The following is a 72,089-nucleotide window of genomic DNA, read 5'->3' as shown; positions in this document are numbered from 1 at the left end:
GCCGCCTCAGCGACAAATTTTATCGCCCTGGGAGACTTTAATCTCCATTTTGACGACCAGGAAGAGAGGCTGGCGACTGCCCTTCTGCGTGACCTTAAAACTTATGGAATAGACCTTATAAGCCTAGATCCTACTTACAATAAAGGCCACCTGCTTGATCCTATCTTGGCAAATATCTCCACCATGAAAGCAGTCCCCCCTATCCCTTTACCATGGACCGATCATTTTCTGATCCCTTTTACTTGGGAAACGAAACGTGAAAGTAGCCCTCCCTCTAAGGTTGGTGCACCGGACAGACCATGGGCAAGGCTATCAGTGGAAAATTTCACTTGCAGCCTAGAAGCCTCACGTCCACCTCTTTCACATGATCCTATCTCAGCAGACGCAGACCTCTGCAGGTGGATCTCCAACACCTTAGACGCTGTCCTTCCCATAAGATCGACAGGCATAAGGGAGAAAAGACTTCCCACCGCTCCATGGTATACTTCTGAGCTAAGGGCTATGCGGAGGACATGTAAAAAATTTGAGCGCTCCTGGAGGAAGAACTGGGAGGAAGCCAGTAAAATGGAATATCGAACAGCAATGAGGAGGTACAAAACCGCCATCCGGCTGGCTAAAACTCAGTTTCTCGAGGACAGAATTAACAATGCCTCCAACTCCTCTAGAGAAACCTTTCTGGTGGTCAAAGAACTCCTGAAAGTTCCTACACCTTCTGCCCCCACGGAGAACCTGGAGACCAAATGTAATAATCTGGCGGAATATTTTAACACAAAAATAGAAAAAATTCTTACCTCACTTCCCCCGCCCAAGATTGGACCCGAGCGATGGGAGGAGGAAGGGTGCCCCCAGATAACTCTGGAATCGTTTGGACCAGTCAACAGGGATGAAGTCCTTAAAACCCTATGTTCAATTAAGAGTGGTTCCCCCCGGGACGTTGCCCCATGAGAATTCTCAAACAGGTTGCCCCCTCTATTGTGGAGCCTATTACTGAAGTTATTAATGCCTCGTTGGGCACGGGCATTGTGCCACCTAACTGGAAGAGCGCAATAGTGAAAGCCCTTCTGAAAAAACCCTCTTTGGACCCTTCAGACATGGCCAACTATAGGCCCATTTCGCTCCTCCCAGGACTGAGCAAAATCGCAGAAAAACTGGTCAATGCTAGGCGTTCCAACTTTGTGGAGACCAATGGTGTGCTAAAATGCTCCCAAACAGGCTTCCGCCCGGGCCAAGGCACTGACACCGCCTTGCTGGCAGTCATGGAGGAGGCACGCTGCATTCTGGACTCGGGGGGATCAGTGGCAGTGATCCTCCTGGACCTGAGTGCAGCGTTCGACACTGTGAATCACCAAGTGCTACTCCAGAGACTTTCGGACGCCGGAGTGAGAGGGACAGCGCTAAACTGGCTTAGGTCATTCCTTAGTGAAAGATCTTTCCAGGTATGGGAAGGGGACGCACGGTCGGCATCCACCCACCTCCATTGTGGTGTGCCTCAGGGCTCCTCTCTGAGTCCTACACTATTCAACGTGTATATGGCCCCCTTGGAGGAGGTGGTGGCTCCATTCAACATCAAGATCGTGAGCTAGGCCGACCACACCCAATTGGTGTTCGCCCTCTCCCAGTCCTTGGAGAACTCCCAGACACTCCATGCCTGCCTCTCACAGGTCCACTCCTGGATGGGGGACTCAGCACTCAAATTGAATGGGTCCAAAACTGAGATCATGGTGATGGGACCTAAAAATCCATCCTTTCCCAGCCTAGCCTGGCCCAGTTGCCTGGGGTGTCTTCCGGAACCTAAGGATGAGATCAAGAGCTTGGGCATCTGGATGGAACGAGATCTCTCCCTCACAACCCAGGCATCCAAACTGGCGGGTGTCTGCTTTGGTCTTCTCAGATCAATACGTAAGATACTGCCCCTCATCCCTTTCACATCGAGAAAGCTCCTGATTCAGAGTCTGATTATGTCCAGGCTGGACTTTAATAATGCGATTTACCTTGGGGCCCCTGAAAGCACTTTGAACAGACTCCAACAAGTTCAAAACGCGGCAGCACGAACACTCTATAACATCCCCATGTCCTGCTCTGCTAAACCAGCACTAAGGGCACTACATTGGTTGCCAATATGGGAGAGAGTGAAATTTAAATCCCTATGCCTTACACACAAAATTTTGCAAGGCAAAGGCCCTCCCATCCTTCAGAAGATGGTCACCCCCTACAAAGCGAGCAGAACTTTACGCTCAGACTGTCAACACCTGTCTGTCATCCCCAGGGTAAAAAAGGCCCGTTCAGGAGGAAGGAGATTTTCAGTCAATGTTTCCACCCTCTGGAATGCTCTCCCCATAGGTTTGCGCGCTGAACCGTGCCTTTTGCGCTTCCGTAAACAACTTAAGACCCTCCTCTTCTGTTAATTCATCTTCGTTCACGCTATTTCTGATGTGGTTGGTGGCAAAAGCGCAGGGATGCTCCAGGGTAACCGAGCGCTATATAAAACCGATCTAATAATAATAATAATACGTCAGGACTCTTCCATTATCGCCGGCTTTACAAAGATGCCCGTAACATTCTCCTGGCTGTCTCCTTATTTTTTATGGTGGTTGAGAGCAGGTCTCTCCTGATGGCTAGGCCTTTATAGGCCTAGGCCTCCTAGACCAGCGTAGCGAACCAGGAGGAAAGACAAATATATTTAAATTTTGACATAGTGCCCGGAGTCGCCACTGATAAAGCTTCCTATGAATTTAGACCCTCGTCATCTGTAACCCCTCCCAGGGCATCTTTTAAACATTCTGGAGTCCCTGATTGGTACTTAATCACCAAAGTATGGAACCAACCATCTAATTTTCACTCTGTTCCACAGTGAAGCTCCGGCCTTCAACAACTTTAACGTGACTTTTAAAAAGTTTTCTGGAGAACCACATCTGTATAGGAAAATGAGGGCAGCATTGAAGCAACCAGCCATTGCCGAAACATTTAGACTCAGTCAGAATCACCCGGCGATCCTAATAGCATCCTGAAGGTTTTCAGTAGGCGGGCCCAACAATGCAACATCCAGCAGTTCTGGCCCTCCTTTTCATTCAAGGATATCCTTACTCTGTTACCTGCTCATATGAAGCCTTTAACCCCTTCTATGCTTATGACGAAATGGTTCCGTCATCAGCGTCGGTTGGGCTGTGCTGATGACGGAACCGTTCCGTCATGACCACACCCGTTTTTCGAATCTTCAGCACAGCGTGAAAATTTGACCGCGCTGAAGAGGTTAATACTGTTTTGTACTTTTTGAAGTCTAGCTGAATCAAAACAACACGGGATACAACAGACTAGTGGGTTTGCATTGAAAATGCACATTTTTACTAGATTGAGGGCCTTATTAAGAGTTTGGTGGTCCTCCTTCAGCACCGCCACCACTGCGCTGGCAGGAGGACTGCCAAGCTGTACTTTGCCCACCTAGTGAAAAATGAGTGTCATTCAGGGCGGGCGGGCAATGCTGTGTCGGTCTCTCAGCAGCAGATTTATCAAACTCAAGGAGAGCTGTGACAGCACCTGCAGCATGTTCTTGCACCGTGTGGTATGCATTTTGTTGTGCATGCTAAGCAGTGCAGGAACTGGGGTGCAGTTGCAGTGGACACAACATGTGCGGCCGCCACATTCACCCCCAGGCCCAGAAGCGGCGGGGGCCCTGTTAGGATCCCCATAGTAGCATGTCTGCCATCCTTTACATGGTGGGCTCACCGCTATGAAATGTGCGGTGGAAATGCAACTTGGAATATGCTCTGCTGTGCCACCAGCATATACTGGCCCCTTACCGCTGCACCACTGCCGCATGATCCTGGATCCCGGCGGTTGCAGCGGTCCTGTGGTGGTCCGACCACTACAATCGAAATACTACGGAGGGACCTGCAGTGGTGGCGGTAGTCAGGCCTCCACTGCAAGTAGGGTGGTCCTAGGACCGCCGTACTCGTAATTAGGCCCTAAGTCAGCCACAGATCGGTGTTTGAGGAAAATATTGAATAAAATATATCATGCTTTAAAAATATTGTGTCAAAAATGTTGGGATGTCAAAAACATCTTGGATAGGAAAATCGAAGGTAAGAATATCGTTTTAAGTGTTGTTTTTAATATCATTCAATTTATCATTTTAGAAAATACTGTTCTATATAATCTCATTTGTAAGTGTTATTTTATTCGGTTTTTTGGCAGTGGGGGTGATTTATGTGTATTTTTTTTTTCAATTTGTGTGTTTAGTAATATAATTAATTAAATATGAAATTTCAAAATGTTTATTTTTAGTTGTACTAAAGTATAAAAATAATTGTATACATATATTCTTTTTCTAGCGGGATGTTGGGTTTTTCCGGGATAAGTGTGTGGAAATTTTTAAAAAGTAAATGTTTTCATTTAAGTATAATGTTATTTTTGTTTAATAATATGCTAATTAATATTACAAAATAAATGTATGTTGTTAAATTATTAGTTTTTCTAAATATTATTTCATATTTAAATAAATAAAACAATGCATCTTAATGTAAATATCTTTTGTAATTAGTGACATTTTTGAAAAACGTAACACTAATGACATTTAAATTTAATATTGTAAACATTTTGTAAAATTTGTATTATTACATATTTTGAAAAAAAAAATGAATGATAACATTTTTGTGGAAATTCTATAATTATTTATGTTTAGGTTGAAATGTTAAACATAAGAATGCTATTAGCGCCAGGATGCCTGCAAGGCGATAGTGCGCTATACAAGTACGGAAATAAATAAATTAATAAATTGTTGTAATTTTGTAATTTTTTTAATGAAAAAAACCAAATATTTGAAATCATGTATAATTAAATTATGAAAATATACGTATGTATTATTTATGATGTATTATTAGATATCTATTTGTATATTTTTATGATATGCGTTTATTTTATTTAAATTTTAATAAAATGTATATTTTACATTTAATAATTTAAATGTAATATAATGTATATGTATTATATAATTTGAAAAATAGTTTTTATATGTTATAAATGTATTCCCAAATAAGCAGCTGTGGCCCGCTTCAATCTCACGGTGGTGCACTTGACGACCGGGCCGGCCAGCCATATTAATTGAAACAAAGAGTTGCCCTCAGGCGAAGTACTCTTCAAACAGGCCATTTATTTGCACAAGGGGGCTATGGTAAGTTCCACAAAAACAGCAGTACATTGCCCGACGTGTTTCAGATACCATATCCAGTCGCAAATACAGCACGCGTAGAAAACATTGAAGTGCACCACCATGAGAATGAAGCTTGAGGAAAAGTGTTCTTCTGGTCGGCATCATTTGTACCGGGACTCCATTGCTTTTTCATTGCCATCTCGTGTCAAACACTTACACACGACCCACTTGGCCATTTCTGCTGATGCTTGAGGAAATTCTAACTGACACGACAAAAACCATCTTGCAGCCTGCATTTCTGCCCAGGAACTGTCGCACACCCAACCCCCCTGTTCTTTGCAGTTCAACTGAAAACCAAGAGACACTCAACCCTGAGTAAATGATTTGTTTTCCATCTCCTGCTCCCAGCCTTGTAAACATCCTTGACACAGTGATCAGGTTATCTGGACAATGGTCTGACTGCTGGGCCTTGATGAAGACAATTGAACAATGACCTGAAAGACTGAGCCTTGATCAAAGCAGAGTGAACAATGATTTGTGTACCAAGCCTTGACCAGGTCACCATCTACAAACATCGTTATCAACTGCAAACACTGCCCTAATTAAACAATGAACTAACAGCCAAAAGACTGTGATGAAAATGTATAAAAGGCTTGTAAGCTGCAGAGTGAAGCAGCAGCCTTCTCTGTCTTGTCTCTGACTAGCTTGGGACTCTGTTCCATAGCCCAAGCTATTGAATAAATCTGGGTTCCTACTGCAGATGAAGGCTCCTGTGTCTCCTTTTACTAAGCATGGAAGGTATGGAAGACTTGGGCGGATCCCCCGCCGCCGAGACCCAGTAAGTGGGTTTAACCGGTTCTTCAAGCGAGTCGAAGCTGCTTATTTGGGCAGCAATTTGTGGATCAACAGGCTGCCAGCAACCAAGGCCAACTTTGTTGGCAGTTAGACTGGCAGGAAAATAATTACTGGGAGGGTATATTTATGGCAACCCAAGTGGGTAATTTTAAAACTACCAATGCTGTGATGCACTGCATTAGCCTTTCTGCTCACCTGAGGACAATGATATTTTAATTAGGAATAATTTTATGGGCAAAGTATGTTGTATTGTACACGTGCTGCCTTTGAGAAAGGATATAATATCGGAAACTGTCAGGTAGGGTACTGCTGTTTTTATGGAACTTACCGAAGCATCGCTGTGCAAATAAATGGCCTGTTTGTATCCAGTGGCAAGTGAGCAAGGGACCCACATCTGGACTTACATACTCTCCCAACTTAGGACGAACAAAGCAAACACAAGGAGATGATGGACGGAGCGCTGAAACCTTTCAAACACTCACCCCCAGTCACAGACTTGGGTTTAATCCACCATTGTTCTTTCTCTCACTTCTCCACCCCAGTTAAGACCCAGTCATATCCAAATCAGTCTTGACCCTGTTCCTCACGACAACAGTCCAGCCCGAACTGGGAAGCCAGGTCTTCCCTGGACTGGAAACAAACATCCTGGGACCGGTTTCAAGGTTTCATCCCTCATCAGCCATGCTCACTTAAATCCATTGCAAAGTGAGCAAGGTACCCACGTCTTGACATACCCTGCCAACTTAGGGCGAACAAAGCAAACACAAGGAGATGATGGCCTGAAACTTTTAAGACACTTACCCCCAGTCACAGATCTAGATTGAATCCATCAAGCATGGGCTGGAAGTACATCAATAATTAATTTTCTGGTTTGCATCATCCAGAGTGCATGTGACTTGTATTGCACATAGTCAAACAGATTTATCTCTGAGAATAGAGTATTGATTGTGTATATAATCTTTTTAGTGGGGTGGTAATAGTAAATGTTGCCACTTTAGTGTCCATCACCTTCCCTAAAATGGTTTAGATTGGAGTTGTAATAGTAAATGTCACCACTTTATTGTCCAACACCTTCCTAAAAATGGTTTAGATTAGAGTAAAAATAGTAAATGTTGCCCCTTTAGTGTCAAACACCTTTCCTAAAATGGTTTAGATTTTAGTTAGAATAGTATGTGTAGCCTTCTTAGTGCCTAACACCTTGCTCAAAAAGTTTTAGTTTGGATTTGAAATAGTATATGTGGCCCCTTTAGTGTCCAACATCCTCCCCAAATTGGCTTAGATTGGAGTGGGAATAGCAAGTGTCACCCCTTTAGTGTCCAATACCATCCACAAAATGGTTTAGATTGGAGTTAGAATAAAAAATGTTGCCCCTTTAGTGTTCAACACCTTCCCCAAAATGATTCAGGTTGGAGCTGGAATAGTAAGTGTTGTCCCTTTAGTGTCCATCATCTTCCCCAAAATGGTGTAGATTGGAATGAAAATAGTAAATGTTGCCCCTTTACTGTCAAAACCCTTCCCCAAAGTGGTTTAGATGGGAGTTGGAATAAAGAATCTCACCCCTTTAGTGTCCAGCACCATCTCCATAATGTTTTAGTTTGGAGTGGGACCAGTAAATGTTACCCCTTTAGTGTCCAACACTTTCTCCTAAATGCTTTTTTAGAGTGGGAATATTTAATGTAACCATTGTAGTGGTAAATACCTATGTTAAAATCTATTTATATATAGGAGTAGTTTGTCATTTTATTAGTATTGTTGATATTTATAAAGAGAATTAACATAGTAGTTCGTTATTTATGTGTAATAAAAAAGTATGTTCATACCATATTTTCGTAGGATAACGAAATGTAACACATTTTATTTATTGTATATTAAAAAAAATATATATTTAGTTATAGTTAAAAAAATTGTACATTGATAGCACCTTTTTTTGTCTTTGAGGGGGGTGATGAGTGCGTTTGACCAGATTGTAAGTATCCTTAGGCTGAATCCTTGCTCTTGTAAACAGAATCAGGAGTCCATGTGATGTAGAAAAAATACTTTTATTGGATACGGTTTAAAACATGAACAGCCGACACGTGTTTCGCCCCCTGTGGCGATTTGCGCCGGGGCTTTTTCAAGGCTATTTACAGTATCATATGTTCGTTTTACAAATCTTCAAAAAATAACTTTGTTTTAAAATTCTCCGATTATTTGTCAAGTTTCAATTTCTTAGGGTATAATCCTCGAGTCTCGTCTTCTTCCTCCGCTCGAAATCGGCCGCTTGTTTTAAACCGTATCCAATAAAAGTATTTTTTCTACATCACATGGACTCCTGATTCTGTTTACAAAAGCAAGGATTCAGCCTAAGGATACTTACAATCTGGTCAAACGCACTCATCACCCCCCTCAAAGTCTTATTTGTTACAAAACTCAAGCGGTCCAGAGTTTTTTGAGTGTGTTTTCCTCATTACATGAAACGTGAAAACTGATATAGACTTGGCATTTCCTGTGGACCACTCCCTTTCCCTAGAAGCACCTTTTTTTGTACATTTTATTATTAAATAAAAAATTTAAAACTTATTTTAAAAGTATTGTATGTTGTACATTTTTCAAGCTTTTTCTATTGTTTAACATTTTTGTTAACATTAATTCAGTTGTTTCATATTTTACATTTTTAGCAATTTTTTTACACGTTTTACATCTTTTATAACAAAAAATAGCAAAATAGTTTTAACTTCTTTTCCCATTCATCTTTATGGGGAGATAGTCCTTTAGGTCTTGGCTAGCGTAAGACTGCGCACATGCAGTGGTATCTAACGAAGCACATGTGCTTTATTGCCTTACCGTATCCTCACCGAGGGCGTAGTCATTCACAACCGCTGCCATATTAAAATCAGTCAATGCCTCTTGATTCTGAACTTAAAAGTTAGAAGAGTTATGAAGACATATTATTTTGCCTGACAAGGTTATGGCTGTTGAAAGAAGATGGTCCGTGTTTTACACGACACAAATTTTATTGGGCGATTGGAACAAATTCCCAGTTAATTTTTATTTTCTTTAACATTCTCTTTTTGAGGAAGTAGCTTTATACAGCACGAACTCGACCCAGAGGTATTGGGATACTTTACATGAGCACCAGTTACATTACACAAGGACACATTCATTTTTAGGACTCTCTAGTACTCACTTTATTACTCTCTAGTACTCTCTACTCACTATGTACTACTCACTCTCTACTAGTCAATCTGCAAAAACAGCCTAACCTTACTCCAAACTTTTACTCTTTGCCTAAAAGCACTAGTGAACAAAATGTCATAGGTCTCATCTTTATTACACATAAAGCAATTCTGTTTGTAATCAGGTGGCTTTTTAGCTTTAGCTTTATTAGTGTTTTTCAAACTTTCATGAACATAACATGCATATATATGCTTAGATATATGTATGTGTATATAACATACATATATAAACATGTAAACATCTGCATAGCTATATCAATACCAATATTAATGCATATTTACATATACATAAATGCACACATATGCATGTTATGTACAATCACTAATAAAAGCAAAACTAAAAAGCCACCTAATTACAAACAGAATTACTTAAACTTTACTAAAGACGAGACCAAATGCAATAGGTCTCGCATTTGCAAGAGATTAAGCTATTGGCATTGTAAATGACAATGCCATTCATGTATCTGTTTTCAAAACCAACACATAAATAAAAAGTTTGTCATTTACAATACCAATAGCTCTTACTTTTGCAAAGGCGAGAGCGTTGCATTGTAATGCTTGTTTAAGTTTCATTTAGAGCCCATTTTTTATACTGCTACCTTCTATTTTGTAGCTAATTTGTGTCATTTTTGTTCTATTTTTGCTGCTGTTCGTCGGAATAAGTAAGTCCTTTAGAAAGTTTTTTTGGGGAGTTTTGAGGTAAGGGAATAAGAGGGACTTCTAGAGGTTAGTTATAGTGTTGTTATTGTTTTTTAGTACATTTAGGGGCTCATTATGATGTCAGTCGGAAAGCCTCAGACTGACAAAGTCTCGGACTTGGGATCGACCGACTTGCAGTCGGCGGTTCCGACTGCCGGATTTCAACGCGACCAAACACTATTCCGTTGGATTCCCATTCTTTCTTATGGGAGCTTCTGTTACACCTGAGAACCGGCTGTAACATAGGCTCATATGGTGATATGGGGTGTGTGTATCAGAAAGGCTGGCACTGACAGACTGTGGGAAACCAACACCGTAATCCCTACAGCAGAAACTTCAAAGGCTGTCATAGACATTACACCATGGTATTTGGAATTTGGGTTTGCTTCTGTGTCCAGAGTGATATAGTCTGCCTCTCTATGTATACTCGATTAGGGTGCTTAGATTTTGTTTGTTTTGTTGGTAGAAAGGGCTTTCAATGATTAAATTGTAGTGGCTAGCTACCTTCGTAACAGGGACATAGACTAGTGCTATAATTTTTTTATTTCAAAGGCAAATTAAACATTTGCAGCATATTCCACACTTAGTGCAGATTGTTGTCTCCATATGCTTTGATTGAAATTATGGTAATAGCCTTGTATGATTGTATGTGGGTAAACTTTTAAAATGTTTTAAATCATGGTTTTTTTAAAGTCTATGATTGTTGTTTGTGGGTAATAGTTGTTTGTTTTATGTTTAATGTGGTTTTAAGAGTTTGTAGTAAGTGCAATTTAGTTTATTTGGTAGTAGGTCATATGTGTTGGTATATTTGTGTTGTAATATTCACTGTGTATGCTGTATATAAGAGTGAATGGTTTGGGGCAGGTCCCATCCATCATACCAGGTTTGAAAATGGTTTAGTTTTAGTAATTTATCTGCTGTAAAAACATTAGGAACCATTTAGCATTGTTTGGGCTGTCATATAACAGGAAGGGTTCCTCATTATGTTTATTTTTTAAGTGTTCAGGTATTACTGTATCTTGGTACCTTCCAGGGGCAGGAGAGGAACTGCTTTCGTATTTCATGCAATTAAAGATTTTAAAGTGGGTATAGGTGATAGTTGGCCTGTGTTGTGTTTGGGGACTATAGGGAATATATCATTTAGACTTTTTGTTGGGGGCTCCTGGGAAGTAGGGCTTGCCTGTCTTATGTACTTAAATACCTCCCTTGCTTCTATTTATGTTATTTGGGGAGGGGTTATGTTCCTTTTCTTTATTTACATCATCTTTTTGAGTATATTAGAGTAATATTGTGTACATATCCAATTCACAGTTTCCATCAATTTACTTTCCTTGGTGTAGGTGTAGTCCAGGTGACTTAGGGTCTGAATACGACTACAGCAGTCCATTGGACCGCCATAGTCACAGTGACTACGACAGTCCATTGGACCACTGTAGTCACTGTGACAGTCTGTGGAGCACCAGACTGATCGCCCACCAGCTATATATTACGACTTTCTACTTTGGCAGTTGGACCGCCAATAGACTGCTGCTACTACCAGGGATCCGCAATCTCGTGGTGGAGGCACAGTGGTCCGAGGAAGTAATATGCTAGCGGTGCAGCTACGGTACAGTTGAGCATATTACAAGTTTCATCACTACCCTCCTTTTCATGGCGGTGAGCCCGCCATGAAAAGGCTGGTGTGTCGAAACTGGGTGGGCCATAGCAGGGCCACCTGTTGCCCCTGTGCATGGGGGTCCATGCATAGAGGCACATGTGCCCCCTGTATGTTTACAGCCCCTGTTCCTGCACAGAAAGAAAGGCACAACATTGTGCATTTGTTTCCGTGCAAGAACGGGCTGTGGCGGTTTCATAGCTGTGCATGTCAAAAGCACACCTATGTTCCTTAGATATGCACCACCGTCGGACTGCCGCAGCAGGATTGCCCACACAGTATGAACTCATAATCTGGCAGGGGGACTGACTATGAGTTTTGCGGTCTTGCAGCAGGGCAGCTGCAAGACTGCCAAACTTGTAATCGGGCCCTTAACAATTGCTTTCCTTACTGTGATGTTTTATATATTACTCTTTCTGTCATTATGTCTGAAAATATTGTAATTATATAAAGAATTACAATTTTAAAACATTTATACATTTGTTATTTACATATAAGATTTTGCAACAGCCTTTCTTGTTTCGACTTACATGCACGTTCTTTTTAGATCAGTCACACTTTTTGCAGCTTTTCCATTGGGGGTGTTATAACTTGAAAAAAGAGGTTTATTTTTTGTGGGTAGAAAAAAAGAGTACCAGTTTCATTTTAAATGTTTATTTGTTTGTATTTTGTAGAGGTTATTTTTTTTCTTTGTGGGTCTTTCTATTTTATAATGAGTTACCTATTCTTAATTTGTTTACATTTTCTTAATTTGTAATGGGTTTTTATCTGGTTCGTGATCAGTGTTGTTTTTTGTTATCTTTAAACTTTCTTGATGTTGTGTTATTTTCTTTTAGTAAGTACATGTAAAGAGATGGAAGTCATAGAGGCTCGATTACGAGCCTGGCAGTCCATAGACCGGCAGACTCGCAGGGCGCGGCGGTCTCCAGACCGTTCCTATTAAAAGTCGGGTGATGGGACTGTCATAGCCTCCAGGGAGCCACCATTCCCTGCTGGTATTGCGGCTATCAGGAGGCAGTAATATGCAGCAGCCCTGCCAAGTGTATTACAATTTTCCTCTCTGCCAACGGGGTCATGGAGGTTCCTCCTCCCTAAACACCATGGCAAGGGGAAACAAAGGGGGTCCTGTCCTCCTACGCATGGGGATGCACACAGGGGGGCACACCTGTGTGCATGTGCCCCAGGTCCTGCACAGCATGGACATTTCAGTCCTTGCCAAGCAGGAACTGTTTTTGGTGTTCCAATTGTAATGCCTGTTTTTAAGGTTACCGCCGTGGGAATGCCAAAAAGCAACCCTCCAGACAGCAGTAAACTCCTAATCTGGTGGGCGGTCTGACTACTGCTTTGGCAGTATAGCTGTGGGGCGGGCCCGGCGCCCCACCACCGCAGTTGTAATCGGGCCTATAGTGTTTTGATGAATATTCGTTATTTTATCATTTTTAATTTTGAGTTAAGGTTTAGTTTAAATATAAGTTTTCTTACTTTGCAAGGTAGATGTCAAGTTATATATATATTTCTGTTTTCGGGCTCTGTTCAGAAAATCCAGTTGATTTTCCTCTTCTTGTAGGTTTTGCCATTTTTGGAGTATTAAATTGATCAAATTTGTTTGTTTCTTATATTGTTGATTTATTTGATTGAGTGATTTTATTGCTTAAGTTTGTTTATAGTTTCATTTTATTGGTTGGTTTTGCTCTGGTTTGAAATTTTATAACAGTCATGTCCTTTTATGATAAACACAAATTTATGTTTAATTTATAATGTTAAATATATAGTGTGCTACTTTTGAATTTTATTTTCTTCATATACATTATATATATTTTAGAACTGGGGGTCTCTAGTTGGCAGAGGTAAGTACCACTGTCCAAATAGGGACCCTTGCTTCTAGTCAGGGCAAGGAGGAAACCCTCCCCCTGCTCACCCTCTAGGTAGCTTGGCACGATCAGTCAAGGCTAATCAGAAGGCAATGTGTAAAGTATTTGTGCCGTTTGTGTATAACAATCCTAGGCAATTATAACAACAACTTAGGAATAAAGGTTGCGAAAAAGGAGGACATGCAAAGACACACTATTGAAAAAACCTATTTTGTATTTTAATATATATTCATATTACAATCATAAATCATACACATTAATAACACATAATAATAATTATACAGTTAAATTAAAACCATTGTTGTACTGAACAGCAAATATACAGAGAATCAAATTGAAAACATATCATTAAAAATGTGGCAGTTAATACAATCGACGCGCGTTTCGGCGTTAGGAAAACGCCTTCTTCAGGAACCACAAACAATTCTGAAATACATAACAAAAATAGAAAACAAATCAAACTTCATTGTATCAATTTATATAAAATCAATTGTATACCAAAATTACTTCCTAAAATTCATTCAGTTTACATGTATAATAACTACAGACCACCTTTAAATGTCAACCATACCCTATATTTATACAAGCAATAAATGTCCAATAAACATATGACACAACATTAGATATAATACAATATTAGAGCAGTCGCATTTCCAGTTACTGTAATAGGAGACAAGAACATTATTACGTATACAAGTAAACATAGACTTACTTAAAAAGTGAAAATTCGCAGATTAATGCTGCACGTTTTAACAATGTAGAGAAGAGACCATAAACACTTGTTCTGGCAGCAGTCACCTATTAGTGGAAATTTTAACGAGATAGGAAAAACCACATTTAGAGTTGCCTTGCAAGATGCAAGACATATCGCAACTAGGACTAACTAGAAATTTACAGATAAACGTTGGCCAGATAACCTGATCTGCTCACCTTTTGTGGGAATAGGATACTCAAACAAGTGATAGTAGTATACTCTTGTTCATATGTATCTCATTGGACCATTTTTCCAAAAGTTGCACACGTAGTATCTATGTGAAAAATATATAACATAGAACGTATGTTTTTATATAAAGATGCCATATCAGCAGCGGCAAGCCTACTCTACCCTGATACTAGCTAGTACATGGAATGAGACTACTTACCAAAAGAATATAGATGGAAACTCTTCTGCACAAGAAAAGCGTTGGTTGTTCGATGTACTTAAAATAGAATGCAATGCCTCACAAATTAAAGGTGATACGGTTGCAATTTCTGCCGTGCTATTTCAGAATGATCCCAAGATAAAGGGCTCAATATGAAAGAGATCTGAAAAAATAATAAATAAACCTACTAAATGCTAGTGTCAGAAAAATAAAAGCCAAATTAATAAGATCATCGAGGTCTTTTATAAGCCGCTAAAAAAGTCAGCTTTATAGCGAGAGAAACAATTCCGTAGAACACCAGCGCTTACCAAATTAACGCCTTATGAATTGCGGGACTTGCGCCTATTAAATTTCTTTATTGTGTTGTTTTAATAGCCGCCAAGTTAACCAGTTTGCAATTGGGTCTAAGAAAATATAAAACAATAAAGATTTGAATCAAGGAGAATAAGACAAACATATGGTTTGTTTAAAATCTCCAACACGCCAACCGGTCAACTAAACATAAACGCCCATTATAATGGCTAGAGACACTCACCTAGTATTTGTACCTACACTCACAGTAACACAGTGAAAACACCACAAACTGACTCCACAACAGTTTAGAGAAATAGAGGTATTTAATCTAAACTACACAAGACCAAAACAACAAAAATCCAACATACACAGTTCAAGAATATGGTTTCAAAAGAGTTCTTAAGGTTGCAATAAAAATTCTTTAGGTTGCGATAAAATAATCCACAGTTGCGTGAAAAGTTCATAGTTGCGTCACGTTTCAGACACAGTACCTTTAGTTGCAACAAAGTTCCAAAGGCAGAAGCTAGTGCGGTGGAAAACAAGCGCTGCGTTGCTCCTGAGACCCTGGGGAGGCCTGTGCAACAGCCCCGGTGCAGCAGCGGGTTTGTTGCGATGAATCCGGTCTGTATGGGGAGGAAGGCCACTTGTATTGATTCCGGTGCGTAGGTTCCGTAGGAAGTTTGTTCTCGCAAAGGAAGGATACGTCGATCTCGTAGGGGCTGCTGTGATCTCCGGGGTGACGATGCGCGATCCAACGGCGATCTCTCTCTCGCAGCTCCTCGATGCGATGGCTTCGGCAATGACTCTCGCAGCGACATGATGCCGTCCGGAAGCAGGCGGTGCGGCGATCTCACCCAGCATCAACAGGCTCTGTGACGACACTCGCAGCGATGTTAGGCTTCCCGCACCGATCGGGTGCGTCCCGCAAACGAAGGATGCGACGACTCTGACAGCGGCAACAGGTGCTGCGACGATCTCGACCTTCATAGCGGCAGGAATTTCCTCACACTGTCGGGGATGCGCTCCGCAGCGAGCAATGCAATAACTTTTCTGTATCAAAGTCTTTAAATCTTGGTTTCCAGCTTCCCACTACAGGTACAACTTCCAGAGGCACCACACATGGGCCACGCACTCCAGGAAGGACAGAACTCTCTCAGTAGAGCTCAGGGGAAGCTGGGGGTGAAGTCCTTTTGTTCCTGGGACTTCAGAACATGGAGCCAGCTCTTCTTCTGGCCCTTGGAAATTACTTCAAGCAAGGGGACACAGCACAAAGCAAAGTCCTTCCGCTCTCCTTGGCAACAAAGCTACTGCAGGTCAGCCCTGGCAACACATCAGGGCAGTCTTCCTTCTTCAGTCTTCCAGCTTGATCCTTGGCAGAGGTTCCTTCTTGATTCCAGGATGATATAATTTTCTGTTGTCAGGTGTCCTGTACTTACACCCCTAAAAGTCTTTGTTCTCTTTGTGCATGTGGGCCCTGAGCCCGGTCTGAACCAGTTCTGGGTGTTTCTTGAGCGCTTTGTTTTCCTGGCTTCTCCTTTCCTTTCAGAGTGAGGGGCAGGGTCATCAGCCGCCCAGCAGGAGTTGGAGCCAGCATTGTGGAAGGCAGGCACAGCCCTATTCAGGCCCAGGTGCTATCTCCTCCCACCACTCAAGTTGCAAATGCAGTCATTCAGCCTAGGGCTGACTCAGACAGCCTCCTGGGGAATGTCCAGCCCCTGTCACTCTCAAACCCGACAGTCAATACACAAATAGGCCAAGGCACACAGAAGGGTCAGACAAGAGAACAGAAACTTTCTAAAAGTGCTGTTCTCAAACACAGGATTTAAAAACAACCTTTCCTAAAAGATGTGTTATTAAATTCTGAGTTCAGGGATACTAGACTCTTATGTCCTATCTTGTTTTTATGGGAAGAAAGGGTGGTAGCCACTGTAGCCAGCATCCCCCATGTTAACCTATGGAGCAAGAAAGCCTTACAATAGTGAAAAACGAAAATGGCTGTAATTCACTACCAGAGCATGTCACCTGCACCAGTACATGCTCTGCTATTCACATACACTGCACCCTGCCCAGGGGGGTACCTTGGCCCTTCCATAGGGGTGACCAATGTGCACAAAAAGGGAAGGGTTAGGCCTGGTCAGTCGGGACACTGACCAGGAGAACATGGCACTTCACAGACTGCACACAGGCACTGCAGTGGCAGGCATGAGACACCATTTTAGGGCTACTCCTGTGGGTAGCACAATCAGTGCTGCAGGCACACTAGTAGCATTTGTCATCACCAGCCCTGGCACACCCAGTGCACTTTACTAGGGACTTCTTGGTAATACAAATATGCCAATTATGTAGATCCAATCACAATAACAATTTACACAGAGAGCATATGCACTTTAGCACTGATCAGCAGTGGTCAAGTGCGCAGAGTCCTATAGCCAACAGCCACGGGTCAGGAAAAATAAGGGAGGAAGAAGCTAAAAGTTTGGGGATGACCCTGCAAAAAGGGCCAGTTCCAACAATATATATATATATATATATATATATATATATATATATATATATGAAAGGTACAATCTTCAAAAACGCCACACTCCTGCTGTGGAAACGAAGACACGGACCCAATGGCTGCAGTAAAGGAGATTTTATTAGAAACCTCTCTGGTTACGCGTTTCGAGCAACTAGTGCCCTTGGTCACACACCGCGCACCAGGTCAGCTACAAATTTAAACCATTTTTTTGAAGTGATGCTCCACCCATTTTCGTGAGTCACAAGGTGTAAACATAGAAAGAACACGTTTTATATTGTAGAGTACGTGCACACCTATATATACAATCTAAACAGCAGTGAGAATGGCACTGAAACAATAATATCTGCATGAATGCAAATACCCTAATATAATACATAATGGCCATGTACAAAAAATATATATAAGTCCTATGCAAAATTTGTCCAATTGGTCAATAAATATATATACACCTAGAAAAATATACTATCTATATACAATATCACAAAAATGTATGAAAAAATATATAAATATATATATCTACATAAATATATACTCTATTTCTATATACAAATCTACATATATTACATACACAATGATGACCTTCCATAACAATCTTATAATCATAAGGACTTATCCTAGAACATGAATCATACTAGTATGAATAATTCACGACTAAGATATATGCATGTACATTAAGCGTGCCAACACCCATATTACAAAACCCACTAGTGATTTTTACCACTGCGAACTAAAGTGAAAGTGAAAAAATGTGAGCTAAAAACAGATTATTGGTTGACATAGAATTCATTAATCACCAATTTCTACTTCGAGTGGATAGAGAGATAACTATTTACATAGAGCAAATGTACATCAAGATCTATATAATTAAAGAATCCTGGCTGGACTCCCATACGGTGCCACGTCGGCGCCATCAAGTATCAGTTGTTAAGTTCAGAAAGACCTTGAAAAGGAAAATATAAGAAAGACCACATGTGAATATTCTCTGGGTATACTTCTTGGAGTTATTATCAGAAAACCAGAAAAAATGCAGAGGTAAACAGAACTACAACAGATGGTGCAAGTCTTCAGTGGTATTTAACCCGTTCGGGTATTTACTGTCTAGTTCAATAATATATTCGGTTTCCTTTTTTCGTAACAGTTTTTCTCTGTCGCCTCCTCGGACGAGGGGCGCTACCACATCAATAACATAGTATGTTAAGTTAGACAGATCATTGTTATGTGTGGATTTGAAATGACGTGCTACCGGGTATGTATTGTCACTGTTTACTATGGCACGCAAGTGTTGCAAGATCCTGGCGTGCACCTGTAGCTTAGTGCTGCCCACATAACGAACGCCACAGGTGCACGTCAGGACATATATTGCAAACTCACTGTGACAGTTAAAGTATCCTCGGATAGCTTTCCTCCTAGAACTGAAAGGTGTATGGTAATGTGACGTGTTAACACCAAATTTACAAGCCCTACAGGAGGAACATTTAAAGAAACCTTTTTGTTTTAGCCAGGTACTGCCACTACCTAGTTCTGGACTGTTTTTAACTAGACAGTTGTGCATGCTTGGTGCTCTTTTATAAGTTATGGTGGGGGCACATGGGATGATATCGCCCAAGACACTATCAGTTTGAAGGATAGGCCAGTGCTTCCTCACAATAGACCTTATCTGTCTCTCTTGTTTGCTGAATGCCAATATGAGTCGAGGAGCAGGGTTGTCTGACTCCAGTTCTACAATTTCGGATGTCAGGAGTGATTCCCTAGGCTTAGCTCGACACCGCCTAAGCGCGCTATTTAAGACTTTGTCTTTGTAGCCCCTTGCTCTAAGTCTGTTCATGGTGATTTGTGCCTCATGTTCAAAAATTTCCGGAGTGCTGCTGATCCTTTTAACTCTCAGCAACTCACCATACGGAATATTGGTAATTACGTGTTGGGGATGCTTGCTACTAGCGTGTAATATACTGTTACCAGCCGTAGGCTTACGGTATAACGATGTGGTCACAGTATTATTAGCAATGGTGACATGAACGTCTAGGAAATCTGCTTGCTCTTTGCTAATGTTGGCCATAAAGAACAGATTGTCATTGTTCTGATTAAGAGCATCCACAAATACACATATATATATGGAAGAAAGGGTTGCCCCATGGTGGGAATGCACTTACGGGTAGGAATTAATGCCACCGCAAGGGCGCGAGCCGCGAACAAAGTCCTTTTCCTGCCAGACGCGTTTCGGGCCAACGCCCTCTTCAGTGGCAGACCATGTGACATGACGGCAAGCGGCAAACACCAGTAAATACCCACAGTAATTATACGCAGGTGTAACACCTGAAGCAAAGCTTTCTGGGACTGGTAGTTTATGAGTAGAACCCAAGTGGGTCGCCGCCGCCATTCACATGTAAAAAAGTATGCCGTCAGGATTGCGAGAAAAAAAAAAAATATATATATCCTGCTCCGCTACATCAGCACAAGGAAGGAAATCCGATCTGCATCAACGGAAACCACAGGTACAGACCACTCCACAGCGCAAAGGGTAAATTCACAGTGGTTTATTTACACGCAATCGCCAGCATGACGCGTTTCGGTCACTACACGGTGACCTTGATCACATGCCAAACAAAACCAATGAAATTGCTTATAAAGGGTGACCAATTAACACAAAAGCAGGGCGTACCTAGTAATGGAAACTGAAAAAACACTAAATTGTAGTTCATCCACAGTGAAAAACAGATCAATATATACAACGGTTAAAAGTCAGTATATACAATTAGAAATTAGTCTAAATGTACAAATACATTGCCTGAAAATATACAATTTATCAATATTTTATAAATCTATCTGTACAATATTTACAACTTGCAGATCTGTTGAGCTCATATCCGTTTAAATACAAATAAATACACTGTTGATTCGACATTCGAATCCTTGGTTCACAGGATGATAGTGTTAAAATTCATTATTTACCATTAAAGTTGCCCGCTAAAGTGCTAGTGTTAACCGCTATACTCCCAAAAGTGCAAAAACCCTAGTGCGAAAAATATAAAGTGCAAAAGTGCGAATTCAGCCAACTTAGGAGTCAGAACCCTGATCCCTAATACCTCATATGTGGCTGGCAAAAATATTAAAAAGTGGATAGGGAAATTTGTGAGGAGAAACTCAGGCCTAACCATGTTACACCTTATTAAGAGGTTTACATGTTTAAAAACTCATATTGCATGCTACCCTAGAACCCTAACTAGACCACGTGACTATCATGGATGGAAAGTTAGTATCCCCAAAATTATAATACATATTTTGGTAAATAACGGGGAAACCCATATTAGGACATAGTGCCTCAGCCATCACCCACAAGGATACTACGTAACAACTGGAAATGTCAGTCCAGAGCGGATCAAACACACCCTCTTCAATGAAAGATTAATATGACAATCTACATAGTGATACAGGCAGAGTTGTGATGGGGGAAATGAAACACAGACAGTGAATGTGTACAATAATACTAACACATCAGATAGATATAAGGGAATGCATCCAAACGGGTTGGAACTAGTCGATTCTGGAATGTACTTCTGAGTCAAACCAGATTAATGTTCAGATGCGAGGAGGCTAAGTACAACCTAAAGCTGGAAGACTGGACCATAAAAGTATGTGGTCAGATTTATATAACTGGAGGTTATAAAAAACAATGAAGGTCCTCCCCCGTGTTTAATCCATTAGGGATCCTCGTATCTAAAAGCAGAATGTATTTGCTCTCTAACTGTCTGAGACATTTTTCTCTGTTACCCCCTCTGATGTTTTTGGGGACTCCGTCAACAATGAAATAGCTAAGGTGGTTTACATTTTTCTGATGGACCAAGCCAAAATGCCGAGCGACCGGATATTTTTCATCGGAGTTGACTATCGCTCTGAGGTGCTGGAGTATGCGATTAAAGGCTTGCAGCTTAGTGCTCCCAACGTACTTGAGCCCACAAGTACATTGGAGCACATAAACTACAAATATATATATATATTGTCGCTCCAAGGTTGTCCACCTTTGAGTATCACATAAGCAGCAGCTTGATTTATGTGTAGGTGAGGCCAGGGATCCGCTTGTAGATGCCGCTCCGTAATGGTTCTGCCCGACGCGTTTCGAAGCTCCATATGCTTCTCTTCAGGGGCTTTAATGGAAGCGGTGTGCGCAACCGCTAACCCACTTCTCCATTTTCCATATGACACACCCACCAATGGGAGGCTCAAATGAGACTGTGTATTATGGGAAGTGTGGTGCGGAAAGCACACAATCAAGTCCTGTATGGACCGCGCAAGTGGGCCTGTCCTCGATCCCGTGTATGGCTGCTGTTTCACTTCCGTGACCCCCAAGGATGACGGGGTGGTGCATACTCCGCGGCTGGACGGCCGCGTATAAATTGTCGCTCCAAGATTGTCCACCTTTGAGTAGCACACAAGCAGCAGCTTGATTTATGTGTAGGTGAGGACGGGGATCCGCTTGTAGATGCAGCTCCATAATGGATCTGCCCGACGCGTTTCGAAGCTCCATATGCTTCTCTTCAGGGGCTTTAACGGAAGCGGTGTGCGCAACCTCTAACCCACTTCTCCATTTTCCATATGACACACCCACCAATGGGAGGCTCAAATGAGACTGTGTATTATGGGAAGTGTTGTGCGGAAAGCACACAATCAAGTCCTGTATGGATCCCGCAAGTGGGCCTGTCCTTGATCCCGTGTACGGCTGCTGTTTCACTTCCGTGACCCCCAAGGATGACGGGGTGGTGCTTACTCCGCGGCTGGACGGCCGCATATAAATTGTCACTCCAAGGTTGTCCACCTTTGAGTAGCACACGAGCAGCAGCTTGATTTATGTGTAGGTGAGGACGCGGATCCGCTTGTAGATGCCGCTCCGTAATGGATCTGCCCGACGCGTTTCGAAGCCCCATATGCTTCTCTTCAGGGGCTTTAACGGAAGCGGTGTGCGCAACCGCTAACCCACTTCTCCTTTTTCCATAGGACACACTCACCAATGGGAGCCTCAAATGAGACTGTGTATTATGGGAAGTGTGGTGCGGAAAGCACACAATCAAGTCCTGTATGGACCCCGCAAGTGGGCCTGTCCTCGATCCCGTGTACGGCTGCTGTTTCACTTCCGTGACCCCCAAGGATAACGGGGTGGTGCATACTCCGCGGCTGGACGGCCGCGTGTAAATTGTCGCTCCAAGGTTGTCCACCTTTGAGTAGCACATGAGCAGCAGCTTGATTTATGTGTAGGTGAGGACGGGGATCCGCTTGTAGATGCCGCTCCGTAATGGATCTGCCCGACGTGTTTTGAAGCTCCATATGCTCTTTAACGGAAGTGGTGAGCGCAACTGCTAACCCACTTCTTTATTTTCCATATGACACACCCACCAATGGGAGGCTCAAATGAGACTGTGTATTATGGGAAGTGTGGTGCGGAAAGCGCACAATCAAGTCCTATATGGACCCCGCAAGTGGGCCTGTCCTCGATCCCGTGTACGGCTGCTGCTTTACTTCCGTGACCCCCAAGGATGATGGGGTGGTGCATACTCCGCGGCTGGACGGCCGCATATAAATTGTCGCTCCAAGGTTGTCCACCTTTGAGTAGCACACGAGCAGAGCTTGATTTATGTGTAGGTGAGGACAGGGATCCGCTTGTAAATGCCACTCCGTAATGGATCTGCCCGACGCGTTTCGAAGCTCCATATGCTTCTCTTCAGGGGCTTTAACGGAAGCGGTGTGCGCAACCGCTAACCTACTTCCCCATAACCGCAACCGGATAATTTTGATCATGCCCAGATATTGCACGTATGTGTTGGAGTATCCGTTTGTGGGCGGGCAGTTTGGTACCGCCCACATATTGGAGCCCACACGGACACTCCAACACATAAATGGCATAATCAGTTTTACAAGTAAGCCACTTGGAGATCGCAGGAGGATGTTCATGGAAGGGACTTTTAAAATGGGTCCTATTACTGCCATATCGGCAGGCTTTGCACTGAGGACATTTCTTGAAGCCCTTCTTCAATACTGACCAGGTGGTAGAGGTCTTGGGCTCCAAGGTATTGCTAACTAGAGCCTTGGACATTGAAAGGGATCTTCTGAATGTTAGTACTGGTTTGATATCTATTTTGTGACCAATTACTGGATCACTTCGAACCAGGTTCCAATTGTTGTTCATAATTTTGCGAAGAGCCCCATGTTGATGGTTAAATGTCAAAATGAGTCGTGGGGAGCTGATTTGACCATCCCCTGCCAAGAAAACATCCAAATGGGTGTTGTTAGTTTTAGGAATCAGTGCCTCCTGTCTGCTCACTGAATTAGAACGCCTGATCGCTTTACTGAGATTTTCAGTGGAATAGCCCCTAGCCAGGAAACGTAACCTTCGGCATCCGTGTTGCAGATTCTCCTAATTCGGAGCATCTCTCCAAAGGGAATGCTCCGAATCAAGTGAGCCGGATGTTGGCTATTGGAGTGCAGAATGGTATTTCCGGCACTGGGCTTCCTGTAAAGTCTCGTGTTGAGGGTGGTACCCTCCACAAATACCTCGACATCCAAAAAGCAAATGGATTCAGAACTTAAATTTACAGTGAAATTAAGATTGACAGTATTCAAATTAATCAAATCAACAAAAGCCTTGGCACTATCATGACTACCCCTCCAGATCAAAAAAATGTCATCAATGTAACGCAAATATAAAACAATATTGTTAGAAATAAAATGATGGTGTTGACCGACTAGGACCTGCTCCTCCCATAGCCCAACGTGTAAACACGCGTAGCTAGGTGAGAAGCAGGCCCCCATCGCCACACCTCTGAACTGATGATAAATTGCGCCATTGAAGATAAAAAAGTTCTGTTCGAGGCACATTTTAGTCATTTCCACTAGCATCTTGTTGTGTGCCGTCGGATGAGGTAAGTCTTTGTTTAAGTAATAGTCCAAGGCCTTGAGTCCATCGCCATGTTGGATCGAGGTATAAAGGGATGAAACATCCAAAGTCATGAGTACCATGTTCTCTTCCCAAACAAAATGTTCAATCTTGCTCAAAAAGTCAAAGGAATCCCTAACATAGGATTTGAGATTCTTGACATGGCTCTGTAAGAAGAAGTCTATGTACTTTGAAACATGTTCCAAAGAGCTGTCTATGGCCGAAATGATGGGGCGGCCTGGTGGTATATCACTGTCTTTATGGATCTTAGGGATCAGATAGAATGAGGGGATAACTGGATGATCTTTTTTGAGGTATTTGAATTCCTCGTGTGAAAGTAGCCCAGCACTTCTCCATATTTGGAGCTTTTGATGTTGTTCAACCCATGTGTTTTTGACAATCTGGATATTACTTCGGCGGTAACACGACATATCATTGAGTTATAATTCCGCTTGTTGGAGATACATGTCTTTGGGCCATAGGACCACATTCCCGCCCTTATCGGCCCAATTATGTTGTGATCCTTTTTAAGTTTCATGATCAGTTGTTTGTAACATCGATTTTGTTTGGAAATGTGAAACTTCTTTTTGTTGATTGTGGTGTATAGATGTTTTTTATCACGAACCACACTATATATATATATATATATATATATATATATATATATATATATATATATATATATATATATATATATATATATATATATATATATATATATATATATATATATATATATATATATATATTCACCTGTACAACAAGCAGAAAACAAATCGACTTTCTTGACACAAAGTGGAATCATTGCCAATAAAATGAAGAAATATTGGCATCTCATATCTGGAGATCCGGACATTGGAGAACTAGCGGGAAAACAACCAGCAATCACCTACAAAAAGAATATCTCTCTTCAAGATCTCCTAGTAAAAAGTCATTTTAAAAAAAAACCTCAAACAAACTGGCTGCAAGACCAACGGAAAGGATTTCAACCATGCTCTACGTGTAAAGCATGTAAAATAGGAACTAGCAAAAAAAGCTATGAGGGACCAAATGGTAACATCATGTATATTGACCAACAGATAACATGCACGTCTAAAAATGTGGTATATATCATCGAGTGCAGATGTGGCATCAAGTATGTAGGCAGTACCACCTGCATGCTGAAACAGAGGATCTTAGAACACATCAGGGCGGTCAAAAATAAAAACATGCTTTACGCAACAGCAAAACACATAGATGCTTGTCAAGAAGGAGATTGGAGAACAATGAGATTCTATGGGGTGAAAAATGCTCACCAAAATGGAAAGAGGAAGCGACACAGTTCGTAAATTGCGACAAATTGAATCTCGCCTAATCATCCGATTACGAACAAAAACACCAAGAGGCATGAACTTTGGGGAAGACCTCCATATACATTTTGAGTGAACTTGATAGTACCAGCTGAAATACTTTCACTTTAATTGGGTACTATACCCTACAACAAATTGATAGTAATAACTGGAACTATTCCAATCATTAATACAAAAGAATTATTTTGCTCATGTGATTTAACATGTTAAGAAATGCATATGCAATTAATGACACACCAGTCTTTCTTTTAAATATGTGAATTGTTTGTTAATACTGTTTTCATGCTACAACTCCCATAATGCCACCTAAGGCTAATATGGGCCAGTATAAAAAAGAAAATAGTAGAAGGACTTACTGACCGTGAACAAAGCCCTGTGAGGCTGAAATGCGTTGGTGGGGTGAAGCTCCGATTAAAAGGCTTCAATAAGAAATTGGTTGTGCCGCTACTTTTGTGACATAAACTCTAAACTGGGTCAGGATCCGACCCCTGAGCCGAGCACACGCTGGTGAGCGCACTCGCTGTCTGCAGGATCACTTTGTGGCAAAAAAAAAAAATATATATATATATATATATATATATGTATATATATATATATATATCCCAGCCAAAAACAGTATTTTCAAATGTACTTCAAAATTTGTTGATTTTTACCTGCAGGAACACGTTATTGATTCATCAACCTATATACGAGACACCAGCGATTTTTTGCTCAAATTGAGATCACAAACATGGTCTGATGAGTATTTATTGCTTACTTTAGACATCCCAGCCTGAATACCAGTATTAGACATGAAGACGGGCTAAAGGCAGTTAAGCATTACCTCAACAAAAGACCCATATCCATGTATAATCACAACTGCATGCTTCTCAAAATTATTGGGTGGTGTCTTACTAATAATGTGTTCATGTTTGATGGAAACGTATATCAACAAATGCAAGGCGTAGTTATGGAGGCGTGCTTCTTCCCCAGCTGTGCTTGTCTTCATGTTGGTTGGTGAGAGGAGCATGTCCTACAGGTACAGCATAGTCAAATTTGGACTAATCATGTTATCAAGTGGTGGCGTTACATTGATGATGTCTTCATCAATTTGGCGTGGAACTGAAAACCAGACCAAATTATTTATAGACAACATCAACAAGAATAGAACGAAATTGAATTTTACATATCACATTGACAAGACCATGGCCAACTTCCTTGACATTACGGTGTACGTTAAATTTATTTATTAAAACATTTGTAAAGCGAGAAACGAAGGCCCGTGGGCATCTCGGCGCTAAGTAACTGCAATGTTTAGCCAACAAGGGGACTGAGAGTTCATTGGTTAAAAAGCCAGGTTTTAAGGTTTTTGCGGAAAGACCAAAGGGAAGTACTGGTCTTGATTGAGTGAGGCAATGTGTTCCATAATTTTGGAGCGGCCACAAGGACCAACAAGGTTTAACAAGGTTTAACAAGGTTAAAGACAACAAAATATACACATGCCTATATAGGAAACCCACAGCTGGGAACACACTGCTACATGCTACTAGTTTTCACCCGCAGCATACCATCACTAGTATACCATATGGGGAGTTTTTACGCATTCGCAGGGCCTGCAGCTCTAATCAAGACCTAATACATCATCCACAAGCAGCTAAGCAAAGGTTCTTAGAAAGGGGGTACAACCCATGAAGCTTGGACTTGGCTATTATGAAGGCTAACACGAAAGATAGATTGTCCATACTGAAAGGTAGCAAAAGGAAAACTCCCCCAGATTAGTCTCTAGCTGAAACTGCATCAGAGATGGCCACTACCACAAATCTGGAGCCTGAACCGTAAAGGCTCATTACCACCTATAGTAAACAAGCTAATGCTAATAAATCCATCATTAGTGCACAGTGGCCAATTGTCTTAACTGATACCACCTTGAGACATATTTTACCTGACAGACACAATCTCACTTTCAGAAAAGCCTACTCTATGCATAATGACCTGGTGAAGACTAGCCCTGAATGCAAAAATAACCATGTAAAAATGAACTGGTTAGCGCCGAAAAAAGGCTTTTTCAAATGCAGCACTTGCCGTGCCTGCAAGTTTGGAGTTAACACCACTTCCTACTATACTGCATTTGATACTAAACCTAGCAATTTGAAAAGCCATTACACCTGCAGAACGGACCATGCGGTCTACATTCTTCAACGCGGCTGTGGACTTTAGTACGTAGGCAGCACCAAATTACAGGTATACATACGTATTTTACAGCATTTACGTGCAATTCTTAATTCCGACCCAGCATACCCAGTGTCGCGACACTTTAAACGGGAACATAACAATAATCTTGATAGTTTCCAGTATTTTGTGATCGACACTGTCCCTAGTAATAAGAGAGGGGGAACCGTGAGAAAAAACTGAGGCAACTTGAATCTAGACATATAGTTGAGCTTGACACCATGTACCCCCATGGTTTGAATGTAGGGGAAGATTTACATAATTTCCTGTAAATAGTCAAAACACAGTAGGCTGCTTGTACTTACCGTAGACCTGGTTGATCAATGGTACTTACTTTTATAGATGCTTTAAACAGCGGTGTCACTATTATGCAAATGTCAAGTAAAGCATTGTAGTCTCACTGTGACTATTAATGAATAGTATCTGCATCTTGATGCCATGACATATGTTGTTTTTAACTTTGCACTTTTGACACTTTCATTTTGCACTTAATATTGGTACATTGGCTCCGCACAGTATAGAAGACAATGGTAAAACATTCTGAAAATACTGGCATATTGCCGTAATGTAGTTTACATTGCAGTATTTGCACAGTTTTATTGTTAATATTCGAGTATTATGAAATAACATACATTTTACAGGTAACACTTTTTTTCAATACGGCGATTTTAGGAAAGTTCCCAATAGTTATATAATATTTGTATCTACTAAATTTTAACATAGGAATTAAGTGCATTTGTGCATTTTAACACATGTTTTACTTAATGCTATATTTTATGTGGATGTATAATACATCAAACGTTGATTATTTTAACACCACAAGTTCACCAAGAAACTCGTAACATTGCTTTGCTCACCTTGGTGAGCAAGCCTGCGGGTTGAGGTGAAACGCGTCCAAGATCATGTATTAATTATCTTTGGCTTCATAATGCATCTGATGTTCAATCAATCCAAATGGAACTCAGTCACAAGTCATGTTAACAACACAATGCTGAAATGTTAGAACCACCAGGAAAAAGGCTCCGTCTAAGGAACGATTAATGCACAAGGTTTCCCTCCTCACTAAATCCCTCCCAGCGCTGCCGTCTCTTTCGCTATTTAGCATATCCTCATGAAGCCAAAGATAATTAATACACTATCTTTGCTAGTGCAATGAGCACTTTAGTTAAACAACAGTACTTACCTATATGCCATGATGCATTATGGGAGATAGAGGCTTGCTCATTCAGGTGACCAAAGACAGTATAAAAGATGGATGCACAGATGCACTTTGTTGACTACTTCCTCTCCATGAGCAAGGCTGTAGTGTTGAAACATGTAGGGCTGAGGGAAGCTATGTGCTACATGTCCTGGATTAAAGGCAATTGTCTCCAGAAATGGGCCTCTGTTTTGTGTTGATCTATACATATATATATATATATTTTTTTATATATATCCACAAAAACCCCAATTCCTTTTTGCTGCAAAGAGGGAATGAGCAGCACCACGAGCCAACAGGATCCATCCAAATTGTATTTATTTCACTGACAGTGCAATACAGGATAGATTATATATCTATGTATATAATCCCTGAAAAAAACATAGGCTTCAGACATGTTATAGTTAGGAATTAGAAATCCTCCATCCAGATATTTATATTTATATATCCACTCATTCTTCAATGCAGATTGCTATATATATAATACAAACCAAACCACATTCACTGGATGATGTCATCAGTGATGTAATTTGAGATGTCATCAGTGATGTCATTAGTGATGTCACTGACCATGTCATGAATGATGTAAGATGAGACATCATCAGCAGTGGATTGCGGGCACACGAGTTATAGTTAGCAGAACTAACTATAACAGAGGAATTTGAATGGTTTTGTACGAGTGAAATGTCCAGCTAACTATAACAGCCCTGAAACCTATGTTTTTTTCAGTGAATTTCTAAGGTTTTTTAAATGCCAATTCCTAACTATAACATGTCTGAAACAAATGGCGTTTTCAGTGAATTTCAAAGGTTTTTTAAAGGATATTTTTTTTATGGAATAATAGTTACATGTATTTTTACACTGATTTTCAACAGTTTTTTAACTGTTTATTTGTACACATTTTATTTTTTAAATTACATTACCTATTTTTAACATAAATTGAAATACAAATGGTTTTTAAAATATTATAACTGAAATATTGTTTTTTTTGTTGAATGTATAAGTGCAGAGCTATAAGTACTTGGGTACTGACTGAATGATTAGAGTACTGCAAGGAGAGTGCCTGGGTGAATTTATAAGTGGTTGGGTTTTGGCTCATTAAATGGATTAGTCAATGGTGCTGAATGGGTCACTACAGGAGTGCAAGGGGAGTGACAGGGTGTTTGCTGAAGTGTATGGATACTGACTGGAGAATTAAAAGTGTGAAAGACAAGTGTGTAGGTGGTTAGAGGACTGAATGCATAGTGGATAGGCGTTTGAAGCAGTCTATGTGCTAAGGCCTGGCTCAGTGCATGAGTACTTGGGTAGTGACTGAATGATTAGAGTACTGCAAGGAGAGAGCCTGGGTAAATTTATAAGTGTCTGGGTTTTGGTGAAGTTTTTGGAATTTTTTCAGATGGGTACTGGTGGTAACTGACTCTGACTAACCAGTCCTGGAGTCAGTGCTATGCTAAAAGACACTTAGAATACAGTTAAAACACCTACATACACTAGGGAACACTATGCCTTTGGGTACCCCTGTGATTAGAATGACCTCCTCTATAAGCCCCCAGTACATAATAGGGCAGGGGGATTAAAACTACCTCCTAAAACGCGCCACAGGGTGCGTTTGCGCACTGGTTAAAGGAGGGGGGCTGAGCTGACGTGTGCAAACACGCCCTGTGGCCGTTTTAATTTGGGAGATAAAGGCCCCTTGAATCCTGCATGTCCCTTGGGTCCAACTAGCCCACCAGGTATCTCCAGTTAGCACTACAGAGCTGTGTTGCAGAGAGGTGTAAAAAGTGGCACAGTCTGGATCACCTCTCTGCAACGCAGTGCAGTAACGCTTACTGGAAGCACCTGGTGGACTAGTAGTCCCCCAGGGGCCCACAGGATTGCAGAGAGGTGTAAAAAGGGGCACGACCTGGGCAACCTCTCTGAAACACAGCACAGTGGTGCTTAATGGAAGCACCTGGTGGGCTAGTCGGCCCCCTGGGGCTCTCAGGATTGAAGGGGAATTATTTCCCCAACTTAAAATGCATCACAGGACGTGTCTTCATATGTCACCTCAGGCCTATCCCCTCACTTCATCACTGTGTAAACGCGCCCTGTGGCCGTTTTAGGTTGGGAGATTAAGTTCCCTTGAATCCTGAGGGTCCCTAGGGTTAAACTAGCCCATCTAGGTACCTCCAGTAAGTGCCACAGAGCTGCATTGCAAAGAGGTGTAAAAAGGAATGTGGTCTCTGAACACCTGTATGCAACACAGTTCCCTGGCGCATACTGGAGATACCTGTTGGGCTAGATGGTCCTCTGGGACCCTCAGTATTAAAAGAGAATTAATTCCCCAACCTACAACTTGCCACTGGCGCATTTACACAATGGTGAAGGAAGGGGGCGTAGCCTGAGGTGACATGTCTGCAAACACGCCCTGCAAACACGCAGCTCTGTGGCGCTTACTGGAGGTACCTGGTGGGCAAGTTGGCCCCCAGGGACTCTCAGGATTGAAGAGGAATTAACTCCCCAACTTAAACTGCGTCACAGGGTGTGCTTGCACACGTCAACTTAGGACCTGCCCCCCCATCCCTTCACAACAGTGCAAACGCACCCTGTGGTGTGTTTTAAGTTGGGGGATTAACTCCCCTTGCAACTAGCCCATCAATTACCTCCACTAAGCGCCACTGAGCTGGGTTGCAGCGAGGTGTAAAAAGGGACGCAGCCTCAGAACACCTCTCTGCAACGCAGCCCCCTGGTGCAGGCTGAAGGTTCCTGGTGGGCTAGTTGGCCCCCAGGGACCCCTAGTATTCAAGGGGAATTCGTTCCCCATTTGCATAGTGCTGCAGCGAGGGGGCGGGGCCTCCGCATGATGCCGGTTTTTTTTCCACGAGGTTCCCGCCCTGCCATAGCAAACTACAGTGTCCCAGGGGTGGGCACCCCGGGACTCTGCAGGAGTCAGCCCTGGGGGGTGGCAGTCCCCGGTGCCACAACAAGGCTCCAGGAGGGGGGCCGCGTGGCCCCCCTCCCACAACCTACAAAGCCCCAGGGGTGGTGGTCCCCAGGGCTGGGGGTCCGTCACAGAACCCCAATTTAAATATTTAGGGCCCCAGGTAGGTGGCGTTCCCTGGGGGTTGGGGGGGGCTTGAGCCCCCCACACAGGGTATTTTAAAAAGGAAAAAACCCATGGAGGTGGGGGTCCCTGGGGCTGCGGGCGGCCGTGAGCCCCCCACCATTCTTTTCTGAAATCCCCAGGGGGTGGCGGTCACTGGGGCTGTGGGGGCCTGAGAACCTCTTCACCTAATGTAAAGAAACCTCGGGGTGGTGGTCCCCAGAGCTGGGGGGGCCTGAGAGCCCCCGCACCTAATGTAAAGATGCCCTGGGGGTGGACATCCCCGGGGCTGGGTGGGGCTGAGAGCCCCCCACCTAATTTTATAAAGCACCGTGGGGTGGGGGTCCCAGGGCCGCGGGGCTGAAAGCCCCCCACATAATTTTTTTAAGCCCCATGGGGTGGCGGTCCCAGGGCTGGGTACAGTATACACATTGCCCCCGGGACTTTGCCCCCCTCGTGGGCTAATTAACAACGAAGCGTGGGAGCCCACGCTTCGCTTTAAAAAAATATTTCGGCAGAAATTCTTGCCGATTTTTCTTTTTTTTAAATGCTTTTTTTGGCCCAGGTTGTTTCTACCCTGCCCCTTTTTGCGTTTTGCAAGTTTTTTTCCTGCTTTTTTGTGCCTCGGTTAAATTTAGGATTTTTCTCAGTTTAGGAGTAGTAAAGTTAGGGGCACATGCATCATTGTAGGAATTTGCATTTCCTAAATTGCGAAAATTAAGGAATCACAATTTAGGAATTGCAAAATCCTATGCATCAAGAAATCCTAATTTTTTTTAGGATTTCTTAATTTTCGGAATTTGCGATTCCTTAATTGCGAATCGCAATTAAGGAATGGCATTACATTGATTCCTATGGGCCTAGAGGCCCATAGGAATCAATGCCGTTTTGCATTTCTTTTTTTTGGAATTCCAAAGGACCCCCCCCGCACCCCTGAAATGTATTTTAAAGTGCATGTTTCACACACACATGTCCTAAGGACATGTGTGTCTGTGACATGACACTTTCCAAAATGCATTTTTGTGCTTTTTTAAAGAATTTCGCAAATTAACACGAGGGTCAACCTCGTGTTAATTTGCACTTCCTATTTCAAAATTCGCATTTTTTTTTAAATTGATGCATTGCATTTAAGGAATCGCACAAATGTGATTCCTTAAATGCATTTGCATTTTTAGGAAATGCAAAAAAAAGCGAATTTTGAAAAATCGTTTCATGCATCCCAAAAACGTATTTAGGAAGTGCAAACGGCCGAATTTACCAATTCGCACCGTTTGCACTTCCTAAATAGGTTGATGCATGTGCCCCTTAGATTTAGGAGCCCTAAACTGAGAAAAATCCTAAATTTAAGACTTTCGGTATTCACAGAAGGCATTTAGGAGTCCTAAAGTTAGGACTCCTAACTCCTGTGAATACCAAAATGAGTAAGTGCCATCTGTGAATACCGAAATAAGTAAGTGCCTTCTGTGCATACCGAAATGGGAGTACGTTTAGGATTTTGTCTTATGTTACTTCTGTGAATCGGGCCCAAAGAGACTTTCTATTGACCCTTTCATTCTCTTCAAATATCTCATAGTCCTAGATCCTCCATGGTGTTCTTCAAACAGGCTGCCATGTTAGGTAAGTTGAAGTGAGGGCACCTAATAGAGAGGCCTGTGGCACTAGTTAGTGAAGCTCCTCCATCGTCCCCTTAAAAAGCCAATCCTGGATGAGATTTACCACATCTGGAACATTCATAATCATAATCTAAACGTTATTTCTCCTTGACTGAACCTCTATTCTTTCAAGTGCTTCCAGTGTCGGTTTTTAATTCGCCTTTAGTGAGGCCAATTCCCTGGAAAACATTTTCAACTTCAAGAGATTTACTCATCACTTTCTTCTCTAGTGCAAGCGTTCTTACAGCCACTCCTCTAATTTTTTCCCAATGCCTGACAAGACTTTCCAATCTTCTTTTGCAAATCTATTTTTAATCTTTTCTAAGATAATTCTCTATATTTTTTCAATCTCTATCTTTTCAGTCCTAATACTTCACTGTGGGTCAGCAAGGGATCCTGATACAAAAGAATCAGGCGCTTCTTTTTCTTTAGATGTCATTTTCCTGTACAACATCACTATCCTCATTGTTAACTCGTGACTGGGATTCAAGCCTATTAATGAGTGTGATTTCTATGCTGATTGTGCCACCCACTCTTTTTTTCCCGGAGTTTTATGTAGCACAAACTTGACCCGAAGGTCTCGGGTATCAGAGCACTTTACACATGCACCAGTCGCGTTACATGAGGACACATTCATTTTTGTTAGGCACGGGAAGATTACGTGATTTTCCCATAATCACAGGATGTTGCGCGTCCTTGCTGAGACCCGAACCCGGTTCCGCAGATTTGAGGTCGACTACCATAGCCGTTTGGCCACATCCTCTTTCTTTAAGTCGTTTTTACTACTGCATGGACTATATCTTCCATAGGACAACACTGGGATTGCTTAACTACAGTTTATACGTGTAATTTCAAATTCCAAATTTGGTGTCGCAGGAATCACAATATAAAAACACAATTGAAGGTAAAGTTGGTTTTTAAATTGCAATTCTGAAAATGGCACTATAGAAAGTTGACATTTTCTTACTGTAATCATTTGGTGCCTTCTGGTAATCGCTGGAATGCATGTCTGGGGTGGGTGACAGCTGACTTACAGCATTCCCTTTAGAGAGCCATACAAAAGGAAAGGTAGGTGTGACTGAGTGGCAATCTGCATGCTGATGGGTCATCCTGAGCAGGATAGGAGGGAGAAGCTGACACTAACATGGCTGTGTCCTGTCCCCACACAGAGGTTTGCATATCCATGTAGTGAGTCTGGAGCCAGGGCAGGAAAGGCAGGGTCTTGTGCACTTCAAAAGCATCTCTTCGACGTCTCCCTGCTTCAAAGGCCCAACTGGTTATAAGTACTGGGCCTCTGACACCACCAAATCAGAACACTTCTGGAATTGAGGACATTTTACCAGAACAAGGACTGCTGTACTGCCAGGAGGGACTGCAACTCTGCTGAACAGTTTTGCTGCGTTGGCCTGCTGCCTCTTGCCTTGAAATGAGAAGGACTGGACCTTCATCTGTATATCCCAGAGCCTAAGTATCTCCAAGGATTTGTTGCTTGCCTCTTATTCCTGAAGTCGTAGGGATATCAAAGACTGCAACCTGCAACCAGCAGCTGGACTCTGCCTGTGGTAAGTCCTGCTCTGCCAACTGGTGCCAATCCAGTCCTGGGCCCTTGGAAGTGAGTTTTCTGTGCTCCAACCCATACAATCCACGCATCGACGATGTCCCGCCAATCAGAACTGACACATTTCCTACGACACCGATGCATTGCACCTGCTACATGAACCGCGGACATCGCATTGAACTATGCATCGCTCTCCAGTCCGACACATCTCTGACTTGCGCAGCTTGGTGCCAACGCATCACATACAGCCCAGTGGTTTGATGAAGATGCATCGAACAGATGTTCATCACAACTTGACTCTCTACGCATCCTTGACTTTGCACACCTGACAACTGACGCATCGCTTCATCTGAGACATCAACAACCACACATCGCCTTCCTTGCTTTACGCATCGTCCTCTGCATCAACACATCCAAGTTACTGTTCAGTGGGCCAAGGCTGATCCCTGTATCTGTCCTGCACTCCATCACTGTTAGCCTGAACTTTTGGATTTAGCCCGGTCAAGCAAGACCAGATAGCCCCAGTTGGCGCTATTTGTTTCTAAGCATTCAAAAAAGAGTTTAGTCTTTTTTTTATCCTGTTATGGAGTACCTTTGTGGTGTTTTCACTGTGTTACTGTGTGTTGTGAGCAAAAATACTTTACGCATCGCTTCTTAAATTAATCCTGAATGCTCTGTGCCAAGCTACCAGAGGGTGAGCACAGGTTAATTTAAAGTATGTTACTGACTTACCTTAACTAGGATTGTGGTTCCTTCTTGGACAGGAACATAGTTCTGACAACCAGCAACCCAATTTCTAACAGATACCATATCATACCTCTGTTGGACTTGACCTTTTTTGTAGGGTTTTCCCCAAAATGTTTGCTTCTTCCTCCTACTTTTTCCTGACCTGTTGTTGGTTTTAGGACTCTGGGCACTTTACCACTGCTAATCAGTGCTAAAGTGCACATGCTCTCTGTGTAAATTTTGTTTATAGGTTGGTGTTTCCATGATTGGCATATTTGATTTACTGGGAAGCCCCTAGTAAAGTGCACTGAGTGTTCCAGGGCCTGTAAATCAAATGCTACTAGTGTGCCTGTAGCACTAGTTATGCGACCCACATGAGCAGCCCTGAAAAGGTATCTCAGACCTGCCACTGTAGTGTCTGTGCATAGTTTTGAACTGCCATGTTGACTTGGCAAGTGCACCCACTTGCCAGGCCCTAACCTTCCCTCTTCTTACATGTAAAGCACCCCTATGGTAGGCCCTAGGTACCCCCCTGGGCAGTATGCAGTGTATATGAAATGTAGGACATGTACCGGTGTGTGTGGCATGTCCTGATAGGGAAATAAAGCCAATTTCCTTTTCACTATTGAAAGTCTACCTTGCTCATTGGATAGAATGGGAAATGCTTTGTAACATCTTACAAGTATAACTTCCCATTGGGACAAGATAGAGAAATAAAGTTTCGGCTCTCTGAACCCAGAATTTAATAACACAGCTTTTAGTAAAGATGGTTTTTAAATTGTGTGGTTAAAAATGGCACTTTTAGAATGTAGGCATTTTCTTGTTTAACCATTTGGTATGCTTCTGCCTGTTTGTGTATTTAATGTCTGGTTTTGGAGTGACAGTGGCTGGGGATGTGCACTCACTGTAGACAGCATGGGGGGGGGGGGGGTAGTTGAGGTGCGCCTGGCCCTTCCTGAATGACTCAGAGCTGAGCTGAATAGATTTTGGCTGAATTTAGAGTAGTGGCGGTGATTTCCTTGCACCTGAATAGGGCCCTACTTCCTAGCAAAATGCTGTTGCCACCCCCTGTGGTCATACTGAATGAGTGAGGACAAAACTGGTTTGGACTGGGCTTCGAGACCCTTGCACAAAGAGAACAAATACATTTTGGGGCATAAGTATTAGACCTAAAACCCCCGAACTTTAGATCACTCCTGGACTCAAGAGTAACCTTTGCCAAGGAGAAGAGCTGAAGAGCTGTGAGGAGGAGTACTGCCTCTTTGCTGTGTGCAGTGTGGGGTTGGCCTGCAGTTGCTGTTTCTGCCAAGGAGAGGGCAAAAACTGGAACTTTGCTTTGAACCTACTTGAAGAAGATCTTCAAGGGCCTGTATGTGCTGGCCTACTGTTCTGAAGTCTCTGGGACACAAAGACTTCACCTCCAGCTCCTCTGAACTCTGCTGGTAAGAGTTCTGGCCTGCCAGGAGGTACGTGTTCCAGTTCTGGGCCTCTGGGCGCTGCTTCTGCTGTTTGGGAGCTGGAAAAAAGAAGAACTGAATAAATTGACTCATCGCTCTTCTTGTGTCTGTTTTCCGATGCAGCACTGCTGTGTGAGAATAATCTCCATGCATTGCAACTCCGCTGCCGAAACCGATGCAGCGCCTGTCTCCACTGCAAGGACCGACACATTGAGGGATCGCAGATGAAGAAACTGATGCAGCGCCGCTCGATACCGCTGCATCAATCGCTGAGGCATCCTGGATTTCCACGCATCGTGCCTCTGCAGCAAGTTTTCCCGACGCATCACCCGCAGACCAGAATCGTCTTGGAGTCGACGCATCACTTGCCCCTACAGACCGGACACGACATATCACTTCTCCTGCGTGCAGCAGAACTGTCGCATTGCCTCCCAATGGTCTCAGGAACTGACGCACCTCTTTGTTTCTCGACACTTACCATCTCTGTGACTGTTTGGCCTTGTGAATTTTGATATACTTTGTGAGAAATCATGCATCCATAGTTTTCTATGGACCCAGTTGCTTTAAACCTTTTCAAAGTCATATTCCTATTACATGTATGCTGGATATTTGACGTTTTGGTCTTTTTGAGTTTAGATAAAGATACTTTATTTTTCCTAAACTGGTGTGGTGTCCATTTGTGGTGTGCCACTGATTACTGTGTGTTTTGAGTACAAATTCTTTACACATTGCTTTTGGGATAAGTCTTTCTGCTGATGCCAGGCTACCCAGGGGGTGAGCAGGGGTTATCTAAAGTGTGTATCCCTCCTAACCTGACTAGAAGCAAGGGTCCCTATTTGGACAAAGGTACCTACCTCTGCCAACTGCAGACCCTCATTTCTAACAATACCATATTAAATACCACCAAACTAACAACTATATAACACCTATTATGAATTTGTGGGGGAAAAACACAGATATTTGTGGTTACCGCACCAAAATAGGCACGATATAGTAAATACTGCATGCTTAGTAAATACTAGGTTATACAGTAAATACTGCATGCTTTTCCTCTGAGGTGTGACCTGATGAAATTTAACGAAGGTTGAGTTATTTAACATGTCCGGTAATTATCATCTATGGTAAATACTTCAAACTCATAATTCCGACCCATGCATAAACAGGGGTTTACGCATGAGTTGGAATTAGCCGACCCACTCGTAATCAGGTCCTCCGTAAATAACATAGAGAATTTAAAGGCAGTAGATTAGTCTTAGTAAAATTAGTTGGATAACCTGAGACAGAGCACAACATTTCCTGTAGGAAAAGGTTCAAAAAGGTAATAGGGTTGGACATGTATTTCAAAATGCACTCAGCATAGTCAGTTAATTTAATTTCTTCTGAGCCATATTTTAAACCAGATATTAAAATTACAACACATCCTTTCAAAGAATGGTTCTAAACATAAAAAAAGTAAAAGAGAGACAAGACATTCTTGTCTCCTACCCTGGTGTAAATCAAATTATGTGAAAAAAACTTTACCAAACACACTAACATGAGGGTTGGACTATAAGAATTTCATGTAAAGAAATTAATTAGGGGCTAAAACCAAACTAGCTCTGCATGGATGGCATGAGCTAATCCTATTCTTTATGTCTTTGCTGCAAAAATTGCATATTGCTTTGTCACTTTTCTAGCTCAGCATGGATGGCACTGTGCTAATCATGTGCTTAAAATCTCTGCTAGCAAAATCGGAGTGCCCCACTCAAGTGATAACTGCAGTCTTTCTCAGGGTGAACCACAAAAGTAACTAAATAAACCAGTGCTTAAAATAAGCACTCAGGCTTAATTTAGAGGCAATGTGTAAAGTATTTATGTTGCACAAACACAGTAATTAAGTAAAAAAGAAACATCCTAAATGAACTTTATTTATTTACTTTTTTTAAATATAGATAATTGTAATGAATAAAATGACACCAAAATGAAAAAAATCCAATCCGTATAATCTGACTTACACGTTTTTAACATTTTAGGTAACAATAGCGCCAAGATGTGCAACTGAGGCTATCTGGTCATGCTGGACCAACATAAAGTCACATGTTCCAGCTGACCGTAATGAAGCATCGGCCGGGTACAGGACTGCATTTAGTCTGCTGGGAGTTCTGTCCTTGATGAAAAGTCTGCGTGGTGTTGCTTTTCAGAACTCTGAGTAACTTGATGCTGGATACAGTGATACTTTCAGCTGCGTAGCAAGACTTGATGGGGCTTAGCGTCGCATGGTGGAGAAGTGTGGCTCAATGGTTAGAGCGGCAGACCCTGATGCAGAGGTCTAGCACGGGACCAGAGTTCAATTCCCGCCTCGGCGGGTCTTGGGCTCAATTTCTTGATAATTCTCGCCTCGGTGCCTATTCGAATCATGAGTCCCACTCTGCAACTCTGGGCAATAGCTTGCTTAATCTCCACAACGGCCCCATCAACGCTAGGATGCCTGGCTTCACCTTGGGGGTGCCCAGGAGTGGGCACTTCACATTCTACATGGCGCCATATTCAAGTAGGAGCGGCATGGCTCTGTGGGGCTTCCTGCCGCTCTGAGTGGGATCTGGTACAGCTTTCAGATGGGATCTGCACGGCATGGCTCTGTGAGGCATTGTGTTGCTCGGCATTGGATCCGGTGAAACTTTCAGTTCGGAACTGCGCTTCTTTGCAGAGCCCTCCATGGCTTTGCACCAAATCTGATGGAACCTTCAGTTAAGCAGGGAGAAGAAAATTCTGACTCCAGCCAAGGGCCTAGGACCATGAGGACAGAGCTTGTGGGGTCAGGATTCACTGCCATAGAGGCAAGCAGAGGGAACCAGGCCAGCTCTAGATAGTACTGGCCAACTGGAAAGCAGGAATTGCCCCTGGAAACTTGTTGTTTCACTGTAGCTCAAACAGACAGTCAGCCAACTGCCTTTGAATTAACTTCTGGGGTCCTGGGTTCAAGGCAAGTAGGTCCAGTCTTCCTTCTTCAGCCAGACGGGCTGTTATAGTTATAGTTAGGACCATGTTTCCATAGGAAAGGCATTTCTTTGACTAACCTAGAACTTTGGTGCCATTTGACAAATCTTCACAAAACTTTCCCAAAAAAGTTATATCCACCTCAGCTCCTTCCAGGAAATTTTTGGGGTGATCTGTCAAGCAGGGGCTGAGAAAAAAGGCAGGGTCACAAAATGTGTTTTCCACATTCATTTTTTCAGAAGAAAATTGAAAGGTGATACTGTAAGAACTGCCAAGCAGAATTATACCAAATTTGGAAGAATGCTAGATTTTGGTCCAGAACGTGTGCTGTTTGTGATATGGTGTAATTCCATTCGGTAGTTTTTGAGAAATGAAGGCTAAAAAATGTTGTATATTTCACCCATGGGGGATCCATGGAGGTTACGGATCTTAAGATCTGATTGGCTGCCACCACATCAACAAAGATGTGGCGACAGCCATTTTAGGACCAGTGGACTGAGTCCCCTGTCCTTGAAATAAGTTTTAAAAAACATATAAGAGGCCAAGGTAGGGATACCAGGGGGATCCATCCCTCCGCCCAGGGGGAAAAAACAACTGACTTTTTTAAAATGTTACCACATATTCACGGAAGATCTGGTCCACCGGTGGTGGGGCAATTTGATCTGTGAAAGGCAGCATCGCCAAACGGCTTTATCATCAATAAATATATATAAGCAGTGAAAACTGCTAAATGCTCCCCTTGCCTTGGGCGTGGACTCATGGCAAGGGGAGTATTTTCTTTTTTCGTTTAAAAAAACAAAAAACCTACAGTATTTTCTATTTTGAAAAAAAAGTTTGTTTGGGGCACAGCTCCATCTTGTTGACAAAGCCACACAACAAACTGTAAACAGCATTGACAGGAACATCTGTAACGGCTGTTCCGGCCCATGCTTTAGAAATGACCGTCAGCTTGGCAGTCATTTCTAAATTTGACAGCAGCACCCATGTCACATACATGTTGGCATTTTTCTGGTTACGCTTACTAATTTCTCCATTATTTACCTGGATGATGCAACAGATTTTCTCTTGAGGCCAATTGATAGAAAGAAATTAACAATTGACTTATAAGCAGGGTCACAGGAATTGTGTGAACCTGAGGTCGCAGCGTTTTCTGCATAAGTATGGATTTGCCACACGTCAAATAATCCACCATCTTCTGCATAGTTTGCACATTTTGACAACAAAGTGTTTCTACTGCAAATGGATCAATAGCTGCGGTGTAGTGAAGCACCCCCTATATGAGCCTATGTGGGGGTGTCACTGAAGCCAAATAAATAATTTTATGGCCCTTCCTAACTTTGATCTGTGGCTCACTGTGCTGCATGAATAATTACCGTGACAAAGTTGTGTGATGGGGTCAAAGGTTGCCAAAGAAGTCAAAAACGGTGATGGACAGAAATAAAATGATTTAAATGGTAAAATAAAAATAAGTGAAAAGCAAGTGGAGTGAGAGAGTTTGAAGGAAAGAAGTAGAATATTACACAAATAGCTAGAGAAAGACAGAAAGTAAAAAGGAATCAGGATGGGAAAAGGCACAAAAGATGAATGGAAATAAGGGGAAAAAACAAACGGAGGAAAGAAATAAAATGAAGAACGGAAAGAAGGAAAGCAAGAAGAAAAGATGGAAGGAAGAAATGAAGAATGTAAAATGGTAACGATATAGTCTTTGCGCGTAAATCTACTTTACTTACTTTACCTTAACTTACCTTGATTGCATCAATGGTTCAAACCGGGAGCTGTGTAGTCACTATACGGACTTTGATGTTCTGCGATTGGACCGTTCTCTGCCGCATGTAAAAACCAGTCATGAACTAAGACTGTGACATTCACAATAAGCATGACTGACTCTGGCTGAAGGTTCAAGACTTTTATATAAATAATTATCTAAGCAAAATAGATACATATATCATCAGTAAAGTTAGCAGCAAAGCAAAGAATATAGATCTTAAGTACAAACAAGTCATTAAAGTTTAATAGTAAATCCAGCATAGATTTGCATTCTACGAGTTGGAAATGAGGATTCCGTCAACTGAGTAAATACAGGTCCTTTTAAAGGACTTTAGACAAAGAGCTTCACATGTTACTACACAAGTACATGATTTTCAGGATATGAGCCAATGAAGAACAGGCAACAAGAAATGTTTTACTCCAAAATACATTTGGAGATTCTCTCATAATATGGTTACATTGGATTCAGAGAGTCTATTCAGGTGACGAGAATGGTAACACTGTGTACAGAGTGGACTGAGACAGATAGGTTGTCCTTGGTTGGGTGCATACCAGTCCCATAAACTGAGAAGTCTCACATATCCCTGTTAGAACAAAGGCACCAAAAACAAAAACAATGATCACATGGTGTATTTTAACGTCCATTGAAAATAGAAGACAGTACACTTTCTGTAGTTAGTGCAAGCTCGATTTTAAACGGACTAGGGGGCATATTACCAAGGGGGGGCGATAGGCAATTATCTCCGGTTTAGCGTCCGTTTTCGGCCGCTAAGCGGCGATAATTCTATCGCTATATTAGCAAGCTGTTGCTAACTGATGTTAGCGACAGCTTTTAGGCGATAGCGAGCGGTTTGGGGCCCGCTTCCCATGCCAGCTGAATTTATCGCTAATGACATGCAAAGTGGGCGTACCCAACCTGTAAGCAGTCGCTAACATCGCTATCGCCTATTAGCAAGGCGGGAGTAGAGATGGAAATATTCCCGCTATCGCCAAAAACTAACGCCTGCTCAGACCAGTTCTTAGCCATGTTATCCAATGGGAGGTGGATAACATGGCTAAGAGCATTTCATCGCTAATGCGTGAATATCGCTGTATTCTCAGCGGTATTCAAGCTATCGGCAGAAAAATTATCGCTTTGGAGATAAACGTTGCTAATAGCACGTTATCTCAGCGATAATTTCCGGCGATGCGTAGCGATAAAAAAATTGTTGCTAAGCCTAGTTAGCGATAAATATCGCTACTCGTTGGTAAGCTTAAGAAAAAGTACAAAGACATTCACAATAGTAGAGTAGGAAGATAAAATAAAATAATTGAATGAAGAAATGTGAGACAGAAGGAAGAGTGATGGAAGTAAAGAAGGGAAAGAATTAACAAATGAAGGGAATACAAAACGACAAGTGGAATAAAGGGGAGAAGGAATGACAAAAGAATGATAAGAAGAAATGAAGGAATAGGCAAATAATAACAAAATGAAAGACGGCTGGAAAGACAATGAGATAGGAATGTAAAGTAAGACAGAAAGATAGAAAGAATGAAATGATGGGATGAAAGAACGATGGACAAACAGAAAGAACGATAGAAAGAAAGAGGAATGAAATCAGAATGGAAAGAAGCAAAAATACAATAGAAAGCAGGAAAGAAGGATGGATAGGAAGGACACGATGAAAATAATAAATTGAAAGAAATAAGGAAAGAATGAAAGAAAGAAGCCATTATATGTAAATGCACTTTTCACCAAATGTCTTTGCAATCATGATGCCAAATGCATTCTTTTGCACCATTTTATTTCATTTTAGTTGGGCGAACAATGCTCATTGCCTTTCATGGGAAAATTAGGGTTTGCGCACTTTGCTCCATTATTTAATGTCAAATGGCTCAAAGTGGAAGATATTTTATTATACTGGCTACTCCCTCGATCATTAGTTTCTAAAAATGCTGGACATGTATTGCTCCACAGTAACTGGCCTTGTCACCTTTTAGTTGCGGATTGTTGTATGTAGGTGCTCATACAGTGTTAACACGTGTAAAAAAAAAAAGACAACTGTGACGTAATAATTCTTCAAAATGTAATACATTATGCCCAATAATCCTAGGCAAGAGCAAAAGTGGCCTACAAAAACTATAAGAAGTATCTCAGGAGAGTAGTTTTAGCATAAAAGGCAATACGGAAATATGAATTATGAAAAGGTGTGAACGACTAAATTGATAGTTACTCTTTATTAGCCAATATGTTGATTAAAAAGTGTGTGAACTGCACAAAATTAATTATTTTCTCAGAGAAACATTTCCTGCTCGAGCCTCTCTCCTGCGGGCACGAATTACAAGAAAGTTTGCTTTCTGTGAAATTGTAAATATTTGAGGCAATTTGACGAGTAAGCAGAATTATACTTGTATAATCAAATTAGGCAATAGACTAAATTCGATGCATATTCAAAGGAAATAGTGTGCTCATTCTATCTAAAACATTTCTAGTCCCATTACTTAGGATAAAGAAAATGTTTACAAATACAATTTGGGAGAAACACGACTTCTACAGTAAATAGGTAACCTCTTGAAGTAACCCAGATATAGGAACTGATTGCCACGGGTATTGTATTGCAATTGTATGTATAAAGGGCTTTCACGCTCCTGATGCGGCCCAAAATTCCAAAACATTTTTAATGACTTTTAAAAAAATCTACCTTTTATCATTTTTTCCATGGCCGGGACTGAACATTGATAAATTAACTTGTTGTTTAACAGGCCCCAACACTTTGACTGGTCTTTCCCTTCCCCACCACAAAAGGAGCGAGTGGCTGTAAAGTGCCTGTCAGTGACGTGGCTCAAAGTTGTTCCCACGGTAGCCTCCTCTTGGATGCCAATCACGATTTCACTTAACACAGGCAGGAAACCAGAAGTTCACACTTTCTTTTGCGAAAGGAGCTTGAACGCTGATTGCCTATTTTAGAGTGATTCGCTCGCTCCATATTCACCTGGTTTGAGCCCCCAGAGAACGCCGGCTGATTAAGACCTAATTTGGCGCATTCATTGCCGCGCGGCGCCTTCCACTGATTTGGAGCTTGTTTCTCAGAATGAAACCTCCAGTGCTAGCGGGCTGCGCAGCACGCGCTCCGAAGGCGCGTGAATTTCCGGGAAGAGTGTTTGTTTCCTGGCGTTTTGCACCTGGGAGGGGGGGGGGGGGGGGGGATGCCTTTGAAAAGATGCTCTCTTGGGCATCCTGAGCTGAGCGACCCGGGGAGTGGGATGAGAGAGGTGACAACGTGATACTGTGTGCGTCAAGAAGGCATATTCGTTGCTTAAGCATATTTTTATTTTTCTGATTGTGTTTGCGGTCTGTCATCGGGAAGTTTCACTCATTGTGACTGACAATTTTACCCTCGAACATCAGAAACCCGAAGGGGCATATTATGAAGCCTGGGCGATAAAATTATCGCCGATTTATCGGCAGGAAACTGCCGATAAAGTGGCGATAATGGGCTTGATAATATGCTCTATGGAATTCCAATCGAGGCTCATGTTAGATGTCCTTCACATCTAACCTGGGCTTCTATTGGAATTCTATAACACATATTAGCAAGCCCATTATCGCCGTTTTAGCAGCAGTTTTCTGCCGCTAAAATTGCGATAATGTTAACGAAATCCAAGTTGAGAGAAAGCTCTGCTGCTTCCCCTGACGTACCTTTGTTGTCTAGTAGGGAAGGTAGGTGAACGTATTTCTGCTCAGTGTCATTCGGGGGAATTTGATAGTGGTGGGGGGCAAAGTCGGGATCTTAGTTAAATGTTCGAGCAAGCCTAAAATGGCAGAAGATGTGCGGGTAAGGTAATCAACTGGGTCCAGGCTACCAGGGCACCACGTTTACATGTCAATGCATTCTGTGGGTTGTAGTCTTGATTCATTGTAAGTGAACCAATTGGACAAATGCATTTGAAAACAACTCGACCAAAGCACAGTCTAGGAATGGAAAAGTGGTGTACCAATTACATGGAGCCATCTGTCCACTTTAAGTGCTGGGAGATTCTCGCCACAAAAACGTTTTGAAAAAAATGGGTTCAAATAGTGCATTTTACTGCTTGCAGTTGTAGAAACCTTATTAGAAACAAGCAGGAAGATTTCCAGTCAATTTATTTAATAGTCTTTTTTTAAAAAAAGAACACCCCCCACCCATGCAAACAGCCACAGGTACAGGCATCTCTCTGAGGGGTATATTATCAAGGGCAATATTGCCGCTTTAGCAGCACTTTTTGCAAAAGCGGCGATATTTTTATCGCCCTATTTACAAGGCGTCGCTAACATGTGATTTTGTAACGCATCTCATTCCAGCGATAAACATCGCTAATGAGATGCAAAGTAGGCGTTCCCTAAAAAATACAACATGAAAGAGGGCGCTAACACAACAGAGCTGTATTAACAAGACGGTACCGGTCTTGCGAAGCGATATTAAAAGTACAGCTAACCACGGTTATCGCCGGATTCTAACGTCTGGTCAAAACCTGACTTAAGCATGTTTAGTATGGGAGGTGGATTAACAGGTTAAGTTCACACTACCATACTAACAATCTTTTCATTAGCGCTGTGAAACCATCGCATGATTTCACACTCTAATGATGATTATCGCCATCTATCATTGGTTTGTACATCGCCTGTGAGCTAAGAGTTGCTAATACGCCGCTAACATGGCGAAGTAATCCAGCGATAGACGCCAATAATCAAATTCACACTAAGCGCGATTTGCGATATTCAACACATGCTGTTGATAATATGCCCCTACCTCTTTAAATCAATCAGCTGATAATGAAAGGATGAAGAAAAAGAAAGTGAGAGTAGTCAAGGGTGGGATGAGCAGAATTGGATGAACAGGGGAGACGAGGAAAAGAACACGAAGACCTACAAGGATGAGAGAAAATGCGTAAAGAAGAGACAAGGAAAGAAGGGAACTCCTGTGCACCGAAGAACAGTGCAGGAACGTGAAAGGAAGAGAGCACGCATAGAATGGAGACAGCAGGCAACCAACGCAGAGAAAACAAGCATTTACAATGCAATGGTTTTGCCTTTGTTAAAGTTTGAGCTATTGGCATTGCTCTTGACAATATTTTTATTTATGTTTTTTTAACATAAATAAATGGCATTGTCATTTACAATGCCACTAGCTTTATCTCTCGCAAATGACACCCACAAACACCCACAGAGAGCCCCCCAACACACTCAGAGGCCTCCCCACACACACACCCATACAGAGCCCCCCACACACACAGCCACACAAAGCCCCCCCCACACACCCACAGAGCCTCCCTACACACTGCGAGCCCCGCCCACACACTGCGAGCCCCGCCCACACACTGCGAGCCCCCCCACACACTGCGAGCCCCCCCACACACTGCGAGCCCCCCCACACACACTGCGAGCCCCCCCACACACACTGCGAGCCCCCCCACACACACTGCGAGCCCCCCCACACACACTGCGAGCCCCCCCACACACACTGCGAGCCCCCCCACACACACTGACATGAAGGAAAGTTACTTTTCATTGTGTATTACCCTGCCGTAGGAATTGCATTCACCAGGGGGCCCTTGCTATTTTCGAATATGGTCACAAAAATATATCAAGACATGAAGGTATATGAAGACTAGGACAATACGCATAGGAAAAATACTAACAAATACTGTCTAACAAACTTTACCAACCTCCTTCCATTGCCTTCATTACACAAGACAGCAAAGCCTAGAATCAAATATTGGCAGCACCCGGACAGGCAAATACAGATTACGCATACAAAAAGATTAAGGACGTTTATCAAGATACTGCTGTTCTCTCTGTCCCAAACATCATTATTGTGTTTCCTGTAAGCGTAAGCACTACACTGGTGAATTAGTGCATGAAGTATTAGGTGGACAGAAAGGTATTGATTGGGCAGTGTGGCAAAAAAAACATACATTGGAAGTGTATTATTGTATTGACTCAATGCCTATAATGAGTTGCCTGCTTAAGAGAAGCCATGATCACAACAAAAAATATCACAAACATCCTACTTATAAGAAGTTCACGACCAACAGTAAAAGAAGTACAAGGATTAAAAAATGCAAGGCTGGACACAGTATGACCCCCATACAAGTAGATAAAAGATAATGAAACAACGTGTGAAACATACAAATCAAAATAGATAAACAGGTGCAAGAGCTCTACCCTTCAAGTAATTAGGTAGACGGTGTTCAGGAAATGGACAAATATTAGTGGACCAGAGTGACCAATGACTACAAGTACAGACGTGGATACGATTACCAGTACATTAGGGTTTCTACAGAACATTCAAGTGTCGCCAGCTCACCGGATGACGTCAAACGATGATGACACCAACTTCGGTGCCAGCAGGCAGCCCACAGGACTGGCCGAACAAAGGGCTCGTATTGACAAACACAGGCCTTCTTTCTAAAATTCTGATACGAATGTCTCCGCAGTCAATTATTAGCATCTGTGCTAGGGGTGCGGTAAGGCCCCCCGGGGGCACTGGGGTCAGACAATCTAGTGCGGGCCGGAGTAGGGAAGGGTGGGAAAGGGGCAGGCAGGACTGTAGTGCCTGGTCTGTAGATGACGTCACGGGGTGTTATGTTGCCTGCTGCTCGAATGTAGCTCGAAGCGCCAACAGCGAAACAGGCGACTGCTACAATGCGCACTTTCAGACCCCGCCAAAGAGTACTATCTATATGCATTATATAAAACGTAATATACAATATGATGCCGGTTTAGTGTTCTCAAACAATTGAACAGTTTTAATAAATATTGTTGCTAGTATGATTGATTGAGGAGCTATTGATTACATGTATTTACAATGTGTAAATCTTAGTTCACGGCCACTGAGCGCCGGATATACCATAGGAAGGGATGCAGCGTTTAGAATGTAAAGACAGAAGGCTGCCCTTGAAAGTGTCAGACGAGGCAGGGAGACTTGTTTTACAATCCCAGCTTCTGTGCGACCGGGGGCCAGCGGACACCCCGGTGACAAGCTAACCTGTCCCCACCACCCTCAGGCTGCGGTCCACCCGAGCACTGCACACCATGCCACCCGTGGTGAAACAGAGGTACCCCGGTGACAAGCTAACCTGTCCCCACCACCCTCAGGCTGCGGTCCACCCGAGCACTGCACACCATGCCACCCGTGGTGAAACAGAGGTACCCCGGTGACAAGCTAACCTGTCCCCACCGCCCTCAGACTGCGGTCCACCCGAGCACTGCACACCATGCCACCCGTGGGGCCGCTCTCTGGGAGAGCACCTTAAAAATCCTTACCGCGAAACACACACAGCCCCCTTGAGAAGGACACCTCTGGACAGCGCACAAGCAAAAGACCCCAAAAAGGCACTCACTCAGACCATGTTCTGGAGAAAGTTTAACTACTTCAGCGCAGTTGAGTTACGATACACCTGTCTGTGATGCACCTCGCCTCATCACAGGACCCACCATTACAGCTCACACCTCGTACACGTCTAAAGAAACGTAAAAGCCACGCGTTATTATATTTTGTATTCTGTGCCCTCTCCCGTAATTCAGTAGAGTGCTGCAAACTGAAAGCAGCCGAGGCGGGGCTCTAAATGGCTGACACTCGTAGATCAAGGTTGCGTGCCCAGGTCCAGCAGTGAAGCGCTCTTGGCAGGCTGAGGGGTGGCAGGGGCCTTCTTCGGCGGCGGGGGTGACGGGGAGCGGGCGGCAGGGGGCTTCCGGGCCTGAGGGGGAGACTGGGAGCGGGCGGCGGGAGCCTTCCGCGCCGGGGGAGACTGCGAGCGGGCGGCAGGCGCCTTCCGGGCCTGCGGTGGGGACAGAGAGCGGGCGGCCGGTGCTCTGCGTGGCTGGGCGGGAGAAGGGGCGGGAACGGGGACGGGAGCACAAATCGACTCACCTAGACCGGCAACGTCCTCCGCATCTCCCGGGGTTCCCTCCAGGCCACGGGAGCCCCGCGGGCGCCGCCATACTGCTTGCCGTCTTCCTTCTTGTTGCGGGGGGCGGGCACTTCCGGCCGGCCGCGCTAGGATTGGCCGGCCGGCCAGTCACGGGGTTAGGAGAGACGCAGAAGTGCCGGCAATGCCGGACCAGACACGGGGGCGTTCCCGGCGTCCCGTGACGTCGGCAAAAGCCAAAGAATGTCGGGAACGCCCCCGTGTCTGGTCCGGCATTGACGGACAGGCCCCTCGTCCAATGGCAAGGCTCCGTTTACGGAGCCAGCCAATCAACGACGAGGGCCGAACCAAGCTACACTACAGTTATCATCAGGTTTTCGCCTGCGCGAAAAAGCTGCGCAGAAAGCGCAGCTTTCGCCAGGCAAAACCTAAAAAGGAAGACATAGAATCTCAGACATGAGAGTGGACAAGAAAGGGTAAAGGAAGAGGAGGCAAGGAAGGAAGTGGTACGAATAGAGTGGACGCATGCTCTAGAGGAGGGACAATGATGGGAAATGGGAATCAGGGAAGACAAGCAATGGTAAGGCCAATAGATGTCGGTTTAATGTGCTAACATAGGGGCATATTAGCAAGCGGCAGCGATAATTATCGCTGGCCGGTGCTAGCGTGAGGAATTCTATCGCCCGCTATCGCTAGCGATAATCTCAATGTTAGCGTTGTATTAACAACGCTGAGCGCCATGGAGATAAAAATCCCAGCGATAGCGGGGATTATCGCCGTTTTCAATGGAATAACGCTGGTTTTCCAGCGATATTCCATTGAAAATGGCGATAACGTTGCTGATAGGGGAGGACAATCTTAGCCATGTAATCCACCTCCCATTGGATTACATGGCTAAGTACAGGTCACAAGCAGGCGTTAGGAAAGTAGCGTTAACTGTGGTTAGCGCTACTTTTCCTAACGCTCTGCTTATTAACGAGCAGCTTGATAATAGGAGAAACTCTCCTATTATTTTGCCCTGGAACGCCCACTTTGCATCTCATTAGAGATGCAAAGCTGGGCGTTGTTGACAAGGGCGCAAAATCAGCAGAACACGTGTCTTTGCTGAAAGGGCAATGAAATTATCGTCACTTTTCGGCCAAAAACGGCCGCAAAAGCAGCAATAATTTCAAATCGCCTGCCTTGCTAATATGCCCCATAGTCAGCAAAATCATCTTAGAGTGAGACACACAAGAGAGATTCCCAGAAGCACACAAAGAGGAAAAAGTTGTGAAGTAGCCCCTCATGTAGGACAGTGCAGGCACTTGAGTGGGGGCAGAATAGACAGAGTGTCCACCCCCCAAAATGGGGGGATGGACGTGGCGTTTAGGACACAGACCCCCGTGGGCTGGGACTAGTTCGATCTGGCAGGATGCCGGCCTCAGCCGGACAAAACTGGATTCGCCCCCGCTGCCTTACTGCACCACGCCTCACGATTGGCGGGCGGACGGAAGTGCGTCATTGCTGGGCACTGCCGCTGACAGGGGCGGCCTTAGGCATGTGCACCTGCACAGGGCCACCAAACCCCAGGGGCCACCACGCCAATATATATCCTGAATATAATAATCCTCTGAGAATGGATACATATTTGCCTGGCGGCACCTGGCAGGGATTTGGCGGCCTTCGGCTCTGTTCCACTTCCAAACACCCTGACCCCCCTCTTCACTGGCCTCCGCGATCCGCCCCGCTCGGACCCTCTCTTCCGGGGCCCCCTACCTACGCTCCCTGGCCAGGGCCACCATGAGCCTAGAGCCGCCCCTGCCGCTTAGGTGTCCAGGGTGGGTATAAAGAACATGTGCCCTTTGTCCTTGGCCTTTTTCTTCACCTTGTCAATGCTGCCGATGACAGAGCAGACGGACGCAGCATCTTGAGTCCACTTCCTTCCTTTTGGCCTCAGTCTCACATCCTCATCATTGCTGCTCTGCGCAGGGCCGCATCTGCGTTCTCCGACGGGGGCAGACTATGGGGCCTGGCTCCTTCTGCTTTTGGCCCACGCCGAGCCGCATTCCAGGCTCCCCTTCTCCTATTGCGTTATCAGAGACAATTTATCTCTGTGGGGCAGTCGCTCAGAGTGCCGTAGCCCTTCGCCCGGTGCAAGCAGCCACTGCGGGCCGCATCTTGCTTCGGAGACCTGGGTAATCTGCCTGGGTTTGAGCCATATCTACGGGGAAGAGTGCCTCCCAAGCCCATGGTGGCCACAGACTCGCATTGGTGATCTGGTGGCACCTGGTCCAGGAACGCAGTTCAGCCGGTGACTGATTAAGTAAAGTTGTGAACATTTTGGATTGGTTTCTCTTCAATACAATTATTAGGTTCCTTTTGAGTCACAGTGGGTGATAGGAATGAGGCCTCATTTATGAAAAGTGATGCATCGATGCGTGAAAACAGCGATGCGTCACTTTTCATTGCGCCCTCCTTGCGACTTGCTGGATGCGTCATATTTACAGTATGACGCATCATGTCACAAGGAGTTACAGATACGTGAGTACGTCTGACGTATCTGTAGGCGCAAAAATGACGCATTGCTGGAGTGTGTCACAAAAGTGACGCTACTCATCAATGAGTCATTTCACATGGGAAAGTCCCATTTCAAATGTGCCTGTGTCAGTCTTACGCCTGCTGTGAGGCAGGCGTAAGATATTGACGCATTTGCGTCCTCGAAGTGATGCAGTGAAATCTCATAGATTTCACTGTGCGACTTCTACAAGGCTTACTTACGTCAGCACGCCCACCCTGCATACATTATACCTGGCGCAGGTATAATGTGGCGCAGGGGTTTACAAAGTGACGCATCTACCTAGATGCGTCACTTTGTAAATATGACACAACATGGTGCATTTTTTTACGCTGCTAGTGAGTCACAAAAAGTGACGCACCGACAGCGCAAAAGTGACGCAAGTGCTCATAAATAAGCCCCATGGTGTTTTGCCCTGTTTCCCCAGTGCACAGTGGAGTAGCCCCCTAAGCTTTTGTTGTTGGTCTGTTTGGTTTGCTGTGAGTGCTCTGTTTACAGCATTACTATTTTCTCAATCTTTTTGGGTCTAGAGATCACGTTGTCACTGTGCTAAGGAGGGGTGTATGCAGGGACAGAGGTTTAGAGCTGAGGACACAATACTGGCGTTTCATTGTGCCGTCTGCTTGTTATAGGTCTATATTGCTTAGTTTCTGGGCTCCCCCCTTCCTCTGAGTTTCGTCATGGCCTCACAGACTAAAGGTGGCCAGATAGAAAAGAGAAAAGATAAGGACCCAGATTTGGCTCAATTATTAAGTGTTGGCTAAGCTGGATATGGAAGGGGGGGAAGAGTGTCCAGACTCATGCTCCGAAGGGGAGAGTAGCTCTGCAGAGACAGTCCGCCCGCGACGCTCCCATGTATCCGAGCGCTGTATTCCCCACAGTCCAACATAAGAGCAAGAGGGCGACCCCTGCCTCCACCCCTATCATACCTACGGTTGCAGAGGATGCTGCATTACCACCTATCCCGCCTCCCCTTGCTGTGGCCCCGGCAGCATCACTGAATATGGTGCCTTTGAATTCCAGTGCCCCTGTCGTCCCCCCGGGTGCGCTGCAGTGCACTAGCGCTATTGCTAGGGTGACCAGGCGTCCCCGTTTTACCAGGACGGTCCCAGTTTTTAACCAGCTGTCCGAGCAAATTTCAATAAAATGTAGCTAATGTCCCCGTTTTTAAAGAGGTTCGACTCAAAACGGTAGGAGGTGTTTTTTATGTTTTACAAAGCAGGGATAGTTAGCAATTGTATCAAGAAAACAATTTAATTAAAAGGCAAGCTACTGGGTTTAAAAATGGCATTTTATGTATGTTCTTACTGCCTGTTCTGTAATTCTCTGCTGAGGAGCGCTCTCATCGCTTGAAGTAAAATTGTAGTCCTTCTTCTATTTTGTGAAATGTCCCGGTTTTTGGATTTAAAATTCTGGTCACCCGAGCTATTGCTCCCCACCATCTGACCAGCAGGGTGCCTCCACAGCACTTAAAGCCATTAGGCAAACATTATTATATTTACCTGGTGGGTCAGCTGGAGGGATTACTGCTCAATCCTTCACCCCCTCGATAACTCCCTCACCGCTGCTTGCCTTACACCCTCTATTCCCCTCCTTCAACATCCACAAAATGGAGATTCTGTAGCGCAGGCCCTGCTCTCGGTGGCACAGTTACCTAATAAACTTGCTGCTCCATCGGTTAGTGGGAATCCTATTTCCTTGTCAACCACCCCTGGTCTCCATCCAACGAGGTCATAGTAGCGATTGCTGACCTGAAGAAGCAGGTTCAGGCTATTGGGGCGGCACGTTCATTGGTTGCTAGCCTGGGTAGTGCAACGGTACCATTTGATGCTCAGGCACCATGGCCTAAAGATCTGCCTATTGCAGACACAGGTACAAAACCTGACTCAGGCGTAACAAAGTGGGTGTGGTCGTCAACCCTGTAGGGAGGCAGGAATCGCTGTTTCCTAGGCCCGGAAAGTTATCTTCGCATGTCCCACCAGAGATCAAAGAAAAGATTTGGAAGAATTAATTTGCTGATGTGTTTTCTTTGATAAGGGCAAAGCGAAGGGAAGGTGACCAGAAAGAAAAGGAGGGCAAGGACGCTTCTCCTAGGGAGAAAAAGCCTAAAGTTGAGGAATCTATCACCAATTGGTTGTTCGGTTTTAATGTGTATATGTCGGTTATGTTAGAAAAGAAACCCGAGGTGGCAACTTCTATGAACATTCATTCCAATAAAATTCTGAAAGCTCACCATGTTTATGGAGGGTGAGCTTGGTTGGGATATGACCGGGACTTTAGGTGGGCCAGGGTAGAGGACCCGGACGTTGGGTGGGACGAGACAGAGGTTAATGTTTGGCTGGAAAGTGTTAATAATAAGGCCCCTTTTAAACAGCCTTTTCGTCGCAACAGTCAGGGGAGAGAAAGGGCTCCTATGGGGCCTTTAACAGAAAGGTTTGCACATGCCCTCCGGGATCATGCAAATACAAGCACAGCTGCTCCTTCTGAAGTCACCCGTCTCACCCAGAGTTCAAGTGCAATAAGAAGTCCAAGGACCAGGTAATGCTATGCTGCTCACCCCTATTGACATTTTAAAATTGATCCCATAGCTGAATCTATATCCGAGCAGTGACACGGCAAAGTTACTCTATTTGGATTTTTCTTTAGGTTTCAGGATACCTGTCTCGTCAGTAGCGCCAATATTGCACTGCACCAATTTAGTATCTGCTCACGCACATTGCGAAGTGGTACTCAAAAGGTTTGAGAAAGAAGCTTCTTTGGGTAGGGTAGCACGTCCTTTTTCTACCCCTCCTTTTACGAACTTACAGGCACATGCATCAAGCGATTAAGAAATCGCAAAACGTGCGAATCGCTAAAAAAGATCATTTGCGATCGCAAATAACAGTGTTCCAATGCATTAACCTTATTTTTGCGAAAATCTGTAATATTTCGCAATAATAAGGAATCGCAAAATGATTCTGCGAAAACACTTGCGATTCCTTATTTGCGATTCTCAAATACAGAATTGCAAATAAGGAATTGCAATTGAAATGCATAAAAAATCGCAAATTGCGATTTCCATTGAAATCGCAAAAAAGCTATCGCAATTTAAGAAGGGACACAACCAGGTGGTAATCATGAGTGCAAATCTGAAACAGCTGAAAAGCAACAGAAACTGATTAAAACCCACCCACAATGAGGTCCCAGAAGTCAAAATGGCAGGTCTGTAGCTGATGGCGAGGAGGATGAGGCTGCAAGCTGCTTGACAGAGAGGGAGGCGAACCAATGAGCGCATCTTCAGAGTCCGCATAAGTTTGCTAGGACAGCAGGAGAACGAGCTGAATGCCCAAATGATTCATGATCTAATCAATGAATTGGACCCCATCCTGCAACGACAGACTCATAGGACCAATACAATCCCAACGCATGTACAGATTTTATGTTGCCTACATCTACTGGCGTCAGGCAGTTTTCAGGGAGTAATTGCAGTAGCAGGAGCTGTGTGGCAAAGTGCATTGTCACGAATATTCAAAGCGTCCCTTGATGCCATGATGGTCCGGATACACTCACACATAAGTTTCCCTACCACAGCCCATGACATTGCTAAGACCAAGCAGGAGTTTTACCAAATTGCAGGCTTCCCCCAAGTACTGGGTTGTATTGATTGCACCCATGTGGCAATATGTCCCCCTGCAGCACAGGAATATTTGTATAGGAATAGGAAACGTTATCATTCCCTTAATTTTCAGGTTGTGTGTAATGCCAAAAACATCATAACGGACATTGTTTTGCAATTTCCTGGCAGTGCACATGATTCATATATCTTCAGGCAAAGTGACAGTCAGACACGTCTAGCAAGGGGAGATTTTGGAGAGGGACATTTGCTAGGTCAATATGTGCAATACAGCATTCCATTCATTGTACAAATGTTAATGTCAAACAACAACTGACAGCCTTTGATCCCTCACATGTAGGTGACATAGCATACGCCTTGCGAAAATACCTGATGACACCTTATCTCAATCCTACGACTGCCGCCCAAAGGAGATACAATGCAGCACATATCTCAACAAGGAACGTGATAGAGCTAACATTTGGGCTGCTGAAGAGCCGATTTAGACGCCTTCATAAGACCGGAGGAGCAATGAAATACAACCCTGAACAATGCTGCAAGATAGTAGCAGCATGTGCCATGCTGCACAACATTGCGACAAAGGGAGGTTTGGAAATGGAGCTGTCTGACAGTGACTCGGAGGATGGGAACCAGCAAGTGCAACACCTCCCTGCCCTACAAGGATCAGGGGCGGCAGAAGGGCGCAGGCGCAGATTGGAGATTACACAGAATTACTTCTAAGGTGAGTAATGATGACACAAACACAGTACATGAAATGAAAAGTAAGCTTTACGTAAACAAATTGTGACCAGGGAACTGAAGCACACTTCCAAAGTGACTAGTGGCACAAGAGTCTTGCCCAAAAACATTTGAAAATTTAAAATAACTATTACTTGAAAGTCAGTGATTAGGTCACATTGTAACAATGGTTAATTCACCATCTCAGGCAAATATTGTGCATGGGAGCCTAGCGCTTTTTTCCCGCAAACACCCAGACGCCTGTCAGCGGCAGCATCTTCGTGCCTTACGTTGGTAGTGGATGGGGTGGCGCTGCGTGTATTGCGTCTCACTGCACTTGCAACTGGCATAGTTGTACAGCTCATGTTTGAGGCACACTCACTACTTTCTTCCTGTGCAGACATGTTGCCTCCACTAGTAGATGCATTCATCATCTCAACCGCATTTGTTACTTGATCTAGTGCGTTGGCAACATCTCCGTTCCAATGACACATTTGGGTCTGCATTGTCACAGATCTACGCGCCAGCAGTGCTGTTGCTGTGGCCAGCCTATTGTTAGACTTTACTTGCAGTTTGAGCTGCTGCATGAGTTGGCGATGCTGTCTATTGTGCGATGCATGCCCCTCCTGCATGACCTTTGTCAGTTCCTGCACACTACTGGCCAGTACTACTATGTTGCCTGACATCTTTGCTATTTCCTCCTTGATTAATGGAGTGTTCTTGCCCTGCAGGCGATGTGAACGGAGCATCTGTCCCTCCAGACCACCCCAGACCTGATTTGTCTGCTCCACCTGCTGTGGTCTGCGTGGTCTGCGTCTTCTCCGTTGCACTCTGCGATTGCCTCTCCAGATCTGTGTTGGTGTAGTTGTGGCGCTAATACTTTGACGAATGCTGACGTCAGGTGCTGCATTGGCCTCATCTTCTGACGCCATGGGAACCAGTGTTGGGACAGGTGACCTACTGGAATGTGGTACACGTGACTGTGTAGTTGGCAGAGCTGGTGTGTCCTCAGGTTCTGAAGCGCTGCTGTGCTGCATTTCCAGGACTTCACTATCCCCGGCCTCACCTCGTTCTGCATCTGTGAGGTTAAACAGTGCAAAACAGCATTAATGTATGCTTTTGAGGTTATGTTACAGTTGACAAATATTAAATTTGAATTTATTTTGAACATCTGCTACACTATTTGAAATCGTTTTATACATATGTGTGTGCTTGTCATTGTAACTGCTTGCCCTGACTACATCTCCCATGATGCACTTCTCATAGTAATGTAATTGTAGTAAATGCTTTACAGTGTGTGCTTATGCTGTGCTGAGCTGACATTCTGACTTCAGTAATTGGGACAATGTAAACATGCATTCCTCTTACCTTCAGACGTGTGTGCAGCTCCTGAGGTGTCCAGCTGCGTCACACCAACAACAGCTTCAGGCTGGATTGTTGACTCCACCAAATCCTCCATGGGAGTGTTTCCAGTGTCTGGTGGTGTACCCCCTCCTGTTTTATGTGCCTCCTTCAACCGGTCTGCAATGCGCACCTTGGCCCGACTTTCAGATCGTACCATCTCTTTTTTAGTTCTTCATTGGTACGGTGAGTCACCCCAATTGCATTGACTCTGTTCTGGATCTGGATCCATATCTTCCTTTTCTCCTGCTCAGGTATCTTCAGAAAATCTTTTCCAAACAGCTTATCGTGGCTATGCACTACTCCCTCTATCAGATTTTCAATTTCTTTTTCAGAGAATTTCACTTTTCTTTTCTTTTTCTGGCACTTTGGCTGTCCTCTGCTGTTTGTGCGGGTTCCATGTTCTGTTGTTTGCAGGTGTTCTCAATCTCTCTCTCTCAAACTCCTCTACTGCTCCCAGAGCCAGCTCCCTCCTCTCCCTGAGCCTCAGCACTGAAAATGAGACTTGGAGTGCACACTTCCTGGTTCTGATGTCATAAACATGCATCAATGTGCGACCCCGGAAATTGCGAAATCGCAATTTGCGAAATCGCAATTTGCGAGTTCGCAAAAACAAGAAATCGCAATATTTTCTGCGATTTTTACCGATTCCTTATTTATTCGCAGATTTTGTGATGCATCGCATTTTGTGACTCCTTATTTGCGATTCCTTAAAAATCGCAGATAAGGAATCGTAATCTCATTTCTGGATGCATGTGCCTGTTTGTTCCCCATTGGAAGTCGTACTAAAAAAAGAGCATGGTCATTTCAGATTGATTCATAATGTATCTGCACCCAGAAGCACATCAGTGAATGAGGCCATTAATCCTCAGTTATGCTCAGTCAGATACACATCTCTTGACCAGGCCCTGGCAATCTTGCAGAAGTTAGGCAGGGGTGCCATATTGGCAAAGACAGACATAGAAACTGCATTCTGACTTCTATCGGTTACAACCTTCTGGGGTTTCAATTTGGAGGTGCCTTTTAACACGATAAATGTATGCCCATGGGTTGTAGCGTGTCTTGCACCTATTTTGAACAATTTAGTTCCCTGTTGCAATGGATATTTACTTCAGCCACAGGCCATGTTGACATAATCTATTACCTTGATGATTCTTTGCTCTGAGCGCCCCCGCAGTCTGACGTCTGCGCTAGGGCACTGGATACCTTGACTTCTTTCTATAAGGAATTCGGAGTGCCTATCACACCAGATAAGACTGTTGATCCTTCAACCTGCCTTACATTCCTGGGGATTGAGATTGACACAGTAGCAGGGGAATGTCACCTCCCAGCAGAGAAGGTTCAGGCCTTCCGCCGGTCCCTTGACAATGTACTGGCATCCAAGAAAGTGACTCTTCATCAATTGCAGGTGCTGGTGGGCCAATTGAATTTCAGGATGCGGATTATTCCGATAGCTCGTGCCTTTTCATAGTCCTTTGCCAGGTCGATGTCTGGTCTTAAGGAGAGGCACTGTCACTCCCGGCTTTCTATCGAACTTAGGGAAGACATACAAATTTAGGAGGGTTTCTTGCAGCAATTTAATGGCTCTGTGTTGTGGTCCTCTCAGCCGATTACGAATACTGAGTTGAGCCTTTTTACTGATGCTGCTGGCAACATTGGATTTGGGGCAACTTTGGGCTCCGATTTGTGAACGGGCGAGTGGCCCGGGTCCTGGCACGACAGCGGCACCACATGCAATGTTGCCTTTCTGGAGCTCTTTCCTATCATAGTGGCTGTAACCATCTGGAGAGAGGCTCTCAGGAATAGGAGTGTTATTTTTTGGTCAGACCATATGGCGGTAGTTGAGCCGATTAATAGACAGGGGATGTCCTGCCCAGGGGTGCTACGATTATTGAAGCATCTGATTTTACTGTGTCTGAAAGCCAACATCTCCTTCCGAGCCAAGCATATACCTGGCTTTCGTAACAATGCTTCTGGTCCATGCATATTCATGTGTGTTTTGTCTTTCCCTCTTTTTTAGTAGGATGCCATCCAAGGTCGTCTGGGTGATCGGTCACTCCTTTGTCTGCCGGGTTGCCTACACGCTGCAACTGCTCTGTGTACCAAAGCCTTTTGCCCTGCGTGACGTAGCATTCCGATGGTGTGGGATAGGTGGTTTGCACATCTCACAGCAGCAACGGTTAATTCAGGTGGTTAGGGGTTGTGAGGAATTCCAGTCCCCGGATCTCATAGCGGTTCCCCTTGGAGGTAATGTTTTGGTGAGGTTAGACTGTAAAAGCCTCAGGGAGGCCATTTTGTTGGAGTTTGCACAACTGGGTAGAGCATTTCCTGGGGCCGCCATTGCATGGTCACACGTGGTGCCACGCCGGAATTGGGGGAAGAACATAAAATCCTGGACATTAAATGTGTCAGTGAGACATTAGAACGCTGAGATGTCAAGACTGTGCCTGGGCCCAGGTCGCCTTTGGAATATCTATAAACAAAAAGAGAGAGTAAGGGATTTATTCACATTGATGAATGAAAAATGCTCCCAGTCATGGGTGTGTGACTCGACTTAACTCACAGACATTAGCGTGAGTTGAACCCATTTTCCTCCTTTTTCTGGTCCTGACGAAAACCTGGAAATCTCAACCTACAGGTTGAAACTTGTAGACCAATCACATAGATACACACAGTCATAAAAACCTTTTTTTGTATCTTCACACTTTTTTATATTGTCCAGTAGCTTCTGAATAAAATCGTTTTCACATAAGTTATACCCGAAAAATTTTTAACATCACTTTCTGCACCATTTGCACAAAAAACCAGCTCCACTGTAGATCAGGTGTTGTAGCACACCCTGATGGCACTCGGCCATCAGGGTGGACCCCAATGATGAAGCATGTCACCAACCAGGTTGGTGAGTGAGGGTTTTTTTACAAAAAGAAAAATATTTCTTTTTTCATAGGCATCCCACTCAGAACCTTTGCTTAGGTCCTCGTGTTGATACTCCTCTCATGTTATTTCGCCTTTGGAATATACCACACAAACTCCTCAGGGGTAGGGACATGTTCCATGAGGATGGTGTTCATCTTTTTGACGCTGGTACGGATGTCTTGATCAGGGACATTTGGGCATTTGCTCAGTGGATGTTTTGTGGTGGAGAGGAAGAAGTACCCGGGGCCCCTGGTCGCACGTCGTGGCAGGTTCCAGAATACATAAGTCACCATGCCACCAGTTAGCAGGGGGGAGGGTCCTTTGGGAGCAGTCCCCTCCCCCTCAGGACAGTACCAAGGGGTAAGGTTAGGCTGTCTTGGGCCAACCAGAGGATGTACACCAGCTTGCGGGCTAGGGCTCACAGTTAGATCTCGGGGGTCGGCACGGGTGCCCTGCTCCTGCCCACCTTTTCTGCAGCCCCTGGGGAGCTTGGTGTTCGGGGGGCCTGGCCCATTGTGAGGACAAGGGTACAGGGGCATGGGACCACCCCTCGTGGATGGAGGTGGTTGCACCTTGTGTGGTCCAATGGTGTTCAGGATTGCGAGGCGCCCCTTGGGGTAAAAGTCTGGATATTGCTGATCCATTTTTACATGAAGCTATTGTGTTGATGGTTTGTCTTCCTCATGATTTGACACTTTGTCTATAATTGATTTACATTAGATTTTTATGATCTTTATGCAGCTTTTCTTTTATTGTATTTATCAGATTTGCACAAACTTTGCTATGTGAATGTAGAATAAAATAATCCACAACCTAAGATTGCCTTGTGTCCTGTTGGTAACTCGTTTGGGTGGTGTTGGGGTCCAGTTCTATTGGGGGTTCCGGGTTCTAGGGGATTTGGGACTTTTCACCACGAGACAAACACTGAGTCCGGTGTTTGCCCTACGGTGAGTGCCTTTTTTTTGCCAGGATAGCCCCCACATACCATCTAATCCCTATCTCCACAGCCCCCAGGCATTTCACCACCTCAATCTGTAGCAGCATTTAATTAGACCCTGCAGTAAGGCTGTAAAATGTCGTTCGGCTTTAAAAACGCGAAAAAAATCTGCATCCCTGTAAACTGAAAGCTAAACAAAGGTCTCCTCAGCAAGCGTATTAATCTACTGAGCCACTTTATGGACACTGACAATTGTGAAGTCAGGTGATAAGCAAGCGTTGCTTCAGCAGTTACGTTCACCCGCTGAGCTATGTTGCTGGGATTGTAACATGTGGCAGTCTGACGACACAGAGATCTACATCTCTTATTCAAGTGCCCCTCATTGGGAGGAAGTTTCATTAGGAACTATGGGTTTTAGTGATCTATTTTTCTACCTGACCCTCTAAGCAGTTTGTTTCCAAAGCTGCCAGGCAGCATCATTTCATGTGGGCGAAAGTATTCTCATGACATTAATTCAGTTTTCACCTATACTTAAATTGGGGCAAAATGCCTGCAATGCAGTGGCGGCTGGCAGCACTAGAGAGGGGTGGGCAGACAAATGGGTGGAGGGTAACTGTGTATGTGTATATATATATATATTTATAAGAATTCACAATCCTGAGGTGCCAGAAACAGCGCACGGACACAGACCAGGTACAGACCACAAGACGAGGAGTTAAAGGTGAATGAAGTGCTTTATTCCATCGATGGGGACGGCAACATGACGCGTTTCGTCCGGGAAACCCGGACTTGATCACATGACAAACCCAGAGATACACGTGGTTAAATACTGGTTATAACGAGACTCCTCCCATAATTCAAACAACATAGAAGAAATATCCTTCATAATCAACTATGGTCAACCAATATACAGTTTAAAACACAAATTTGGTTGTAAAAGGCAAAACATTGAACATATGTTTTAAATTGAAATAAACAATTGAAGAAATAAAGGGCAGGTGCCCAAATAAAGTCAACCACAGTATAAACTATACATCATAACTAAACGATGTAAACTGATATCATGGGGTCATAGTATCAAACCAGTAAAAAAAAGGGTTAAACCACATAAGGAATTAGTGCATAAAAATAGTGCAAAATACATTATCCCAAAGTTTGGGAGAGAGCACTGTATATACAGGTTAAAACCTGAAGCAAGATGTAAACATGTGTGAGAAAGTGCAAAATGCAAAGAAGTGCAAAATATGGCAGTACATTTATATGTTAGGGGGACAAAGTTTATCAATATTTAGATACAGAAAAATGCAACGTTTCTGTAAAGGATTAAAGTGACCAGTGACCTCAAGCAGCAAGAAAACGGACTAACCATGAGAATCATAGCAGCACAGCTAGAATATAAATAATGTATGTATAGATCCATTATATATAATCAAATCACAGAGATTAACAATTCATTCATTCCTGGACCATCCACAACATGAATATAATAAATTAAAACCATATAAATAGGTATAAAATCCATATAAAATATCATGCATATGATGGAATAAAATATTTACAGAAAGTTATTAAGATCTTCCCCCATGTTGAGGCCATTCGGAATCTTACTGTTTAACCTCAAAATGTATTGGCTTTCCAACTGTCTTAGTCTCTTTTCTCTGTCTCCACCTCTTTTGTGTGGAGGGACTGCATCAATAACAAAATATTGTAAGTCATTTAAGTTATTGTTTTGTACCAACTTGAAATGACGTGCCACAGGGTAGTTGAGGTCAGAGTTTACTATGGCACGAAGATGCTGTAAAATGCGGTTGTATACTTGCAACTTTGTGCTGCCAACGTATTGCAACTCGCACGTACACTTTAAAACATAGACCGCATGGTCAGTTTTACATGTATACAAGGTATTGATTTTGATCACAGCATCCGTCAAGCCCTCAACAAATTCGGTGGTATTAACACCGAACTTGCAAGCCCTGCATGAACTGCACTTTCGAAAACCTGTTTTGTTTGAAAACCAGTTTGGTTTTATAACGGTCTCAGGACTAGTTCTTACTAGAGCATCCCTCATCGAGGGTGCTCGACGGAAAGTGATGCTGGGCATATCTTCCAACAATGGGCCTAAGACAATATCAGTTTTCAAGATGGGCCAATTGGACTTAATAATTTGTTTGATCTTCTTTTCTTGATTATTAAAAGTGGTAATAAGACGAATGGTGGGTTTCTCAGATTTAACAGCAACCTCCTCTGATGTTTCAATGGTGGGTTGCTCTGCTATTACCACTGTCTGATTAGACAAAGCCCTTTTCAGAGAGTTGGTGAGGGAATTAACATGATAGCCTCTGCGTAAGAATCTCTGATAAGATCCATTAGGACAATTCATGAGGTCAATCTCGTTGTTACATATGCGTCTAATTCTTAAAAACTCCCCATAAGGGATGCTTTTGATAAGATGATGTGGGTGGTTATTCTGTGCGTGTAAAATAGAATTTCCAGCTGTGGACTTTCTGTACATTCTGGTCATGATCTTATTGTCTCTAATATAAACCTCCACATCTAGAAAGTTGACACTAACATTGTTGATGTTGGCAGAAAATTCTAGGTTTAAAGAATTGTTATTGATGTTACTAACAAATTCTTCGGCTGATGATTTACAACCTTGCCAAATTATGAAAACATCGTCAATGAAGCGCCACATTTTCACAATGCCTGTTTCATCTTCCTCCAAACAGTCGCGGATCCCACCTAGGACGTGCTTCTCCCACCAGCCCACGTGTAAACACGCGTAGCTGGGGGAGAAGCACGCACCCATGGCAACACCACGCATCTGCTGGAAGATCTCATTGTTGAAAAGGAAAAAGTTATTTTTAAGGCACAAATCAATCATACTGATAAGCATTTTGCTGTGTTCAAAATACCTGATATCTCTTGTAGACAAAAAGTATTCAATTGCATTCAAACCATCAACATGATTAATAGAGGTATACAGAGATGTAATGTCCATGACCAGAAATAAATAGTTAGGTTTCCACACAACTTCTTTCAATTTCATCAGGAAGTCACCAGTGTCTCTTAAGTAGCTAGGTAAGGCCTCCATATAATCGTGTAAGTAAAAATCAACATATTTAGAGAGGGGTTCCAAAAGTCAATTTTTAGCGGAAATAATAGGTCGCCCCGGTACAGGTATCGTGCCTTTATGGATCTTGGGTAACAAGTATAGAGTAGGAGTGATAGGGAAATCCTTTTTGAGGAAATCAAATTCTTTCTTACTGGTCAGTCCTTCCCTCTTCCAAGATGCCAAGTTGGAATGTACAAGTAGTTTTACTTTGTTGAGTTCATTGAATGAGGCCTTCCTATAGCAAGCAGGGTCACTTAATTGTCTTTCAGCTTCCTGTAGATACATAGTGCGTGGCCACAAAACGATATTTCCACCTTTGTCAGCTTTATTGACAATGATATCACCTTTAGATTAGATTTTTCGCATCAGCAGAGAGTATTGTTTGTCTCTAAAGCTTCTACGTTTTTTACTTTTAGCCACAGTTTTGTTTAGTTCCTTAAGGTCTTCAACGACCCGATCGCTAAAAATGTCAATGGCATCCCTGGGCATCACCGGGACAAAAGTAGATTTGGGACAAAATGGACTATTACCAGCACTGCCACTGCTGATTCCCATAGAACTTAATACATCCTGCGTGTTGGTAGGGGCATCATTGTCATCATTGGCAAGGGAATGAGCAACCTTCAAAGCCTTGGTATCAGCAATAGAAAAGTTTCTATGACTCTGAGATTCATTCAAAATGGTATTGGCTTTTTCACTTTTCTTGTTGGTAGTGTGAAATTTGAGAAGCTTAAGTTTCCTTATAAACTTAAAGGTGTCAATTCTCGCTTGCACATACTTGAATCCATTATTAGGGCAAAAGGAAAGTCCCAATGAAAGAAGCTGAGTTTCCGCTGCATTGAGGTCAAGTTCAGTCAGATTAATCACAGTATTTTCTACATCGGAGTCACATGGATGATAATTAGCATTCATAGCGGTTTTATCTTTTTCTTGTGTGTTTTTTTCTTTTGTATTTTGTTCATTTATTTCAATTTTTTCATTGTTTTCATGTTTATCATCGTTAATCCCAATTTCAGTAGACGAAGTTTTGTCATCAGAAGATAGTGTAGTGGGTAGCTTCAAAATATTACTTATGATTTCGTTTGGGCATTCCCCCTTCCTCTTCTCTTTTTCCCGTAATTGTTGGCGTTTCCTCCTCTCTTTACGGGATTTGTTTCGCCTCTTCCTCTTGTTTGCTGTGTCCCTCTCGACCTTAAGGCGTTTCACCGATCTTCCACCATAAAAACCAATTCCTCAGATGGAGTAAAGCTACTAACCCCAACTTGTTGCTCGTTGGTTTCCTCATCGGAACCCCCACTGCTATAGATAGAACTCATATCAGTATCTGATCCTTCAGGGGCTCCCGCCTGTTGGTTTTAGGGAGTTTGAGACGTTGCTGCTGACACTGGCACAGATGAAGTTAGTGCTTGTCTTTTGGCTGACTCGAATTTCCTTGAGAATGTAAATATTCTCCCGTTCTCATAGTCAGCCTTATCTCTGGCGAACTTAAATGCCTTGCGGGTTTTGATGGTCTCCTCATATTTATCAAGACGTTTTTTGATATCTTCCCGCCCTTTAGTTATCTCCTCCTGTTGTTCCATGGCGTTTAATTCGAGGTTAAGCTTCTCAATCTGGGACATTAGTTCGACTCTATCGATTTCGGCGTATTTGATTAAGATGCATACCATGCCCATGGATGCATCAAGGTTATGTTGTGCCCACTCCTTCAGCATGAGGGGATTGGGGTTTTCAAATGATGGTGCTATTAATACTCTTAAGCCACGAGGCACCCTTTTAGCTTCCTTGTATTTTTCAAGACTTTTTTGTTCCCACCATTTAGTTAGCTCCGTCCGGAGCACTTTTTCAAGTTTTTTTCAATTTCGATTTAACATCGTCACCTTCAGTGGTTTTCTCCTTAGATTTACCCCCAAGGGTAGCAACCGCCGGTAAATTTAAAAAAAGAGCATCTGCTGCTTGCTCTCTATCTCTGAAAATGTCAGCTGCCATCGCCATCTTAATTGCGGAAAGTTTGTAGAAATTAGCACAAGTTCAAAAATATTTCCACGTGTATCATTCACCATGTATTGGAAAAAATGAACAAATATCTCCTTAAATCTCGTAAGACCCACGTGTGTCCCAACGGTAGCAACAAACGTCAAACGGCTCACCTTAGAACGCTGCCAGCGAAGAAAAACTCGGGTCCTCCGAACCAAATGATTCCTCACGGAAACCAGAGAACTTCCAGCGAGCCGAGACGCGTAGCAAATCCGTATTCACTTCCGGGTCGTTGGGGGCTGGCACACGCAATGCTCCTTCCGGGTAGAAACAAGTCGCCAAAGGCGAAGGCGGCCAAAACTGCAAACCAGCCACTGGATGAAGAACGAGAGGGTCTGTAGAAGACGAAATCGGCCAATTCGTCAATTGAATAAGAATTCACAATCCTGAGGTGCCAGAAACAGCGCACGGACACAGACCAGGTACAGACTACAAGACGAGGAGTTAAAGGTGAATGAAGTGCTTTATTCCATCGATGGAGACGGCAACATGACGCGTTTCGTCCGGGAAACACGGACTTGATCACATGACAAACCCAGAGATACACGTGGTTAAATACTGGTTATAACGAGACTCCTCCCATAATTCAAACAACATAGAAGAAATATCCTTCATAATCAACTATGGTCAACCAATATACAGTTTAAAACACAAAATTGTGTGTAAAATGCAAAACATTGAACATATGTTTTAAATTGAAATAAACAATTGAAGAAATAAAGGGCAAGTGCCCAAATAAAGTCAACCACAGTATAAACTATACATCATAACTAAACGATGTAAACTGATATCATGGGGTCATAGTATCAAACTAGTAAAAAAAGGGTTAAACCACATAAGGAATTAGTGCATAAAAATAGTGCAAAATACATTATCCCAAAGTTTGGGAGAGAGCAATGTATATACAGGTTAAAACCTAAAGCAAGATGTAAACAAGTGTGAGAAAGTGCAAAGTGCAAAGAAGTGCAAAATATAGCAGTACATTTATATGTTAGGGGGACAAAGTTTATCAATATTTAGATACAGAAAAATGCAACATTTCTGTAAAGGATTAAAGTGACCAGAAAACGGACTAACCATGAGAATCATAGCATCACAGCTAGAATATAAATAATGTATGTATAGATCCATTATATATAATCAAATCACAGAGATTAACAATTCATTCATTCCTGGACCATCCGCAACATGAATATAATAGATTAAAACCATATAAATAGGTATAAAATCCATATAAAATATCATGCATATGATGGAATAAAATATTTACAGAAAGTTATTAAGATCTTCCCCCATGTTGAGGCCATTCGGAATCTTACTGTTTAACCTCAAAATGTATTGGCTTTCCAACTGTCTTAGTCTCTTTTCTCTGTCTCCACCTCTTTTGTGTGGAGGGACTGCATCAATAACAAAATATTGTAAGTCATTTAAGTTATTGTTTTGTACCAACTTGAAATGACGTGCCACAGGGTAGTTGGGGTCAGAGTTTACTATGGCACGAAGATGCTGTAAAATGCGGTTGTATACTTGCAACTTTGTGCTGCCAACGTATTGCAACTCGCACGTACACTTTAAAACATAGACCGCATGGTCAGTTTTACATGTATACAAGTTATTGATTTTGATCACAGCATCTGTCAAGCCCTCAACAAATTCGGTGGTATTAATACCGAACTTGCAAGCCCTGCACGAACTGCACTTTCGAAAACCTGTTTTGTTTGAAAACCAGTTTGGTTTTATAACGGTCTCAGGACTAGTTCTTACTGGAGCATCCCTCATCGAGGGTGCTCGACGGAAAGTGATGCTGGGCATATCTTCCAACAATGGGCCTAAGACAATATCAGTTTTCAAGATGGGCCAATTGGACTTAATAATTTGTTTGATCTTCTTTTCGTGATTATTAAAAGTGGTAATAAGACGAATGGTGGGTTTCTCAGATTTAACAGCAACCTCCTCTGATGTTTCAATGGTGGGTTGCTCTGCTATTACCACTGTCTGATTAGACAAAGCCCTTTTCAGAGAGTTGGTGAGGGAATTAACATGATAGCCTCTGCGTAAGAATCTCTGATAAGATCCATTAAGACAAATTATGAGGTCAATCTCGTTGTTACATATGCGTCTAATTCTTAAAAACTCCCCATAAGGGATGCTTTTGATAAGATGATGTGGGTGGTTATTCTGTGCGTGTAAAATAGAATTTCCAGCTGTGGACTTTCTGTACATTCTGGTCATGATCTTATTGTCTCTAATATAAACCTCCACATCTAGAAAGTTGACACTAACATTGTTGATGTTGGCAGAAAATTCTAGGTTTAAAGAATTGTTATTGATGTTACTAACAAATTCTTCGGCTGATTATTTACAACCTTGCCAAATTATGAAAACATCGCCAATGAAGCGCCACATTTTCACAATGCCTGTTTCATCTTCCTCCAAACAGTCGCGGATCCCACCTAGGACGTGCTTCTCCCACCAGCCCACGTGTAAACACGCGTAGCTGGGGGAGAAGCACGCACCCATGCCAACACCACGCATCTGCTGGAAGATCTCATTGTTGAAAAGGAAAAAGTTATTTTTAAGGCACAAATCAATCATACTGATAAGCATTTTGCTGTGTTCAAAATACCTGATATCTCTTGTAGACAAAAAGTATTCAATTGCATTCAAACCATCAACATGATTAATAGAGGTATACAGAGATGTAATGTCCATGACCAGAAATAAATAGTTAGGTTTCCACACAACTTCTTTCAATTTCATCAGGAAGTCACCAGTGTCTCTTAAGTAGCTAGGTAAGGCCTCCATATAATCGTGTAAGTAAAAATCAACATATTTAGAGAGGGGTTCCAAAAGTCCATTTTGAGTGGAAATAATAGGTCGCCCCGGTACCCTGCAGTAAGGCTGTAAAATGTCATTCGGCTTTAAAAACGCGAAAAAATCTGCATCCCTGTAAACTGAAAGCTAAACAAAGGTCTCCTCAGCAAGCGTATTAATCTACTGAGCCACATTATGGAAACTGACAATTGTGAAGTCAGGCGATAAGCAAGCGTTGCTTCAGCAGTTACGTTCACCCGCTGAGCTATGATGCTGGGATTGTAACATGTGGCAGTCTGACGACACAAAGATCTACATCTCTTATTCAAGTGCCCCTCATTGGGAGGAAGTTTCATTAGGAACTATAGGTTTTAGTGATCTATTTTTCTACCTGACCCTCTAAGCAGTTTGTTTCCAAAGCTGCCAGGCAGCATCATTTCATGTGGGCGAAAGTATTCTCATGACATTAATTCAGTTTTCACCTATACTTAAATTGGGGCAAAATGCCTGCAATGCAGTGGCGGCTGGCAGCACTAGAGAGGGGTGGGCAGACAAATGGGTGGAGGGTAACTGTGTATGTGTGTATATATATATATATATTTATATATATATATATATATATATACACACACACACACACCTGCCTCCACTCTACTGAATGCCCCCGGGGAACTCTATTTAGACCCCAGCTCCAAAATTCGACAGTCTGTCTGTGGGTCACAGGAAGCATGAATGGATAGGTGAAGTAACACATGAATGGACAGTTTTTGCTTGGCTGGATGGCTGGTTTGTTTGGATTGGATGTGTAACTCAGTGTATGAAGAAAAGGACAGACAGATGTGTGCACTAAAGGTGTGAGGGAATGGAACAGACTCGTGCCTACAAGCAGGTCTGATGACGGTGACACGGGGAGCTTTGATGTGTGCGGAAACAGACGGCTGCGAATGAGATGCTCACTAAGAATAGACGTGACATCCAGATGTGCAGAGGGCGCGTCCAGATGGGTGGGTGTAAACAACCATAAACTTCACTTTGATTATCTCTTTAGAAGCGACCCACTCGCAAAGGTGAAATGTATGCTTAGGGGAGTTTAATGTATAACATTGCAGAGTAATGAGTCTTGCAGTTGCAGTGTTGCCTGCTTGATATTTCTTGTCCAAAGAACTTTTGATAGACAGAATGCAGAACAGTGTCATGCATTCACCCCAGTACAGAGATCTGGGCCTAAATCCATAGTTTTTATGCTCACCATGCCATTCCAGTTTGGACCCAGCCATATGCAAATCAGTCTTGACTCTGCAACCAATGGGAACAGTCCAGCCCGAACTGCCAGGACAGGTCCTCCCTGGACAGGAAACAAGCATCCTAAGACCGGTTTCAAGGTTTCACACCTCTTCAGCCAGGATAGCTTGATTCCAGTGACATGGAGAGCACGGAACCCACGTCTGAGCATACCCGTCCCACTCGGGGTGACAAACACAAAAGAAACTATTGATGGACAGAATGCAGAACAGTGTCATGCATTCACCCCAGTACAGAGATCTGGCCTAAATCCGTTGTTTTTTTGCTCACCATGCCATTCTGGAGAGCAAGGAACCTACGTCTGAGCATACCAGTCCCACTCTGGGTGACAAATGCAAAAAGAACTATTGATGGACAGATCTCTCGACTGGGGGCTTGTTTCCAGTACAGGGAGGAACTGGCTTTGCAGTTCGGCTGGACTGTTCCCATGGGGCACAGGGTCAAGACTGATTTGTATATGGCCAGGTATAAACTGGGGTGGCACGATGAGCAAAAGAATGATTG

General features: G+C 43.3%; 1 pseudogene; it reads left to right on the top strand.

The window, feature by feature from the left end:
* The first annotated feature begins 21,244 nt into the window (after positions 1-21,244).
* Positions 21,245-55,409, top strand: LOC147747092 (uncharacterized; annotated as a pseudogene).
* The last annotated feature ends 16,680 nt before the right edge of the window (positions 55,410-72,089 follow it).

This window comes from Lissotriton vulgaris, chromosome 1_1 (genome assembly GCF_964263255.1).
Source record: "Lissotriton vulgaris chromosome 1_1, aLisVul1.2, whole genome shotgun sequence".
Classification (NCBI taxonomy): Eukaryota; Metazoa; Chordata; class Amphibia; order Caudata; family Salamandridae; genus Lissotriton; species Lissotriton vulgaris.
This window is presented reverse-complemented; position numbering and strand designations above follow the sequence as displayed.